The 69,481-nt window shown below is 48.3% G+C and overlaps 3 protein-coding genes and 1 long non-coding RNA gene across 6 annotated transcripts; all 4 read left to right on the top strand.

Annotated features, from left to right (window-relative positions):
* Positions 1-3,412: 3,412 nt before the first annotated feature.
* On the top strand, positions 3,413-25,018 carry trpm4a (transient receptor potential cation channel, subfamily M, member 4a). Of its 2 annotated transcripts, XM_030090281.1 has the most exons (28): positions 3,413-3,524; positions 13,783-13,844; positions 13,943-14,120; positions 14,305-14,485; positions 14,554-14,723; positions 14,961-15,138; positions 15,362-15,426; positions 15,651-15,893; positions 15,985-16,087; positions 16,346-16,464; positions 16,548-16,841; positions 17,066-17,167; positions 17,421-17,549; positions 17,644-17,773; positions 19,539-19,684; positions 19,760-19,872; positions 19,964-20,071; positions 20,182-20,228; positions 20,503-20,735; positions 20,918-21,033; positions 21,229-21,361; positions 21,484-21,658; positions 22,291-22,456; positions 22,532-22,713; positions 23,072-23,204; positions 23,461-23,533; positions 23,853-23,946; positions 24,439-25,018. In XM_030090281.1, exons 1-28 carry the CDS (start codon positions 3,444-3,446, stop codon positions 24,462-24,464), a joined length of 3,780 nt encoding a protein of 1,259 aa, XP_029946141.1. In that variant the 5' UTR covers positions 3,413-3,443; the 3' UTR covers positions 24,465-25,018. The 2 variants fall into 2 exon arrangements, with proteins under 2 accessions (XP_029946141.1, XP_029946140.1); XM_030090280.1 differs by having other exon boundaries at positions 23,853-25,018.
* A 5,226-nt stretch (positions 25,019-30,244) lies between these two features.
* On the top strand, positions 30,245-39,900 carry LOC115387284 (acidic repeat-containing protein). Of its 2 annotated transcripts, XM_030089947.1 has the most exons (7): positions 30,250-30,398; positions 30,535-31,228; positions 37,252-37,376; positions 37,464-37,532; positions 37,625-37,676; positions 38,529-38,565; positions 39,657-39,900. In XM_030089947.1, the coding sequence occupies exons 2-7, from the start codon at positions 30,610-30,612 to the stop codon at positions 39,697-39,699; spliced, it is 945 nt and encodes a 314-aa protein (XP_029945807.1). In that variant the 5' UTR covers positions 30,250-30,398; positions 30,535-30,609; the 3' UTR covers positions 39,700-39,900. The 2 variants fall into 2 exon arrangements, with proteins under 2 accessions (XP_029945806.1, XP_029945807.1); XM_030089946.1 differs by having other exon boundaries at positions 30,245-31,228.
* Positions 39,901-42,513: 2,613 nt separating this feature from the next.
* Positions 42,514-46,671, top strand: LOC115387387 (uncharacterized). The gene is made up of 4 exons (XR_003931365.1): positions 42,514-42,803; positions 44,684-45,439; positions 45,575-45,719; positions 45,827-46,671. It is a non-coding gene; the product is annotated as an uncharacterized LOC115387387 (long non-coding RNA).
* A 242-nt stretch (positions 46,672-46,913) lies between these two features.
* abcc1 (ATP binding cassette subfamily C member 1 (ABCC1 blood group)) lies at positions 46,914-65,800 on the top strand. The gene is made up of 31 exons (XM_030090391.1): positions 46,914-47,044; positions 51,196-51,372; positions 51,497-51,625; positions 52,331-52,468; positions 52,926-53,051; positions 53,530-53,591; positions 53,683-53,814; positions 53,890-54,117; positions 54,820-54,997; positions 55,116-55,277; positions 55,387-55,479; positions 55,630-55,833; positions 55,904-56,050; positions 56,282-56,366; positions 56,450-56,519; positions 59,034-59,160; positions 59,401-59,577; positions 59,664-59,831; positions 60,284-60,458; positions 60,555-60,621; positions 60,709-60,808; positions 60,914-61,121; positions 61,283-61,593; positions 61,674-61,873; positions 61,955-62,081; positions 62,186-62,287; positions 62,559-62,705; positions 62,774-62,932; positions 63,039-63,205; positions 63,303-63,497; positions 63,661-65,800. Exons 1-31 carry the CDS (start codon positions 46,997-46,999, stop codon positions 63,767-63,769), a joined length of 4,518 nt encoding a protein of 1,505 aa, XP_029946251.1. The 5' UTR covers positions 46,914-46,996; the 3' UTR covers positions 63,770-65,800.
* The last annotated feature ends 3,681 nt before the right edge of the window (positions 65,801-69,481 follow it).

Genomic DNA, 69,481 nt, shown 5'->3' with positions numbered 1-69,481 from the left:
CTGGAGGGTCAAAGTGAGGCGTTGTCAACATTTTTCTGCAGAATACCGAGGAGCTCATACCTGTCTGTCTGCTTCGTCTTCCTGTTTGTTCCACCTGAGCTCACCTGTACAGCTCCAAGCTAAGAAAGGCAGATCCTTACAAAAGATTGAAATTCCTTCAAAGTGCTGGACTTGAACTGATCAGAATGATCTAATCTGCATCTGAGTTACAATCCTAATCTGCATCCTCAAGAACACAGCACATAACATCGTTCCTCTGCGTCTGGGTCTGGTTCGGTTACGATGAGGGGAAGAAGGTTCTCCTCGTCTCCACAGGCGCGCCCATTATCAGGATGTGAAAACATTTGCCAATGTTTCAGTGATGAAGTCCGGATGGACACATCTGGAAAGTGAATACTGGACCTGCTGTCCATCCATCCATCCATCCAACATCCATCCATCCAGCCATCCACAATTCAAGCTGATTCACACTTTACATTCTCACAAATTCAAATTTAGAGCTAAAATCCTTTCCTGCACACATTGTTTATTAAATGTTTTTGTCCATCAGATATTTTATCAGCTTGGGGTCAGAAAGGTCTCACAGTGAAGCAGAACTTCGCTGAACTCGTTTTTTCTTCTTTCACTGAGACAGACTGCCATGTTTCTCCAGGCAGGGGTTAAAAATAGAAGCAGCTCAGTGTTTATTTGGTCCTCCGATGACACCAAGCTGATGGTTCAGATCCACCTCGGCCCTTCAGCAAGAGCAGCAGGAAGCAGCTTCCCTCAACTATCAGCTAGTGTTTCCTGCACACACACACACACACACACACACACACACACACACACACACACACACACACACACACACACACACACACACACACACACAGCTACCAGGGGAAGTTGTAAACATCTGGTCTCTACAGTCACACAGTACTGAAGTTTTTCTCACACATATTTCCCAGCAGAGAAACGTCATATTTTCTTCTTCTCTTCAAGTCCTTCATGCCTTTAATGGCAGATGTGACGTAATTTGACATTTTCCTGTCTTTTTCAGATCTGGACTGTTCTAGTGGGAGATCTTTCTACATGCTTGGTGACTCAGTGGATGAACAATAGGAGGAAGATGTAAAGCTGAGGTGTAAAGTTGGGAAGTTTGTGTGGCGTTCGAGCTGAGACGACAGTCTGGGGTGTTGTGTTCTGGTTCACGTCACGAACCAATGACTCGTCGTATTAGAGAACTAAAATGTCTCATGGACTCACAGAGGACTGTTGGGTCCTGGTTTGTGCCTCTCCTCCTGATGGTGCCTCCTCCATGTCTTGCAGTGGTTTGGTGTTTCTGTTCAGCCTGAAGCTCTCTCTGTCCTGCTGCTGTGTCTGACTGTCACACTCTGTTCTCTCAGTTTTGTTCTGAGAACTTCCAGGAAACATTTGAACAAAATGTCAAAACTTAAAACGATGTGACAAAATGCAGATGAAGAAGATGGAGTGGTTCTGAGCGGGACTCGTGTTCGTCATGGGAACCAAGACTTCCTGATTTATTGTTTCACATCTGATGGAATTGAAGTAAAGAAGAAATGATGTGTTTGTCAGGACTTCCCCGTGTTGCTGTGTTGAGGAAGTGGCAGTAAAATCCCACAGGAGCTCCCGCTGTCCGCTCGAATCCCTCCTGGATCGTATCTGATTCACCAGCTGCCACATAAAGAGACATCCCCGAATACACGCAGCAGCGTTTCTAAAAGTAGAGTTTTTCTTCTAATGTTCATATCGAGTGGAAAGAAAAAAAAAAGAACTGCTCCAGACGTCCTCCTGAACACTGCTGAAAGTGTCATTAAGTCCAGGATCACTCATCGTTTCCAGCAAGTGAGAAATTACAGTGTTATTAATGTTCCTGTGCTTTCAGGGAAAAGGTAATGTGTTTGTTTGTAAATGAGATTTGGACAGGTTCACGAGCCGTCTGTGTGACATTTCATCCCTGTTATAAAGCTCTTATATTATTTGTGGTTAGAGTGTAAACACTGGCTTTGTTGATACTAAAACACGCCTCCATGCTCAGATTTAAGTGACTGCTGTGTGCAGACTGGATGTTGATGGGATCCTCCAGAGTGAAGCTGCTCTCCTGACATGTGACAGTGTTCCAGGAGGAGGGGAGCAGGCAGGACCAGGCAGGCAGGTGGTTTATCTCTGATCCACCGGCGGGGAGAATGAAAACCTGTCCCAGATGTTTCTACCGGCTCCGCCTCGACACACACACCCTCTGCAGAAACACAAGAAGCACGGTGAACAAACTATTCTGCAGAAAGCAGGTCTCAGTGTCGCATTACCTGCAGTGAAAAGAAGCTCTCACTCCGTTGTTAACCACACAACACGGAACTTTAATTCTTCTCACACATTTCACATCCACTCTGCAGTGAAACTGAAGGGTTTTTACTATTATTATCAGTGAACGTATGAACATATGGCCTTTATCCATACAAAAATGTCACTTCAAAACAGGTGATTATTGAAGTCTTATACTTTTTTCAGGGGAGATGAGGCGTAAAATCAAAAACAGATTCAGTCTGTATTTTATCTGAAGGCTCGTCACAGTTTCACTGTGGGCTTCATCAGACCAAAGACCCTTGAGGGAAAAGACCTCCCTCTGCTCCCCAGAGGAGCTGCAGGGTGAGAGGGTGAGGAGCTGCAGGGTGAGAGGGTGAGGAGCTGCAGGGTGAGAGGGTGAGGAGCTGCAGGGTGAGAGGGTGAGGAGCGGCAGGGTGAGAGGGTGAGGAGCGGCAGGGTGAGGGAGTGAGGAGCGGCAGGGTGAGGGAGTGAGGAGCGGCAGGGTGAGAGGGTGAGGAGCTGCAGGGTGAGAGGGTGAGGAGCTGCAGGGTGAGAGGGTGAGGAGCTGCAGGGTGAGGGAGTGAGGAGCGGCAGGGTGAGGGGGTGAGGAGCGGCAGGGTGAGGAAGTGAGGAGCGGCAGGGTGAGGGGGTGAGGAGCGGCAGGGTGAGGGAGTGAGGAGCGGCAGGGTGAGGGAGTGAGGAGCGGCAGGGTGAGGGAGTGAGGAGCTGCAGTGAGGGAGTGAGGAGCTGCAGGGTGAGGGAGTGAGGAGCGGCAGGGTGAGGGAGTGAGGAGCGGCAGGGTGAGGGAGTGAGGAGCTGCAGTGAGGGAGTGAGGAGCTGCAGGGTGAGGGAGTGAGGAGCGGCAGGGTGAGGGAGTGAGGAGCTGCAGTGAGGGAGTGAGGAGCGGCAGGGTGAGGAGCTGCAGTGAGGGAGTGAGGAGCGGCAGGGTGAGAGGGTGAGGAGCTGCAGGGTGAGGGAGTGAGGAGCTGCAGGGTGAGGGAGTGAGGAGCGGCAGGGTGAGGGAGTGAGGAGCCTCAGGGTGAGGGTGTGGCTCCTCTGGAGGATGTGGGAGGAGCTGCAGGAAGCAGCTGAGGACCTGAGCCGGAGCTCTGCCACCAGACGGACGGCTGCAGAGCAGGATGAATGACGGGGAGAAGGAGAGCAATGGAGGAGGAGCAGGAGGAGGAAGAAAGGCCAGCAGCAAGAAGGAGAAAGACCAGGTAGGGTCTGTCTGCCAGGGCGTCCACAGGGAGAGCCGCTGGGAGCAGGGAGGAGGTGGAGGGAGGTGGAGAAGGAGGTGCAGGTCTGTAAAGTCAGATGCTGCTGTTCCAGTTGAGACATGAAGCGCCTCGGGCTCTCTGCAGACTTCTGTCGCTTCGTGTCCTTGTTGTCTCCTGATCTGGAGAAACAGCAGCTCCTGAAGACAGCTGGGCTGTATGTCAGGAGGGACGCGTGTTAGAATTGCTCTGTTTCTGCAGGTGGGAAGCAGAACGTACAGTGGTGTAGTGGAGAGCACTCACAGTGAGGATCCTGGGTTGGAGTCTTTCTGTGTGGAGACTGCATGTTCTCCCTGTGAGCTGGGTGTCTCTGAATGTCCTGAGTGTTTGTCCTGTGATGGACTGCAGGGCGGAGTGAAGTTTGCCCTCCTGTGAAGTTCCCCAGCTCCTTGTCCTGGTTTGTTCTGGGTCTTGAACCCGTGGTGGAAATGCCCTGCAGCCTCTCCTGGGCCTGTTTGGTGTAAATGGAGGGAAGATGGTTTCCAGCTGGGCTCTAAACTGTTTTCATGATAACAAACAGAGCTGTGCCGCAGACCAGCTGAACGCTCCTCTGGAATGTTCTCGCTGCTCTCCCACCAACACATCCTGAAGTCTCTGTTCTCTGACTGTAAAACCTCAACCTGAACCGAGCTGCAGGCGGTGAACGAGGCCAGCGTTCAGTCAGGGCGGAGCTTCAGGTGTGTGTACATCCAGCTCACTGCAGTGACTCTGTTTCCTTCTCACTCACAGAATCACGCTGGTTTATTCATTTTCTCTGTTTACAGACAGATACAGAAGTGAACAAAGAGCTTCAGGTGTGATCTCGGTCCTGATCAGAGTCTGTGTTGGTGTGAATCGCTCATACATGAGTTATGAAAGTATAGAAAGCGTCTCTTTTTCACTCTGTTGCTAAATCAATCCACTCTTTATGTCTCTGTTAGAACTGCCGACTGAAAGCAGAAAGCTGAATACTCCACCTGCTTCATATTTCTCAACATCTGGTCAGGTTTTCGGGATTCACCATCCTGAATGATTCCTCTGTGATGATACACACATGGACTCTATCACTGGATCACAGAGCATCTGCGACGATCTCCATCAGAAAATCTTCAAATTACAGAATGTAACCACTATGCCAACAGTTTAAAAGGAAAGTGAGCTCCCGCTGTGGTCGAACCATTAGCAGAGCTGCCCTGTGAATGAATCACTGCATTAGCATCAGATCAGGACCAGCGGTAGCTCCTTATCACTGTGCTCGCTGTGTTCGGTGCGAAATGATGTTTCTGTGCTTGAACACAATCAGACTATTTACCAGTCCTGCTGAAAATGAAGGGAGGACTCAGTCGCTCTGGAAGGAGGATTATCTTTGTCTCAGTTGGTTCTGAAGGAGAGAGACGTCCATCCCCAGTGTCCATGCTTGTCCGTCCTTGTTTTCACTGCCTGTTTTGTTCCATCATTGATCAGCAGCAGGTTGAAGCTCAGCTTCTTTATTCCACCAAATGTTTTGTGGAGAGCTGAGGTGTTTTTAGCGCCGTCTGATTATTGTGATATCAACATGTGCATCCTTCACCTCAGGAAAGTCTGACTGACCAGCACTCATGCTCTGCATGTTGACATGTTTGACCAATCAGACGGCGTCTTGCTGCATTAGCTCCGCCCACCACATAGAGTGAGAGTGACCTGCCAGTGTTTCCCTTCAGAATAATCCTGGAAAAAAACAAAAGAAAGCCTTCTGCTTCCTAAAACCAACATTTTCTACAGCCCTCAGCATGTTTTTCACAAACTAGATGCTAATGCTATGAGTCAGCTAGCTTATAGTGCGTCACGGCTGATCTTTGTGTTGTGTTACGACCTCCACTTTCACTGGGACAGTCCTCCACTGGACCAGCTGAGCGCTGAGGTGACTTCAGTCAGAGAAACTCAGTTATTCTTCTTTGTTATCCTGTGATCAGGCCGGACTGAGTCCTCTCGGAGGCCTTTTTCTTGCCCCCGGGCTTCATGTTTGACATCGGTAACCTGAAGTCTGAGCTGTTACTGAGTTTGGAAACAGGATCTTAATGGAAACGTTCGCCCATTGTCCTCACTTTGTCCTCTTCTGGAGCCTTAATTCACTTCTGCTGGTGCTGAAGTGGAGTTTGGACAGAAGAGCTGAGGAGCCTGAGGAGCTGTGAAGCCTGACAGCCTGAGTCTGCTGGAGGGTGGAGCTGACGGGCATGTTTCCCTGGAGGCCACAGACGCTTCTGATGGACTCAAATACCATGAAAGAGAGAACACAGCTCAGAGCTGCAGGTGTTTCACTGACAGAGCAGCGTCAGCTCAGCGCTGCAGGGTGAAGAGAGTTTTTAAAAACATGCACACTGGAGGCCATGGCCTGCCGTAAATACAGGCTTCTAGTTATCTGTTCTGCAAATGAAAACACAATTATTATTTAAAAAAAAACATGGGTAACACTTTACTTGAAGCACCTGGTATAACACATTATAAGTAGTTATAAACACTCATAAATGATCCTAATGCTTATAACCCTCTATACAGCATAGGGTTCGGGTTAGGGTTAGGGCCTGATGTTATAAAGCATTGTGATCATTTATGAGTGTTTATAGTTATACAGTGCTATAATGTACTTATAATGTGTTATACAGGGGGGTTTCAAGTAGAGTGTTACCAAAACATGAGACATGACCTTATATGTAAACTTTCCCATAATGCATTCATTATGCGGTTCAGAGTATGATTGATCTGTCCTAATCTGGTGTGATGGTGATAGTTTCAATTTGAAAAGTGTGTGATGGATGTTTGGATAAAAGCAAAACATTAAGAAAGAATGAACAGAACTCCCAGAAAGCCCAGCCTTTGTGTCAGCTGCAGTAGAGCTCGTTGATATCAGCAGATGACCAGTGGAGAATCAATATGATAGAAAATGCTCCCCAAGGCTGTAATGTTGTCGTCTATCTTTGGTTTTGTGTCTCCAGTGATTCAGAAGTGGAGCAGAGTTTTTTTTTTATAAGTGTTTATTTGAAAAAGGTGCAGAGTACACAGTCATAAGCACATTGAAAAATATTTTAAGAAAACTCTGTAGGACAAGCAAACAAACAGAAAAACAACCCCCCCCCCCCCCCCCCCCAAAAAAAAAAAAATCCTTAACCCCAACCCCGTGGCGACAGTGTCCCCCCTTACCTCGGATAGTTCACATGATACCTTGATGACACCATCATCTAAATATTACAGGTTATACATCACATCACAAAACAATTAAAACAAAGAAGGAGGAGCAAGCAGCAAATACATCAGTACAACATCTTTTTCACCTCTGAAATTGCCGTAGACCACATTCGAACAGTCTTTGCCTTCGCCCCACGCATCCTGGAGACAGACTGTTCCATGTAAAGAATGTCCAGACATGACAGCAGCCACTGTGTCAGGCTGAGGGTGTGTGGGGGTTTCCACCGTAGTGCTGACATCTTTTCAGCCGCTGTGAGGACAGCAAACAGGACACGGGATATAGGAGCTGATAGTTCCAATGATGAAGTATCATTTAGAAACAATAATTTTGGACAATAGGGTATATTTTCACCAGTTAGGTCTGACAAGACAGATGATACAAGTTTGCAGAATGCAGCCACCCCCGGACACTCCCAGTACATTTGCAAAAAAGAGCCCATTTGACCCAGTGAACACAGATCACATGTTGGAGAGGGTACAAGTCTCATAAGATGACGTTTCCTTGGGCTGAGGTATAATCTATGTACTAAATTAAAATGTATCAGCCTGTGATTGGGGTTTTTGGATGTGACCTCCAGGTTGTCCCAAACTCTCATCCAATCAATGACTCCATCTGAGAAATCGAGTTCTCGCTCCCAAATCTGGTGAATAGCAAGGGGCTTGCATGATGCTCCTACTAACTGATTATATAATTTGGAAACTAAGCCTCTTGTCCTTGCACCCACATCCACTAATGTATGGAGCTCACGTACGTCCAGAGGTTGCCCCCAAGGGACACCATACGTGCGCATGGAGGACCGAAGTTGTAAGTAAAGAAAAAATGAAAACCCTGGCAGGTTATAGGTTGCCCGTAAGTCTGTAAAGGATCTTAGACCTTTATTGTTACAAATGTCAGACAAAACATGTATACCTTTGTTCCTGGCAATGAGAAAAACCTTCCCAATTAAAAGAGCAAAGTTGTGAAAAACAGGACTGTGAGTGTGTCACTTTAGATGTGAGTGTGTAGCTTTCTCTACCAAAAGCCATACTGAGAGAAGAGAGGACAAAATAGGGCCCAGCTTAGTTTTAGCATGCGTAGAAGACAAACCAGAATGCACCAGGTCTTGCAGGCGATGAGGGGAAGTCAGATTTTCCTCTATTGCCCGCCAGGACACTGAGATATTAGGGTCAAGCCAGATTGGGAATGGACGCAACACATATGGCCAAAAATAAAACTTAAAATTGGGGACAGCTAAACCTCCGTTTTCCCTGCCACGCTGCAGGATAGCAAGTTTTAAGCGGGGACGCTTGCCTTTCCAGATAAACTTTGTTACGAGCCCATGAATCTTGTCCCAATAACCCTTGGGTGGTGAGGGTGGCAGCATACTTGAGAAAAAAATTCACCCTGGGCAAAGCATCCATTTTAACAGTGGAGACACGCGCTTGCTTAGAAAGTGGGAGAAGGGACCATCTATCCATGTCTGTCTCTATTCTATTCAAAATACCCTGAAAGTTCTTGGTGACAACTGAGTGTAAGGAGGCAAAAACATCTATTCCTAGTTATTTAAAGGGGCTGTATCATGCAAAATTCACTTTTTGTATGTTTTAACCTTGTTATATAATTATGTTCTCACCAAAAACACCCCAAAGCATTTTTTCCTTCGTGCCTGCGTGTTTGAGCTTTCCTAGTGTTTGTGCTGCTCAGAGAGTTGATGTCACAATGTGAAGATGGCTCCCTGAGCCCCCACCTCCCGCAGGCCCTTGGCAATCAGCGTTGCCGCTTTTTTCTAACTCTGATTACGTCTGAAAGCCATTTCTAACTATCGCCTGAAAGCAACAATCAAGCAAGAGTCTGAAGAGTCTGTGCTTGGTGAGTTTCTAACAGGAAAAGACGTTTTCTCGTGTCTTTGTGTGTAGAGAAGCTAGAGCTAAAGAGCTAAAGCTAGCTAGCATATTTGTTTTGAAGCGCTGATTGGCTGAAGTTCGCTGTCCGTCAAAGTCCACAGGGGGAGAGGCGGGATTTTCAGTGAAACAGAGCGTTTTCTCTTCCAGGTTTCATAATTAGCCCCAGAAAATCTTTTATTTCACACAAAATTACTTTTCCTTAGCGCCAAAAATAAACTGTTACCATGTTAATGCCATTTCTAGGGTTTGGACTAGCTAAAAAAGCAGGATACAGCCCCTTTAAATGACTTAACCACCGGAATATGTGCAGGCAGAGAAGATGGGTCGAGATACGAATTGAGTGCCATTAATGAGGACTTGGACCAGTTAATTCGACAACCTGACAGACCACTGCACTCCCCAAATGTGCTCAACACGTGTGGTATGAATGTCGGAACCTTATCCATGTACAAAAGAATATCATCAGCAAATAAGGAGATACGGTGGGATGTGTTACAAAACTCTACAGGGGAGATAAGTGGGTGCCGCCTTATGGTTTGGGCAAGTGGCTCCAGTGAAAGAGCAAATAGGAGCGGTGAAATTGGGCAACCTCGTCTCGAGCCCCTTGCAATTTCAAAAGAGGGTGAAATAATATTTGCAGTCATAACCATAGCTGATGGGTTTGAGTAGAGAACCTTAATCATGTTAATGAAAGTCGGACCTAAGCCAAACTGGTCTAGCACCATCCAAAGACACTCCCACTCCAGCCTATCAGAAGCCTTCTCTGCGTCTAGTGATAAGACTGCGCATGAAGAAGAAATTTCCCTGGAGAAATGCAGAACATGAAGCAATCTGCGCATATTATCTGAGGCTTGGCGTTTCTTTATGAACCCGGATTGGTCGTGGTGAACAAGTTAAGTCATGTAAGCGTCGAGACGAGTAGCTAGAGTCTTTGCGTATGTTTTAATATCAGCATTGAGGAGTGACAGTGGTCTATAGCCTCCACACAGAGTGGGATCTTTGTTAGGTTTAGGAAGGACTGTTATAATGGCTGAATTAGCATCTTTATGGAAACAGCCCTCGTCAATGGAAGTATTGATCATATCTAACATGAAGTGGCCTAGAACATCCCAAAAGGTTAAGTAGAACTCGGGAGGTATGCCGTCCCAACCCGGTGATCTCCCCCTTCTCATCTTTTGCACTGCATCTTTCAATTCAGTCAAAGATATCGGATTTTGCAGCAAGCTAGAGTCCTCATCGTCCAGGGAGGGCAGGTCCAAATTCTGTAAGAATGTACTGCATTTATTCCTATCTAAATTAATTTCTGAAGCTTATAGTTCGGAGTAAAATTTACGAAATTCAGCATTAATTATTTTAGGGTCTGAGGTAACATCCGCAGGGTTACTCAGCCTTAAGGCTGGTATGGTTTCAAATTTTTCATCCTGTTTCAATCTAAGTGCTAGGAGATGGCTGGGTCTAGGCCATTAAAATAATAATTATTTCTAGTCTTCTGAATCAAAAATTCAGCTCGCCTCCTGAGAAGAGAATTTAGTTCTATACGTAAACTCCGGCTAGTTTGGTCCCTGGTTTGTGAACAGGATAACTCCTGCTGTTTGACCAATTCTGTGAGATTATCTTCCATTTCATTAATTTTGCCCAACCGCAACCTATTGAGATGGGATGCGAAAGATATTGAAGTGTTCCTAATAAATCCCTTCAACGCGTACCAAAAAATACGGGAGTCGTCAACCGAACCGACATTCTCAGTTACAAATTTATCAAGCTCAGCCCTAAAATATGAGTGGAATCCAGTATCATTCAAAAGGGTTGTATTAAAGCGCCAACGTGGCGCCCTTGAGGGTGTGTTAGCTAGTGTGAGTACAACCAATACGACCGAATGGTCGGATAATGGGCAAGGAGACAATATTGCAGAGTGGATTTCTGAAATATCTGGGGAGATAAATATATGTTCGATATGCGAGTATGCTTTATGCCTGCTCGAGAAAAAACTATATCGTTGTGCTGAGGGGTTAACAACTCTGAAAGTATCCAACTGGTTAAAATCTGATATCAAGCGTGAGAGAAGGGCCGAGGCTGATTATTGGGCATGAGAATTCTGTTCATGAGGATGCGAGCGGTCTAAGTCAGGGTCCAAAACTGCGTTCATGTCACCAAAAATCTTGCAACTCACACAGTATCTCTGACAGGTGCTGGAAAAAGTCTTTATCAAAAGGATTAGAGGTGTAAACTGACAAGAATGCTAGCCGTCGTCCGGCAATTATGGTTTTGACCAGAGAGACCCTCCCCTCAGAGCTGCCATATTTCTCTAAAATATTAATGGACGGGGAGCGTTTAGCCACAATAAGAGACCCACGAGATTTAGAATCGTATGAGGCTGACGCCAATAAACAGTAGTGTTTATTGGCAAAACGATGCACATCGGCTGTCTGAAGATGTGACTCTGTAACAAAAGCAGTGTCAACTCTCTTTCTGTGAAAGTAATGTCAGCATGCTGCACGCTTGGCCGATTATTTAAACCATCCACATTCCAGCTGGCTAGTTGTAACTTTGTCATAGTGAATGAGTACGAGGCTGTGAAAGTGGAAAAGTGGAAAGAAGTAAGTCTACCCTCTCTCTACAGATGAACAACCCGAGAAAACCAAGGCAAGTAATCAAAGTATCAGTATTGTAAAAAAAATAAAAATAATTAAATCCCCATACATTGTCGCCAAAAAGATAAACACCCAAAAACGACATCAAGGAACGCATGGCATATAAAACAAAAACAAAATAAATCCCCAAAGAAGAAGTATAGACACCTGGCACTGAGAAAGCAGGCTATCAAACAAACGCCTCTCCCCCTTCTTGGAACCGTAGCAGTGCCTAAACAGGCACTTTAAATACCTAACCCATGACGTTAATAAGAATAAACATTTCACTCTGACATAAAATTGTCGGGACTCTTAGGTCATTTTGACAAAAATCAATAACTTCTATAAAGTTCTCATTTACTGTATGCTATGACCAAATAATAGAAGAAGAAAATAAGCAAGTTGTCTAGTTATGGAGTCGGAGCAAATCAGCGGAGCACTTTCAGACATTCCCCGACCGGGCTGCGTCTGCTCGTTAAGAAAATCCTCTGCCTCGCTGTGGAAGTGGAGCAGAGTTTTGACTTTATTGCTTTCTGTCATTTTTCTTGATTTTTTTTTTCTTTTCTCACTTCTGACTTGAGTTGTCAGCAGTTCTGTTTAGAGTGAAGTGATGAAGTGAAATACGATCAACACGGTCCGATGTGGTCCAATATATGAAATGAAAGAAGCTGAAGTAGCATTGGCATTAAAGATAATTATCTCACATACATTATTGATTCTTTTTCCTGGGCGGCCACATTAAGGCGCTTCGGGGAACGGATGGCCAGAAACCCACAGCGGTGACGTCAGCTGTGGGATTCAAACCAGCAAACTCCCAGTCCCAGGTCCACTTCTCCAAGCTGTGTCTCCTCCTCGGGACAGATGAGTGACAGCGTGGACGCTGCGAAGGGCTTTCAGGCTTTCACACCATTCTCTCTCCGTCTGTTGCTCAAGTCATCCCGTTTCTTGGATCAGCGATGGTTTTCTCGCCGGTGCAGTGCATCCTGGGAGTTGAGAGGGCAGGTTGATCCAGTCTCCTGACAAATACTGGATCCTGTCTCAGATTAACCCACTTGATCTTGTCACAACAGCTGTTGTGCGTAGATGTGGAGGCATGTCGGGCTTTGTGCTCAGTGTGTCAACAGATGCAGAGAGCTGGTGCTCAGCTTGTTCGACAGCAGCTGAGAGAGAAACAGGTGAGCAGGTAAACCGGTGAGCAGGTAAACCGGTGAGCAGGCCTGGACTCGTCTGCAGCTTCCCTCCTCCTCCACATTCTTCTCATTCTCTGCTCGGCTCTTATGCGAGGCTTCAGCAGCTCCGAACTTCAAACCAGCAGCTCTTTGAACTTCTGCCGCTTCTCAGCGTCTTATTAACGGCGCAATCCGACACTGGCTCTCACACACACACACACACACACACACACACACTGACACTGACGTGCCGTGTAAACACAGCGAGCTGCAGCAGACTGGGCGGCCTGCTGGACCTGAGCGGGTGACACCGAGCTGCGAGAGGACAGAACAAACAGACTTCAGTCAGCGCGTGACTTCTCCAGATGCAGGAAGTCGTCTGTGGCCTGTGTGAGTTCCCCTGGTCCGCTGGGGAAGCCTTATGATGCAGCGCTCACAGCTCTGACGAAAACCAGTCTTTCTGGAGTTTATTCAGAATACAGGAGTCATACAGACAGACGGTTTCCCTGTCCACAGCTTTTCACAAGCTGGACGTCTTATCAGAATATTTCCCAGACCTGAATCTCAAAACAACATGGGCCTTGTAGGTTATTCAAAACCAGTGCTTCATGAAGCTGCCTGCTAGTCACAGCGGCCCTGAGTGCATTTGACCCTAATCTTAGTACTAAAGGAAAAGTAGAGTTCAACTCTGAAAAGAAAGAACAGAAGAGCACTAACGTTTCATGATAACCTAACAGGTGCATCCAGAGTGATCCCTCACACTGCGTGGCCACTAGAGGTCAGCACACCGACACAACAAGCCTTCACACGGTTCATTTCATTTCAGTTCCAAACTAACATGAAGATGTTAAAAAGCCTCTCAGCACGTGAAAGGTGGAACAGTTCTGATTCCCAACCGGTGGATGATCAGGTTATGAGAAGTCATGTCGATGATCAAGACACTTCTGCTTCAAACTTCTCAGAATCTTATAAATACTGCCATGTTTTTATTTATTTATTTTAATGAAAAAAATCCCCTGTAGCTATAATTACACTTTTGATTGCATGCAACTCATGGGGTAATGATGGGGTTATATTGTCTGCGTAAGATGTGAAATTGTTGGTTGATGGTCGTGTTTGGCTAGACATTACAGAAAAGGAGTGTTTCTCGGGTCAGTTTTACACTTTAAATCAGATTTTATTATATTCTGATCGGCCTAAAATAGCATGTTTGAAACAGTATTAGAATGAATCCTATAATATAGGGCTTACAGTTGCAAGGCCTTCACCGCTGTACCGTTCAGCTGTAATGACTTCCTCCACGTCTTCTCATCACAGAGCTGGGTTCCAAAGATCATCAAGAAGCGGGTGTGCACCTCGTTTGTCGAAGACTCTTTCAGGTAAGGGTCCGTGGTCTCCTGCTGTTCCAGTCCACGTCAGGGTCCTGACTGTACCCATTCTGAGCTGTAAGCCGGAGAGTCTGTGTCTTGTGCCTCAGTAATGGAGCTCTGTGTCAGTGCGGCGGCGTGAGGGATCTGCACGACTCGGTGGCGATGGCCGACTGCTTCGGGGCGGCGATCGTCATGCGGTGGGACAGCAGGCAGCACTCGTCCGAGAGTCCCACCGACGCCTTCGGAGAGCTGGAGTTCGCCGGAGCGGGACGCAGACACAGCCACGTGAGCATCGACTGCCTGCTGCCTCGGCTCTGCTTCAGTTTCCCAGCTGTAAAGCTGTTTACAGCCGTGTTCTGCAGTAGAGATGGAGTCACCTGACAATAAGGCAGTGTTCAGTGCTCTCAGGTTCTGTCTGATTCTCACCGCAGCGCCGCTTCAGTCTGGGTTTTCTCTCTGTGGTTTGTAGTTTCTGCGACTGTCATGTGACACACCACCTCAGATTGTCTACACCCTGATGACGGCTCACTGGGGGCTGCCCTCCCCCAATCTGGTGGTGTCGGTGGTGGGCGGAGACGGTCACGAGAAGATCAAACCCTGGGTGAGAGACGTCCTGAGGAACGGCCTGGTGAGGGCTGCTCAGAGCACAGGTGAGGGCTGCTGGGTAAATCCCTGCGACTGTACCTGTGCTGTGTAACCTCATCTCACCTCCGTCCAGGGGCCTGGATCCTGACGGGGGGTCTGAGGGAGGGCGTGGCCCGCTGTGTGGGGGAGGCTGTGAGGGACCACAGCGCTGCAGCTCCAGCCTCCTCTCAGAAGAAAGTCATCGCAGTGGGACTGGCGCCCTGGGGTCTGGTTCACAACAGGCAGCAGCTCGTCAACCCGCAGGTACTCACGGAACAGGTCCTCCCCGGTCCTCTCAGGTCCTCTCAGGACCCGACAGGTCCTCTCAGGTCCTCTTAGGTCCTCTCAGGACCCAACAGGTCCTCTCAGGTCCTCTCAGGTCCTCTCAGGACCCGACAGGTCCTCTCAGGTCCTCTCAGGTCCTCTCAGGACCCGACAGGTCCTCTCAGGTCCTGCCCGGTTCCCGTGGTCGCTGTCTGACGGTGTGCTGTGTGTCTGCAGGGCAGCTTCCCCGCTCGGTACTATGTTCAGAACACGACTCGTGACTCCTGCTGCCTGGACAACAACTGCCAGGCTTTCCTCCTGGTGGATGATGGGAGTGTGGGCCGGCGCGGCGGGGAGACGGTGTTTCGTGCCAACCTGGAGGACTACATCTCCCATCAGCGCACGGGCATCTGGGGTGAGAGTCCTGCTGGTTTCTAGACCACGGCTTCCCCCCGTCACCACCGAGGTCTCTGAGCTGAGGGACGCTTCAGTGTCTCCAACGCACAAAACGTTTCCAAAAATGCTGTTTTCCATTGTTCTTTATAAAATAGAATTCATGTTAGTTCAACACAAGCAGTGAAAGTAAATGACTTTAACCTTTAACAAGTTGTGTCTTGTTCTAACTTCTACTCCAACAGGAAGTGGCAGTATTGAAATCCCGGTGCTCTGCATGCTCATCTCGGGAGACTCCAGCATGCTGGAGGTACGAATGTCTGCGTCCTGAACACACACAGCCATCAGAGTCATGGAGCGGTCGGCAGCACTCCTCAGGAAACGAGGGCTTCTTTCTAGAGTCTGAAAATGTGTTCTCTGTCCTGCCAGCTGAGCCTCAAGTCCTCCCACTGAGCTGATGTTTGTCTCATTTTGTGTGTGTGTGTGTGTGTGTGTGTGTGTGTGTGTGTGTGTGTGTGTGTGTGTGTGTGTCAGAGAGTGGACGTGTCCCTGAGGAAAGCCACGCCCTGGCTGGTCCTGGCCGGTTCCGGTCCTGCAGCAGATCTTATCAGTGAGCTGCTGCACAAACTGCCCCCGGTCCCCCTCAGCCCCGCCTCCACCGCCTCGGAGGGGGGCGAGAGCGCCGAGGGGCCCAGCCCGGAGCTGCGGGACTGGGTCCGGGACAGGGTGCGGAGACACCTGCCGGCCGAGGGCGAGCTGGAGAAGCAGGTGGACCGAGTGAGTCCCACACAGACCGGTTCAGGCTGCATGCTCCGGAGACTCGTGAAGGCTGCTGAGGTCCCAGCTGACCTCTGCCCTCTCTCTGCAGGCTGTGAGCATTTACCAGAACAGAGACCTCATCACGGTTTTCCACGGGGAGCAGGACGGCTCCGACGACTTCGACACCGTTCTCCTCAAAGCTCTGGTTCGAGGTGAGGAGGAGTCCGGCTCTCGTTCTCTACCTGTCCCCCAGAACCAAGCACTTCAGACATCTGGACCTGAAGAGATCCGATGACCTGAAGGGGGAGAACAGGATGGACGGTTCCAATGAAACCTTCTCCTAAAGCCAAAACGGGAAGCCTGCTCCTGTCAGAAAGCCACTCATCCACAGGGAGAACATGCAAACCACACACTCTGTCTTCTGTCAGAGTGAGGACTGACGTGCTGTCCGTCTCTGTCTCTGTGTCCAGCCAGTAAGCGCCTGGGCGGGGAAGCCTGCGAGTGCACGGAGGAGCTGAAGCTGGCCGTGGCCTGGAACCGGGTGGACATCGCCAAGGCCGAGCTCTTCAACGGAGACATCCAGTGGAAGGTCGGCGCCTCGGGGAGGGACAAACAGAGCAAGACAGTGTCTGTTTCCACCGGTCAGCTGTAAGCCGTGGGGTGTGTTTCCAGTACGACGACCTGGAGGACTCCATGACGGACGCTCTGGTCAACGACAAGCCGCAGTTCGTGCGTCTCTTCTGTGAGAACGGCCTGAACATCCTGGACTACCTGACGTACCAGCGCCTGGAGAGCCTGTACCGCTCGGTGTCCGACACCTCGCTGGCCTTCACCCTGCTGCAGCGCCGCCTCGGCGAGCGCCAGGCGCTGGCCGGCTCCCTGCCCAACGTGGACGCCGCCTCCACGGGTCTGCTGAAGACGCCCCAGAGCGAGCCGGCCTTGGCCATGGAGCTCAGCCTGTTCGAGGTGAGCTGGAGACCTGGGGGTACTGAGCAGTACCGACGCTGGGGGTACTGCAGTATCAAGACTGCAGCTGTTGGGTAAAATTCATCCTCAAACACACGGCTAGCCTGATGGTTGAGTCCAGAGTGAGTCCAGCCAGGATTCAGTCCAGACTGAATCTGCGGTTTCATCCGGTGCAGACCTGGTTACAGTAGCTTCAGGATTTCGATGTGGTTGCTGTGCTCCAGGTCTCCCGCCTGCTCTGGGACCTCCTGGGGGACGTCTGCCAGCCCTTCTACTTCGGGCCCCTGGGCCTGGACCCCAGCACGAGCACCAGGAAGGCTCTGAGGGTCAGTGAGTCCTCCAGCCTGCTCATGCTGCACAAGCATGAGGAAGCTTAGTGAAATAAACAAACGAGATATGAACTTTAACAAAGATTTATTGTTTGAGTAACAATTATTGAACTGATGAGAAACAAAATGAAAAGTTAAAGACTCCAGCTTTGACAGTGTCCTCAGTCTGCTGCTGTTGGCGATCAGATGGATCCTCTGGGAGGGTCAGAGGTCGTCAGAGGTGAACTCTGGTGCGTCTCTGTCCTCCCAGTACGTCAACAAGCTGCTGATGGGGGAGTGTGTGTACCGGGCCCAGCGCTGCCTGTCGCCCTGGGCCGCCCTCTTCATCTGGGCCGTGCTGCAGAACCGCAGTGAGATGGCCACGTACTTCTGGGAGATGGTGCGTCGGTGTCGGCATGCCGAGTCAGCGCCCGGCCGGCCAGCTGGACTGACCTGTGTGTGTGTGTGTGTGTGTGTGTGTGTGTGTGTGTCAGGCCGGGGAGTCTGTGCTCAGCGCTCTGGGGGGCTGTAAGATGCTGAGGGAGCTTTCTAAGCTGGAGAGTGAGACGGAGACCAAGCTGGCCATGAAGGAGCTGGCCCAGAAGTTTGAAGACTTGGCTCACGGTGAGACTCGGTTCCTCTCAAGGTTCTAAATGCCTTTATTTCATCTGGTTCTTGTTCTTTACACACTGCAGCTACTGAAACTCTTAGAACACTATTCCACGTACTGATGCTCCTCTGAGTTTGGTGCATCTTACTATGATGAAGATGAAAACTGTGTGCTGGCAGAATAGAATAGAAAACATTTCTAAACACTGCTAATAACAAAGTCTCAATAATCCTGAAGTAACTCAGTGCCCCTGAAGGCAACATGAAAAACTCAGCTGTAGTCAGGTTAGCTTTAGCCTGAATACATGAAGGAAGATTAGCTGACTTTCACAGCTGTTGTCTGGATGTGTTTTATCGCCATTCAAACAATAATAGAGCATCTTCCCCCTCTAACATCCAGATTATAGAGCATCTTCCTCCTCTAACATCCAGATTATAGAGCATCTTCCTCCTCTAACATCCAGATTATAGAGCATCTTCCCCCTCTAACATCCAGATTATAGAACATCTTCCTCCTCTGACATCCAGATTATAGAGCATCTTCCCCATCTAACATCCAGATTATAGAGCATCTTCCTCCTCTGACATCCAGATTATAGAGCATCTTCCTCCTCTAACATCCAGATTATAGAGCATCTTCCCCCAACATCCAGATTATAGAGCATCTTCCCCATCTAACATCCAGATTATAGAGCATCTTCCTCCTCTGACATCCAGATTATAGAGCATCTTCCCCCAACATCCAGATTATAGAGCATCTTCCCCATCTAACATCCAGATTATAGAGCATCTTCCTCCTCTGACATCCAGATTATAGAGCATCTTCCTCCTCTAACATCCAGATTATAGAGCATCTTCCCCCAACATCCAGATTATAGAGCATCTTCCCCGTCTAACATCCAGATTATAGAGCATCTTCCCCCTCTAACATCCAGATTATATAGCATCTTCCTCCTCTAACATCCAGATTATAGAGCATCTCCCCCCAACATCCGGATTATAGAGCATCTTCCCCATCTAACATCCAGATTATAGAGCATCTTCCTCCTCTAACATCCAGATTATAGAGCATCTCCCCCCAACATCCAGATTATAGAGCATCTTCCCCATCTAACATCCAGATTATATAGCATCTTCCTCCTCGAACATCCAGATTACAGAGCATCTCCCCCCTAACATCCAGATTATAGAGCATCTTCCCCATCTAACATCCAGATTATAGAGCATCTCCCCCCTAACATCCAGATTATAGAGCGTCTACCCCGTCTAACATCCAGATTATACAGCATCTTCCTCCTCTAACATCCAGATTATAGAGCATCTCCCCCCTAGCATCCAGATTATAGAGCATCTTCCCCGTTTAACATCCAGATTATAGAGCATCTCCCCCCTTAACATCCAGATTATAGAGCATCTTCCTCCTCTAACATCCAGATTATAGAGCATCTCCCCCCTAACATCCAGATTATAGAGCATCTTCCCCATCTAACATCCAGATTATATAGCATCTTCCTCCTCTAACATCCAGATTACAGAGCATCTTCCTTCAAACGGATGTAATTTAATCTGAATTTATCACGTGTCAGTGGACAGACTGAGTCATTGCATCACAGAAACACAAAAATGTTCATGCTACTCGATAAAGTATTGAGAGAGACGGTTATAACTGCTCTGTTCTAACAATAATATAATCATGTTTAAATGCAGTCTGAGCAGTAGCAGCTGGACATGGTGTGTTGTCGTGGTGTGTCATGGTTGTCCACTGTGGGTAAATGTCCAGACGTGTTCGGTGAGTGTTACCAGAACACGGAGAGCCGCTCCTTCATGCTGCTCATCAGGAAGTCTGTGGTGTGGGGCGGAGCCACCTGCCTCCAGATGTCCACCGCCGCTGACGCCCGGCTGTTCTTCAGCCACGACGGGGTCCAGGTAGACCGGAGCTGCTCTCAGACGCTCCGCAGGGGGTCAGGAAGCTCCGTTCACCCTCCATGCTCTCTGTTGCAGTCTCTGCTGTCTCAGATCTGGTGGGGCGACATGGAGCGCAGCACGGCGGTCTGGAAGCTGGTGCTCACCTTCTTCCTGCCCCCCCTCCTCTACACTGACCTCATCGACTTCAGGTCGGTGCTGCCTTCAGTTATTTGATCCAGGAGCTGCAGTTCTGGGCTGAGAAGCTTCCAGAGTTTGTGAGCTGCCTGTTCGTCTTTGCAGGGAGCAGGAGGAGGAGGTGAAGTCTGTGATGGCTCCTCACATCGGAGACACCGACAGTCTGGACGGGAACGACGGCACGGTGTTCTCTCTGGCAGACATCATACAGAGGTCAGCACACACACACACACACACACACACACACACAAGAGGACTTGGGTTGACTGAGCTTTTTCCCCTGATTTCTAACGAATGGCTGATTTTTTTGGGGTTGATTACAGTGAAGAAGACGCAGAGGAGTTCAGGGCTCTGAAAGAAAAGAAGGAAGGTGGGTTTGAGTCTGTGGGATCATCTGGGAGGATTTAGCAGAACCGATGTTCAGAGTGTTGAAAATAAATGAAGAACGGCCTGTTTATTCATGGGATTCAGTCGTTAAATAGCTCTTTTCTCTGTGTGGGAGAGATGTGCAGGAATATCAGGTCATGAACTGAAGCACCACGCATGAGTCTGTCTGGAACCTGGCAGCCGCTTCAGCGAGACAGCAGCTCTGCAGCTCTCACAGTGTCCTTGTGGTGGGAGTACTGAGTGTTCCTCCCCCCCAGGTGCCTCCCGGTCTCCGTCCAGGAGACCCTTCCTGGTGCACCGCTGGAGGCAGTTCTGGTTCGCGCCCGTCACCTCCTTCCTGGGGAACGTGCTGATGTACCACCTCTTCCTCTGCCTCTTCGCTTACGTCCTGCTGGTGGACTTCAAGCCGCCGCCCCCCGACGGACCCTCCGTGGCCGAGTTCGTGCTCTACTTCTGGGTCTTCACCTTAGTGTGTGAAGAGATCCGGCAGGTCGGTTCAACCACGAGCCTCTAAATATCAGTGATCGGATCGTTTCTCTGAGCCGCTGATTTATAATCAAAGAGGCAGAAAAATCTAAAAAATCTTCTCCTGTTCTTCTTCGTGTTATCGTCTTGATCATGCTGTGGTGTTTAATGTCTCCTCTGACCTGCAGACTGTCTTCTCACCCTCAGACCTTCTTTGTGGGCAGCTCGTTTGTCACTCAGAGGATGAAGAACTACATCCAGGATGTGTGGAACAAGTGCGACCTGACCGCCATTTGCCTCTTCATGCTGGCCCTGTGCTGCAGGTCAGCCTGGTTCTCAGACATTCACCGACAGAACTACATTTCTCACAGGTCACAATCTGTTGAGCATTTAAAGGATCTCCGGTTGTAGTTTCACAGTTTTGACCTCAGACTCGGAGCTCCATGTTTTTGAAATGAATAATTCATTAAGAAACATAAAACAAACAGCTGATTCTCACTGACTGGCTGGTTTCCCAGGATGTTTCCGTGGTCCTATGATTTCGGCCGCTGCCTGATGTCCATCGACTTCATGGTCTTCACTCTCCGTCTCATCCACATCTTCGCGATCCACCGACAGCTCGGACCCAAGATCATCATCGTGGGCAAAATGGTGAGTGGGTCCGTTGACCCCTCTGATCTGCACCCGGATCCAGGACCGGGTCAGCCCCGGAGCTCAGATCAGATGTGGTCTGCAGTTTTCTTCTCAGCACATGCCCGCTGTGTGTCCTGCAGGTGAAAGACGTCTTCTTCTTCCTGTTCTTCCTGGCCGTGTGGCTCCTGGCTCACGGAGTGGCCAACCAGGCCCTGCTCTACTCCTACGACTCGCGGCCCAACTGGATCTTCCGCAGAGTGTTCTACCGACCGTACCTGCACATTTTCGGACAAATCCCCATCGATGAAATGGACAGTGAGTGGAGCAGCCATTACATTATGACCACTGAGGAAGGGTGGTGGAAATCAGGCTACGAAAAGCGTGAAAGGTGCAGAGCAACAACAGATTGACTCATTCAGTGGTCCAGTTACCCCACCCCCCCCCACCCCCACCCCCGCCTCCACCTCCACCCACACACACCCACTTCACAGCCTGTCTAAAGCTGCCAGCTTTCTATCTGCCAGACATCACAGTAAACCTTCAGATTTCTAGAGGAGGGATGACTTTTTCCCAGTGAACGAGGGACCTGCACAATATTAGAGTGTATCAGGAAAATATCAGCATCTCCTGTATCTTCATAGTTTCACAAGAACCCCCGACACACCTCCCGAGAATATCACAAGACAGTGTTGGGAACAGCTGTTGGCCTCGATCAGCAATAAAAAGCTCATTAGAGACTTTTCATTTGAAATCCAGAAGGTCAACTCTCACTAAAGCGTATTTTAAAATAAGAAATCATTGCTTGGCTTTAGAGCAAAACCAGTTGCTTCTAAGAAATATGATTCAGTGAAATCAGTTTAACAGATTTTTATCTCAAAAGTTAATTAGGAAGAGGCTAGTTGCACCTGTGACGCCAGGTGTGTGTCTCTCCTCTGCGTTTCCTGCAGTTGATAAGATGGAAAAGGAGAAGTGCACCACCAACACGACCCTGATCGACGGCGGGGCGGAGCCGTGCCTGAGCACCTACGCCAACTGGCTGGTGGTCATCCTGCTGGTCGTCTACCTGCTCTTCACCAACATCGTGCTGGTCAACATGCTCATCGCCATGTTCAGGTGACGCTGGGCTCCGGGGCGGCGGCGGCGGCGGCGGCTCGGCGCTCCGTCCTGACTTGGCTTCCCCGTCCGCAGCTATACCTTCTCCAAGGTGCAGGAGCGCAGCGACACCTACTGGAAGTTCCAGCGCTACAACCTGATCGTGGAGTACCACTCCAGGCCCTTCCTGCCGCCGCCCTTCATCATCATCTCCCACATCCACCTCTTAATCAAGAGATACATCCGCCGGATCCCCTCGGTGAAGAGCCAACACTTCGGTGAGTGGTGGGCTTAGCGGGAAGAGCCTGGAGGGAAGGGATGTTTTTTATGAAGATAAAAGTTGTAATTTGACACCAGCCTCATTTTTTAGTAAGTTTGTGACTAACCTGAAAATCTGTGATGACAAAATGAAGGTAATCTGGCATGTTGAGTCGAGATATTTAGCTTGAAAGGTGATGAGATACGCAGATGACTTCATTGTTTGATGTTTACGATGGAGGATTTCTCTAAAAACTCATCTTAAATTCGCATTTTGGAGGATTTTTTTATTTTTCATTTTCCATTGCTGTAGCAACAGTCCCATTTCACAGTCTTCACAGAAATCCCTGTCCCGGCTCTGATCCGGTCTGTCCACAGCTCTGGACCTGCGGGGCAGGAAGGCCAGCAGACTCAACACATGGGAGGCCATCCAGAAGGAGACGCTGCTGTCTGCTCAGAACAAGAGGCAGAGGGAGAGCGACACGGCGCGCCTCAAACGCACCTCCGTCAAGTCAGCGCTGCGAACACACACCTCAGTGCAGTGCAGATTTCATGGTTCATGGCCAGGTTCATGAGTACAGCACCATTCATACACAAAGTGCCTCACAAAGAGAAAGAAACATGAAATCACCTTGAAATCATAGAAACAAAACAGAACACCCAAAAAACAAAAGAGCAATTTAAAGTGTGTTAAAGTGTGTGTGTGTGTGTGTGTGTGTGTGTGTGTGTGTGTGTGTGTGTGTGTGTGTGTGCGTGCGTGTGTGCAGGGTGGACAGCGTGCTAAAACAGATGGCAGAGATCCGGGATCATGACCGAAGGCTGCGGCTGCTGGAGGCGGAGGTCAGCATGTGCAACGTTCACACTGTGGTCCTCAGTGTTTGATTAATGAAAACACACACACACACACACACACACACACACAGAGACACACACACACGCACGTTCATGTTCTGCTTTAGAGTTCACACAGAGAAAGATCCAAACTCTGTTTATCTGACTGGTCCACTCACTGCTTGTAAGGGCAGATTAGTGTGTGTGTGTGTGTGTGTGTGTGTGTGTGTGTGTGTGTGTGTGTGTGTGTGTCCATGCTGTGTCTGGTTTCGGTGCAGCTGTCCGCCCTGCCTGCTCAGCACTTGCTTGCTTGCTGCCTGTTTTCCAGCTGGAGTTCTGCTGCAGCGCCCTCTCCTGGATGGCAGATGCTCTGACTCAGAGTGAAGTGATCCGAGCAGAGCGGCCTGCTCCGCTCCTCCGAGGTGAACACACTCCACACACTCCACACACTCCACACACTCCTGCATGCATTCACAGTCAGCCTGTCAGACCCCACCGAGGGCTAAAATCCCAACGCGTCTTTCATTACACAGCTGCTTTGAAGCACAGTTGAATTTTCTGTACAAATAGAGGAGACTAACCTGTAAAACTCTGAGTAAACCTCCAGAAACCTGTCGTCTTCAGGTCAACATGAGCTCTTTTCAAACCTTAATGTGTCGTGACTTTACTTTTCTACAGTATAATTATGTAAACGGATTCACGTTGTGATGTTGCTTTAGGATAAAGCAGCGCAGGTCAGTAGGAGCCAGAGAGTTAAAGGGAGTAAGAATGACCTCCAGACTGGACTCAGTCCTCCTGCAGTCAGCGCAGCTGGGTTCTCCTCAGATTATCGCTGGCAGATGGGTTCTGTTAAACACAGCAGTGTTGAGGTGTTTCTGTTCTGCTCTCATTCTTCTTTCTGTCGTCTGTTACAGATCTGACTCCTCTGTCTCCAAGTTGACTCCTGGAACACACACACACACACACACACACACACACACACACACACACACACACACACACACACACACACACACACACACACACACACACACGTGTAAAATTCTCTGACCGTGGGATCAAGCGTGTAGTGGTTAGTACTCTGGCTGCACAGTAAAAGTGTCCCGGTTTGATTCTGGGTTGATGACTGTGGTTGAACCTTGGACGTCAGAGAGATGGAACCACATGGAGATCTTTCATTCAGACGCAGCTGAACGTATCGGAGGAAATGTTGTGATTTCATGCTGCGTAGTTTCAGGATTTGAAGCAGAATTAAATGAGGGTTAAAAAGACTGTGACACTCTTCTGATGTGAGAATGGCGATTTCAGGATGTTTTACTGCATGTGTACAGAAAACAAACAGCACTCTGTGTTGTCTTTTATGTCTAACATATATTCACATCTATAGGCCACTCATTAAAAACACAGCACAGTGTTATCTCAGAGCATTTCAAAGTAAAACTTCCTTTTTACACATATAAAACATGTTAGTGACTTAAACTCTTTCTCTCTTAACTTGTGTCGGAGTCTCACTGGATTTCTGTTGTGTGTCGCTCTCTGTCTCTTTAATAACGTGTTTGAAACGCTGCTGACTGCAGAGGACGTGATTGAGGAGGAGCACTGCGCTCTGCTCTCACTGCCTTCATAGTTTATTGTTTTAAGGTAAATCAGGCGAACTGGAACGAAAAGACGCCTTAAAGAAGCTTCCATGTCAACGTGAAGCATCACGGTTTCATGATGGACCACGTTTGCTGCCGACCAATCGGCCGTTAATTTGAAAGAGATGCAGAAGATAAAGTCCAGAAGCGTCTCCCTGATGAGTCTGCAGATGGTTTCCACAGACTGACCCGACAGAACCGGTTCAAGAAAAGACGACGGCCGCTTTCTCAGGGAGGGAAAACCTGCACAGAGCTGCACTGTGTGTGTGTGTGTGTGTGTGTGTGTGTGTGTGTGTGTGTGTGTGTGTGTGTGTGTGTGTCTCCTTGCTTTGCTGTTGGATGTGTTTAGAAGATGAGTTGTATTTCCTCTGCTGCTGTAAATAAACTCGTACCTCTTCAGTAAAAGCTGCACAGCTCGTCTCACTTTGCATGAAAAGCCATTAGACAGGCCCGCGTTAGATTATTGATCCCTAAAGTGGCCTGAAGAGTCTATAAAACCACAGCTCACTTTATTATCATAGAACCTTCTGTTATCTTCAGTCTGATCAAAACATGAGCTGAAGATGAAGTTCCCTCAAACATCTGTTCAGAACCGGGATAGCTCCATGCAGTCATGCTCTAATGGAAGTTAAAACCCAACAAAATCAATACCTGTTAGTCCAGTGAGGGAATTCAGTGAGCTTTTAATTAAATATTAAAAGCAGCAGTTGGATTTTGTCTGTCTGGTGAATAAAATGGTTGAAACGGAGGTCGTCTCCGCGTCTCTGTGCCCGGACAGCTGAGGGCCAGCCAGGTTCACCCTGACCCAGGTGTCACTGCTCACATGAGGACGAAAAAAGAGTTTTCCTGTCAGCAGGAAAAGGAAATAGTTACACGGATAACCTCATTAAAACATACATTTATCTACGGAGAGAAACCTCTATAAAAATATCAAGATGTTACGGTGAGAATCAATACAACAACAGATGTACATATTGATGGAGATGTCCATCTATTACTACTGAAATGCACATTTTTGATCAGTCCTATAGAGCTGTAGCGCAGACTCATCATAACACACACACACACACACACACACACAGACGGCCCTCCTTGGGTAACTGTATCGTGGAAAGTGATTTCCCTCTTTAGACTGTCCTTACATGGAGACAGCTCGGGGTGAAACTGGCACTGGCGAGGGGAAAGTGAATCCTGCGGCGGAATGTCAGCTCCGGCTTGATGAATGGCTGCACGAAGTGCACTTGCTGTCAACTCTTTACCTCACAACACCCTGCCTGCCACTGAAATAGCCCCCATTCCTTCAGTTTTGCCCCCCTGCCAGACACGCCGGGGTTAAGTGAGGTCGCGTGTTAATGTCTGCACTTTTACAGTTTCGCGGCGTCTTCAGACTCTAGCGGAGCGGCTGTCGGGCGTGCCCGAGCCGGTCTTCGACCGAGCGCTGGAGGGATTCCGCAGAAATGGACGCGTGGCTGCAGTCGACTTAATGGGTCAAGTGGGTCAAAGCAGGCAGACTCATGGTCCAAACTGAGAGAGAGGAGATGCCTGTGGCATGTCTCAGCTCTTCTCCACTTTCAGCCACTTTGCAGTCTTCATCTTGATCTGATGTCCTCTCTCATTCTGCCCTCCACGCTTTCCCCCTCAGCTGTTTCTCACCAACTATAAAACTCTTTATCATCCGGCGGTTTTGAAAGTGCAGCCCTCGTGCCAGGCCGAGCTGTAAACGCTGGATTTCAGGGCGACGAGCTGAGTGGCGTTTCGGTGAAATCGAACAGGGAATACAAGGCTCAGTGTGTTTAATTTAGCAGTGCTGAGGTGTCACCTCAGACACCTGTTTCATTCAGCCCAGAGAGCATCAGGAGCACGTCCGCCGCAGCTGCCATCGAATGGGGGACCACACCGGACCTGGTCCTGCTATACTGAGTCACTGAATTCATTTTAATACCTTTAAAACCCGAAACTGTTTGCTGATAACATGTAACTGCATTAGCTGCATTAATCCTCCCAATGTCGTTCTAATCAGAGATCACAGATCCTTCTCCCTCATGAACTTTGATGATTTTGAGTTTGATGATATACGTTGATTTCCTAACGAGGTTTACACAACTTTAGTGAAACCGACATGTGGGTTGGGGGGGGGCTTCTAATGCTTCCCCCTCCACATTAAAATACATGAGATTGTGTAAGTGTGCTTGATGAAATGGTGGCTCAGCAGTGTGGTTAATACTGTGGGATGTGCTCACATGTTACAGTAACACCACTAACGCAGACATTAACACACAGGTTCCCAGGTTTAACTGGCTGTAAGTTTGTACCGTTCATAGAAACACAGCTGTCGTCTTTTGATCAGGTCCTGAAGCTCATGAACATATAATCTACAGAATTAGAAATGAGAGCATGAAATGAATCAGAGAGGATCAGCATTAGTACACTATCCATTAAAACGTAGGTACATTATCAGTGTGTGATTAATTAGTCCTGAATTGTATCCCAGCATTACAGGAATACTCCACTGAAAATCCAATTGCACTTCTTTTCACTTTACCAACAGTATAGTAGAACATATTCGAACAAAAACCAACGAAGAAGAGAGTTCTGCTGCTGCTGGAGGCCGGGATAGCGGCACCTGATCGGCTGAAACTTCAGAGACAGAAACAAATCAGTTTGGTGACTAATCAATCAGAAAATGTGACGATGTGCATGTTAGAAATGCAGTGGAGTCAAATGCACAGAAAATAGCTGATAAAGTGAAAATATGCTGCATAAGTTTCATTTAACCAAAACACAGAATTGTGAAAAATGTACTGAAGTACAGTCACAATAACAGTGTTCTGTAGAAATAATTTTCCTAATTTTAATATCTAGCTATGATACTGTTTAACAGCGTGAACGATATCTCATGGTGGGTAGCATGAGTCTTAGCGTTTATCTACAGACCTGGGGAATAGGATTAGCATGCTAAAATAGCAACTAGCTTCCCTTTGTAGGAGCTCCTGTGGGTTGGTGGGTTATTTCAGCTGTTTTGTAGCTGCTTCTTCTGGTTCTATTGGTTAAACCAGTTCGTTATAGAAGCACGAACATCCAGATTATAGAGCATCTTCCTCCTCTAACATACAGATTATAGAGCGCCTTTCTCCACCAATTGATGCAACTTCAGCTTTAAGAGTTTACGTTGCATTTTCTTGACTAGTGGAGCATCTGCACTACTTTGTAAGTAACAACTATGTAATCATGTATTTTTAGTAACTTTAGTAACACTCATAGCTTTTGTTTTTTGTGGATTCAGAAGCATTTGTGATCAAAGACTGTGTAATTGTCAGTTCGGATAGCACGAACCCAACATGGGATTCAAACTCTGCTCACACTGCTTCAAACAGGCTTTAAAGATATTTGTTGTGTCTTCTTGCCAAACCACGGCGGCCAGTTTTGCTGAGTCTGGTTGAAGAGGTTTAGGAGCTTTCAGAAGTCCCCGGCACTGACCTCCTTCTCCATGCATGTGGAGGTGAGAATTGACAGAGGGAGTGGGATACTGTGCTGGTCCCACAAACAGAGCCAGGGATGCTCACATTACACTGACTCCGAGACTGTGTGGTTTTAAATAGAGTGCTTGTCAACTCCTCCCTGCACAAATCTGTCTATTTTGGGGACAGCATGTAGAGGGGGGGGACATACAAGTGGATGGGCTGGAGATCAGTGTCTGGGTTTGGCCCGGACTCCTGCTGGTGCATATGTGCAGGCTGCATCAGCACGATGGAGACACCAGAGATTCAAGATATAGATTGTGAAAAGTTGATCTGAAAATGGCGCACTTGCACAAATCTCCAAGGCTCCAAAAGGCTGAGGCCCCTGCATGCAGGAGCGTCCACTACACCTCACACTTTGATAATGTTACACAACAAAGTGATGGTTTAGTATTCCTAGAGCTAAAAATGTTTGTCCTCTGGACAGCGGATGATCCTTCCGTCATTAAAATGAAATAGATTCATCCCCTTTGGACTCTCGCTTGTGGCAAAAGTCCTAATAGACCGCGGCGAGACGTTGGCACAATGTCTCAAGGAATGGAGCCCTGTTTGGATGATTGTGCAGAGTCCCACTAACGGTCAGTGCCAAACATGCGCGCCAGCTCGGGAAATGGGGTTACCTTTATGGATCACGGCGGGCTGGGGTTCGACCACGAAGCTCCAAACAACTCCGGTTCTCATGCTTTGATGAAATATCCAGATGCAGAGCTGTGTCCAGCCTTCGCCTGTGCTCGCCTGTGACAGCTATAGATAGGCTTTAGGCGGGGTTTACCATCATAAAGTAGTTTCAAACACAGTGCTGAGTGCACGTGTGCAACTTCCATGGCAGTAACATGAGTTAGCATTTTATCACGGAGAACCAGCCCCACGCGTAACACTGACCTGCTGCTGGGTTGAACCCTTATTTTAAACGTATTGTCATGCTTGTCCCGAAATAGAAGCATTACTTATCCAATGGGATAGGATCTGTTGAAGCAGTCAGACAAGAGGTGAACATAAACTAACAGTTATGCAGATGATGTTAATGTCTTTGTATGTTGACCCAGTGTTTTACTTTGGAAATGTTCTGAAACCAGGACACTTTTTGAGGGAAGTCCCTCCATCATCAGTAAATATTAAAAACACCTTTCGTTCAGTCACCTTGAGTCACTCAGTCGCAGATGAGTCACTTTCAGAACAATCTACCAGTGTGGAATACCCAAACTGAAGGACTGAACAAATACATGTTTTCATCTCATCTCGAGATCTACTCTAAATTCTCTTTCTTGCCATCACATTACTTCCCCATCACAGATTGGCTCCACACCTGCTGGAGATCGCTGAAGTGCCAACATTTGTTCTAAAGTTAAACTTGGACATATTTGATGATGATGGAAAAGCAAGTATGCTGAACTTGTTCCTTATACCCCCCTCCAATCGTTGCCCTCGTCCCCAAGTAACTTAACTTATGGATGGTGCAGGCGTGCCCGGCAGCATTTGCCCCTGTCAGTCAAGCGGACTGCCCCCCTTCTTCTCAGCTTACCCCATAGGACTGTCTGGCTCTTTTTCTGTCACTCTCGCATTAGTCCTGAATGTGCCTCCAGCGTTGACCACTTACTGACGGCTCTGCTCTCAGCCTTCTTCTGCAGTCTGACCTAGCGCCCCACCGGACGTACTCTTGTGGTTTCCCCGACGTTTTTCGGACACCTGCCTTTTTCTGAGGATCATTTGTACTTGGAGGCAAGTATCTGGATCTCAGTTGGGAATACCCTCTCTCCTGTGGACCCTGTCTGCTGGATGCCATTGTAGCTGGTGTCCGCCCCGCCACTGTAGCAGAGCCGGTTGGATCTTCTGCGTTTTTGTGTGTCCTGGGCAGAAACAGGCAGAGGGCTGCAGAAGTGGACTCCTGCAGGTGAATTCCTGACGACTTGGCCCAGTCTTGCCTTTGAACATGGCATCGCTGAGAAGTTTGATTCTAGCACTGCTGCTGGCGCTGCTCTGCTCCTTCCACACCCCGCTGGCGCCCGCCGCCAAGGCCCAGGACCTGCCCTTCCGCCACGAGGAGGGTCTGATGGCCGACGATGATGACGACGATGATGATGATGATGACGATGACGACGATGATGATGATGATGACGATGATGATGATGACGACGACGATGATGACGACGATGATGACGACGATGATGATGACGACGATGATGACGACGACGACGATGACGATGATGATGACGACGATGATGACGACGATGATGACGACGACGATGATGATGATGACGACGATGACGACGACGACGATGATGATGATGACGACGATGACGACGATGATGACGACGACGACGATGATGATGATGATGATGATGACGATGATGATGATGATGACGACGACGACGACGATGATGATGACGACGATGACGATGATGATGACGACGATGATGACGATGATGATGACGACGATGATGACGACGACGACGATGACGATGATGATGACGACGATGATGACGACGATGATGACGACGACGACGATGATGATGATGACGACGATGATGATGATGATGATGATCACGAAGGTCAGTCCCTTTAAGAGTTCCTCCTTCTCATCAGTCCTTGGTGTTTTGCTGAGTCAGTGTTTGAGCAGACATCTGGACCTGCAGCACCTGCAGCCTGGACTCTGATTTGGCATTAGCGGTTAGCTACGTCTGTCAGTGACAGGCTGTGATTGGCTCTTCAGTTTGACAGTACAAATGACAGGAGCCAATCAGGCCCCAGCTGTCAGACAGCCACGACGTCATTGATCAGTCAGCTGATGATGTGATTCAGGTCCAAGTGTCTGCCCACCATTACAGGACAGTGTGCAAAAGGGGAGGAGCTAAGATTGATATTAGCCACTCCCCTCACTTTAACATTCCTACAACCTTGTCATCTCTTTGCCAGTTCTTAAGCAATGTCTCCGAGTTGATCGGTAGTCCGAGTCCCTCCTCCACCCCTTTCCAGCTGTCCATTTCCCTTGCTGTCTCTGACGCTGTGTTCTTTTCCCTGCTTAACTAGAGTTATGAGCACTCTGGGGAAATTGAACTGGCCCATCTGAAGTCCAACTGTCCGAAGTCCTTCGCACAGTACGCTAGATATGAACTTGGGGACTGCAGAAGCATTGATTTGAGAGAGAGAGAAAGAACAAAAAACCTATTTCACGCAAGCCAAGCCAAGCCTGACTTGGAAATCAGTCATTTGGGGTCACTAGTCCAAGATCTTTTGATTTGTGTTTCATCTGAGAGAGCGGTTCCTCCAGAACGATTTTCTTCCTTTCTGATTTGTTTTGGATCAGCCTGACCTGCATTTGTGTCTTTATGTGAATCTACAGAGAAAGAAAGAGAGACAGTGATATTGGGAGTGGTATGGGGGGGTGGGGGGGGGCAGAGACTGAGATAGAGGGACAAGAAAGCGTGAGGGGGGGTGCAGGAGGGCCACCACCTAAATTTATCCATTTGAAATCTTCAGCTATCAACAATTGTGAAGTTTCTCTCTTTCCCCATATCTCCTAATCTCTTTCTTTCTCTGTGGAGCATTCATGCCGCTGACTGTTGAAAAGGCGTGCATTGTTTTTCCAAGTCTGGTGTGTGTGCACTGTAAAATTGCTAAACAAAGAAAATAGAAGTTCTGTCAATGTTTCTATGAACTCTGTAATAATCATACCTCATTTTATTTTCTAAAGAGCTAATGTTCTTAATCACTAGAGTAACAAAGACAAGTTTGATGCACATTTCAGTGGCTTATATGAACGATGACTAGTTGTTGAGTCTTACGCATCATCCCCTCCCCTTTTACTATTCGAGGCTCTGATATATCTGAATACAAATATTTGAGTCTTTTGGAGATTCTGAACCTATGTATGACACCATTTGTTATGTAATGTTACAGCAGTGAATTTGCTGAAGATTTTTTTGATCGTTATGGAAAGAGTGTTTGGGAAAAGAGAGAAACGTCTCTTTTTGAGCTCAGGCTCTGCTAAATGACCAGACTGTCAAGAGATGAAAGGGTTCTCTGCTTTTTCTGATCTCAGCTGACTGTTCATATTATCCATTAACCCTGCTTTCATTCATTAAATAAATGAAATGATCCTAAAACGCGAGTGTGTTGTCAGAGGCAGAGGATTCGTATCAGAGCTGTACAACTGCATGGAGAGCATGATCACTTCTGCCAAACATCTGTACCAATGTGCTTGATCATACTGCCTGTATGAGGACCAGAGCTGCAGACATTTGACACCCAAGTGTCTGAGTGAGTATCTGTTCTGACCACAGCCCATACTCCACATGAACTGTGTTATTAATGCTTCACCTGGTAGATTACAGTCATCCTGGATGTGGGGAGGACGGGGATGGGGTGATGGTTTGAAGCAGTTGGGCATGATTGTAATATGACTGACAGTCTTAATTAAAAAGAAGGGTCGACACAGATTTCAGCCTCCGGGTGAAGCTCTTTTTTTTGTCTTTCCTTTTTTTTTTTTTTTTTTACTAAAACAAACAAGATGATACTTTTTAAAAAAAGAATAAAGATAATCAGCTTTATGCCACAGTATTGCTAGAAAAAACACATTGATTGATTGATTGATTGATTGATTGATTGATTGATTGATTGATTTAATCAGTCTCCGGTGAAGGAAATGACCCTCATCAGTGCCTCCGTTAGCTGCTTCAGGAGGAATTCTGGAGTCTTCTTCTACAGATCAGCCCATTTCTCAGGATGTCTGGTGTGAGCTTATTCCACAACATCAGGTCTAAAACGGAGGATTTTCTTAGTTTGAAGTCATTCTGGTGCAGATTTACTACCATTCCAATAATACATGGGCTGTAGTGCAGTTTAAGCAGCCACAAATCATGATGGTCCCTCCACCGTGCCGTGCTTTGTGACTGAAATGATGCTGTCATATTGGAATTGGACAGAGGACTGTAACACAACGCAACGGCACAGCAAGACAAATCATGTAAAACACAGACTAAAATGTCTGGAAGATAAAAACCCATTAAGATCCTGACTAAATAAAACCCAGACTTTTCTCCTGTTGCAATGGCACACAAATTCCAAGATGGCCGCCCAACGCAAGAATCGGACTCATACTGAGACGATTAATGCGATGGGGCCTTAGAAGAGATGGATATCATGAAAAGAGTGGATGGACAGCAGCATGAAAATGTGAACCTTTTTAAAGCTGCACTGTGACAATCAAAGAGAGAAAAGAAGACAGGAAGTAGAGTTTTTTCTCTTCCTGTAGACGTAAATATGTCCCTTCCTCCTCCCGTCCAATCAGAACCCTTCACAACCTCCTCCACAGTCTTAAGAGGAATTATAAAAGGAGATTGTTTTTATAGAAACCTCAATTCAGAATTACTGTTCCCAATTACTATTCTTCAATTCCAAATCATTTCATTTGCAATAATTAATATTAAAAACATCATCTAACCCTGACCAATCACCACGGAGGATTTGGTGTGTTTGTGCTACTTTTTTTTTTTGTTTGTTTCTTATTTCTTTAAATTTCATACCCTGGAAAAAAAAAGGGTGTGAAATGAAAAAAAAAGGGCGTGAAATGAAAAAAAAAAAAGGGTGTGCTCCAACTACAGGGGGATCACACTCCTCAGCCTCCCCGGGAAAGTCTATTCCAGGGTACTGGAGAGGAGGATCCGACCGATAGCTGAACCTCAGATCCAGGAGGAACGATGCGGTTTTCATCCTGGTCATGGAACAGTGGACCAGCTCTACACCCTCCATAGGGGCTCGAGGGCTCGTGAGAGTTCGCCCAACCAGTCCACATGTGTTTTGTGGACTTGGAGAAGGTGTTAGACCACGTCCCTCATGGTGTCTTGTGGGGGGTGCTCCAGGAATACGGAGTCCGGGCCCCTTGTTAAGGGCCGTCCAGTCTCTGTATGACCGGAGTAGGAGTCTGGTCCGCATTGCCGGCAGTAAGTCGGACCTGTTCAAGGGGGAAAAGTTGGAGTCCGGCAGGGCTGCCCTTTGTCACCGGTTCTGTTCATAATTTTCATGGACAGAATTTCTAGGTGCAGCCAGGGGCCGGAGGGGGTCCGGTTCAGGGACCAGGGGCTTGAGGGGGTTCGGTACGGGAACCACTGGATTTCATCTCTGCTTTTTGCAGATGATGTTGTCCTGTTGGCTTCATCGAACCCAGACCTACAGTATGCACTGGGGTGGTTCGCAGCCGAGTGTGAAGCGACAGGGATGCGGATCAGTACCTCCAAATCCGAGGCCATGGTCCTCGACCGGAGGAAGGTGGCTTGCCCCCTCCAGGTCGGTGGAGAGACCCTAACCCAAGTGCAGGAGTTTAAGTATCTTGGGGTCTTGTTCACGAGTGAGGGACGGATGGAGCGTGAGATTGACAGGCGGATCGGTGCAGCGTCTGCAGTGATGCAGTCGTTGTATCGGTCCGTTGTGGTGAAGAGGGAGCTGAGCCGAAAGGCGAAGCTCTCGATTTACCGGTCAATCTACGTTCCCAACCTTAACCTATGGTCATGAGCTTTGGGTCATGACCGAAAGGACAAGATCTCGGATACAAGCGGCTGAAATGAGTTTCCTCTGTAGGGTGGCTGGGCTCCCTTAGAGATAGGGTGAGGAGCTCAGTCACCAGGGAGGAGCTTGGAGTAGAGCCGCTACTCCTCCACATCGAGAGCAGCCAGCTGAGGTGACTCGGACATCTGTTCAGAATGCCTCCTGGACGCCTCCCTGGGGAGGTGTTCCAGGCATGTCCCACTGGGAGGAGGCCCCGGGGAAGACCCAGGACACGCTGGAGAGACTATGTCTCTCGGCTGGCCTGGGAATGCCTTGGGATCCTCCCAGAGGAGCTGGAGGAAGAGTCTGGGGACAGGAAGTCTGGGCATCTCTGCTGAGACTGCTGCCCCTGAGACCCGGCCCCGGATAAGCGGTAGAAAATGGATGGATGGATGGATGGATGGATTTTTTCATTTCTCGGCTCTTCTGCAACAAAGTGTACTATATACTACAGCATCATCTGCATACGTGGAGAAGCATGTCCTCTGTGCTGCTCTATAGGTACTGAGTGGAGCTACAGGAGCAGGCCTGACGTGATCTGACCACAGTTGTGCGAACAAGACTGGTAAAAATTCAGCATTAAAAAGTAACATAGGATTTGTACTCTAATAACTGATCTCAAAGACCGAGTCGACTTGTGATGAAACAGGAAGTGCTACAAAAACTGTCAAGTACGATTGAACTGAGATTTCAAGCCAATTCAAACCAGTGCACAATCTAAATGCTGTTTAGAATGTATTCCCTGTTTACAAATGTGAATGGGAAGTGAAGAGTTTCATGACTTGGAGCAACATTTTGGCATCAGTAGTTTGATTAGAGTGAATATTTAACTACTGAAGGTCTCCTGTAATCATGTCAAACTACTGAGATTTGAGCTTTTAGGAAGATTTTCATTTATTACAGTATTTTATGTGTGTTAGGTCAATGCAAATACACAAGACAAGTTAATGAAGCAAAAGGTTTTATAGTTGTGATGAAATATGTCATCAAGGGTTTCTTCAAGAAGTAAAACGACACAGAAAATAATCAATCACAAAATGGAGATAAGAACAAGCAGAAAATTCAGCAGAGGATCAACAAGTCAGCTGGATAAATATCACAGAACGGTAACAGAGACCGAGGAGAACAGCAGGACACGGCACCAGTCGCCGGCGTTCCCAGACCTGCAGAGTCATGTGAGCGGTAACCATCTCCACGTTAACACCATCAGACGGGAACCGGCGGCTGACGGGTTTGTTTTTGAAGCCGTGCTCTGTGCTGAAGGTACATTTGACTGCGTGACGCCAAACATGCGGCAGAGTGGTTTTAACCTTGTGATCCTCATTCCTCTCATTCCATTCATATCACACACAGCTCTGGAGGGTAGACGGCCAAGCTTTTCTAACCTCGAAACACAGTCAGTCCAACGAGAACAAACAATAATGGATTGAGAGAGATATTCAGAACCAGTATATATCCATCCACACATTAGATCCATCCATCCATCCATCCAACCACCCACCCATCCACTTACTCATCCATCCATCCGTCCACTTCCCTTCCTACTCTCATGAGATCTTAGGGGGTGGAGCCTGCTGAAGCTGACACTGGATTGAAGGTAAGGTCACTTCAGAGCAGGAGCAGTGTCAAACATGCGGCTCGTGGACCAAAACCAGCCCACCAAGAAGTTAAACTGGTCCCATTAAGGACCTTGTATAGCGCCGTCTGGGCTCAAACAGTCCCAGTCATGTCTGGACTCGGAGCTGCATGCAGGCTTTGTTTCTGTGCAACATAGAACAATTAGCATAAAGCTAAGTGTGTTTGTGAAAATGCAGGCTGAAGGTTGAAGAATTTATGCACAATTTCAAATTCTGAACTCACATTTGTTTGAATTTTGTATCTCGATTGTGTTTTGCTTTTCATTTTAACAAAGCGGAAAACTAATCTTATTATTCATGCTGGCACTTTGGTGACAGCATGAATAATGAGTTTGTTAGAGATACGTAGACCAGAGTGGAAGAACGAATTTGAACATTTTAAACTTCCTGTTTAGATGACGACGACGACGATGATGACGATGATGACGATGATGATGATGACGATGATGACGACGATGACGATGATGATGATGGTGACTACCACCAAGGCTCTGTGTGTGCAGTCTGTGAGTTCTGTGAGGTGAGTTTGAGATGTGGCGTTGGATTCAGTCTCTCACTGGGCGAGCCAGCTCCTTCCTCTGACTGATGCAAGTCTTCCTTTTTGCAGCACTGCGACAGCTGTGACGAATGCCCGTGCAAGGCAGGAGACAAGTCTGAACACTGTGAACACTGCAAGGTGAGAACGAGCTCGACATGCGGAGGATGAGTTTCCATCCATCGACTCAGAACTAAACGTTCACTTCACTTCGGTCTGGCTTCTGTCCACAGATGTGCAGTTTCTGCCATGTGTGTCCAGTTTGTGAAACTGTTTGCAAGCCAGGTGAGTGCAGGCATTGCTGGGGTTTTTGAAATCATTTGACTCGAAGGCGGCTGCTGTAAATCAACTCACTGACTCACACCATGAAGACGAGCAGAGCTGTTTTTCAAAGCCCAAGTGATAAATAGGATGAGGACAGTGGACTGGGAAGACAGGAAATACCTCCAGGCTTCACTCATTCTCCTCCAACGCCTGTAACATTTCTGTTCTTTAATGTCAACACTGCCACTGTGTGGCTACAGGCGGTACTGCAGCATCAGTTCACCATCAGCCTCAGGAGGCCCAGAAATACAGACGAGCTGAAGGCTTCATCTGTGTGAAAGTAGATCTGAACTCAAGTACAAACCGGCCTCAGGAGAGTCTCGCCTGATACTGATCTCATGGACCACATGTCAGGCGTCTCTGGGAGATCCCCTCCAACCCCCAGAGAGCCAGCGGGATGCTGCAGGTCTCACTAGGGGGAGTCCTGACATGCTGTTATTGATATGAACCAGTGTGAGGGTCTGTGGGAAAGTCCCCCCGTCTCACTTCACCACAGCGAGATCCCTCTTCACAGCTGGAGATGTTGGAAAGTAATCTATTACTGTGAAGACACTTTTTTTAGATTTATTTTATTACCAGGAATCAATCCGTGACTGCACAGCTTTTTCAATAAGTATTTTTTTACTGTAATTAAATAATAATTTCACTAAATGTTGTTGTTGTATGGTATAAACCTGGAGAGTGAGTCAGTGTCCATTCTGTTGTCACACAGTGACCTCTAGTGGTGGCAGATGGGTACTGCATATCTTCATGAGTACGACTCTCCTTCCTCCGAGTCCTTTCGTTCACGCTTTCTTTGTTTTCTCTCCCCAGGAGGATTTCTCGATGAGGTGACCGGATCAATTTACAAGTGAGTTCTTGGTGCACAGGCAAGCCGCTGTTGCACCGCGCCGTCCAGAGAGCGTTACTGTATGATTCCTTGTAGTCCAGCCACACGAGGAGCCACTGACACCTCACTTAACCGTAGATCCACAGCAGGAACCGAGCTGCCAGGTAACCGCTGCAGCACCGCGCCGCCTTCCTGTCACCACCATGACAGAGATCCGGCAGATGTGTGACAGTTCTGTGAGCTCGGACTTCCTAAAGCGAGCGACAGGAAGTGGTTTCTCGCCTCTTCTCTCCTGTCAGTGAGGGAAACAAGCCTGTCAGGAGAGTCGGCTCCTCAGGCTCGGTTCTGGAAAAGAGTCAACTCTTTTGGTGCTGAACGTGATTTTTAGCAAAGTGAAATTGTTTATCATCAAAATCATGTAAAACTACATATATCATGAATTATGAAGATGTTAAACACTACTTAGGATTCAATATTGTCAATACTGAATGCACTGCTACGAAAAACGTAATTTCTATTTCTTTAGCTTAAGATTAATAAGAAACCGTTGAATCGGTAAAAGAGTGTAGACCTAGAAAACTGGACCTGTTCGTATCAGGTCTTGGTTTATTTTTTAAAGGAAAAAAGACATGTTTGGAGTTTATTCCATTTTGCAAATTTATTCATTTGAATTTACTAAGAAACATCAATGTTGTTTATTTGATGTTAGAACAGAGGATAAATTCCATGGGAAGCAAAAGAAAATGAAAATGTGTCTTATTGCATGAAAAGCAAAAAGCTGTGAAAACATGTAAAACTTGATGTGATGGCAGAAGCTTTTTAGGCAGTAGAGAATTTTTCTGCGACAGATGTTAAAGGTTTCAGTCAGAAATAAAAACCCAAGGTCAGTTCTCTGATTTTATTTACGATATTTAGAAATTTGTAACTATTTATTGTGAAACAACAGAGAAAAGCTCAGAGCATCAAATCCTGAGATATAAAGGAAACAAAAAGGAAAAACAAACTGCAGAGAGGTAACAGAGGGGAAGGACCGACTCTCGGAGTCGATGGGTTTGTCTGCTGGATCTGGACCTCCTGAACCCGTGTGACCTCTCCGTCTCTTTGACTTTCAGAACGGTAGCCGACGTCTTCGACGACGACGACGACGACAACTAAACCCAAACATATGTCGCCACCATGTGGCCAAAGCCAGACATTTCACCCTCACTTCTAAGTTTCATTGTTGATGTTGTCTTTTTCCTTGAGAACGTTACAGATCTGCTCACCAATTCGTAAATTAAAGATGTTACCGGAATACTTTCATACATTTGTGCTCTGTTGTCACAAAGTTGTGCCAAACCATTTTAGTTCATGATCAATAAAAAGGGGACATTTTCACTTGTGACTTTATTGATTCGAGAACTCTTTCTGGTCTGAGTCGTTCCACAGACTCGATTCATTGACGACTCCACAAACAGCAGGGCTGCAAAACAAGCATGCTCCTGCTACTTTCCCCTCTGCTACTCCGTCACTGAGAAACCTGTCACTGCAGTGCAGTGGGGCATGTTTGAACCCATCGACACACCGAGGACACGTTCATGTATTGATCATGTTGATGTGGTATTATTAGGCAGAGGTAGGGAGCAGACCGTGGGCCTCAGCCTCACTGGTGCATCTGTACAGATATGCGTTTGTCTGCAGTCTTACAGACGACACAACACACACACCTATGACTCTGACCTTTAACCCTTCCATATGTGGGTCACACAGGACTGAACATTCAGCCATCAGGAGGCGAAGGCATTGAGTAGAGCTGCTTGACCCCAGAACGTCAAACTAAACCCCACCGGCTGCCTGCTTATGATCTCTACCCTCAACTATGGTCTCATTACTTCAAAAAACAAACGTCCAACAGAAGAGGCTCGTTCTAACACACACACACACACACACACACACACACACACACACACACACACACACACACACACACATACACACACACAAGTGAAAGTAAAGGATTCTCACAATAGCAAGTATGAGAGGGGAAGGAGGGGAAACTCCACTCGATGCTAATGCTCCTTTCAGCTACAGTGTTCTGTTTGCTCCTCTCACTGAAACACTGTGATTCTGACAAAATACACTGGTAACACTGACACTTTTTAAACAAATGAAGTTTTAATATCATTTTCAGACCATGAGTCAGTCAGTGCCTCTGGAATCCTTGGTCATTTTCGTCTTGCAGGCCGTATGTTTAACACGTGCAGTGCCTTCTGAATTTCCTCTGAAGAGAGTAACTGTAGCTTCCTGTTTATTCACACGTTCCACCGACATCTGTGTGGAGAGAAACTCAGCAGGTTTCACTATGAACCATTCAGTGGATGGAGGGTGATCTGAGGCAGAGATCTACCTGGAAACAGAATGCTGTGTGACTCAAGGCCTCAAACGGCTTCTTAGACCCCTCATCACATAACTCTCATTCTCACTGCAACATTCTCAGACTGCACTGATTTTCCACAAACTGTGATGAACATCAGGGCTCTGCGGCCTTTAGGAATCAAAAGAGACATTTCTGTGACTTTCCATCAAATGAATCTTAACTAAACATCTGGTTTCTGTAGTTTCACTCCTCTGCTGAGACGATGAGTCCTGACAGCTCTCAACGCTTATCTGAGACCACATGAAGACAAACCGTCCACTGGAGACTTTTCATGAAGTCACCGGGACGCTGTGACGATAAAGAAAAAGCTCCACCCAGGTAGGATTCTGTGTAGAAGGCATCTGATATGCACTGAGATATATCGGGGCTGAATGTGGCTGGAGAGGAATCTGACCAAGACCAGATGAAACAGGAACACGGTGTTTCTGTAAGGGAGACTGAGGACAGAAGCAACATCTTCAACAGCCTCTTTTCACCAAATGCTTTAAAACTGCATCCAAAATAGCAGCTGATGTTGGTGTGAACTGTGTTTCCTGATAGCTGACTGGTGAGCGATTGGCTGTAAAGGCAGTAATGGAAACCAGTGTTCCAGCTGACTCTCACTGTGCTATATCACATTACGACTGTATCTAATCGGTAAGAAAGTCTGATTGTACTTCAGGAGGATTTTTTTTCAATCTCCCCTCTTCGAAAAGCATCAGAAGAAACACAAAGAGACACGTTTTGCTGCATCTCCAGCACAGGTATTCTGTACCCAGGTGCTCCTGTCATGTGTGCAGCTCTGCATGCAGCTGTGTGGAAAAGTGAAGCGATCATCCAGATGAACCTGCACAACAGGCTCCAGAGGAGGGCTGGGCGCAGCATCTGTCCCTGACAGGTAGGAAGGAACAGGAAGTGTGACAGCACAGAGATCTGCCGCGCAGCGAGCAGCAGGGTGTTTGTGACGGACTCCAGGACACTTCCTCTGTAAACTCAGATGACTGAGCAATCGACATGTTAAACATGCTGAATGCAGACACTCTGTGGTTTCAATGACTTGGCCGCAGCACATTCGGAGGACATTGTCATTCAGAGATCAGGTGACCTCCTGGGAGGAGTCCTAGGAGCGTCTGCTTACTGCATGCTTCTGTGCCGACTGACCGTCAACCCACTGGAGCACATCTAAAAGACGATGATGATGTCTTCAGTGACGGGGGGTACAGACGGAGGGCAACGGGAGCCTGCATGATTCCATCAAATCACTGTTGAAGAAACCATTTTAAAGAAAACATTTGTTTCTGCCAACCTGTGCACCTCACAGGGGTCCGGGCGCTGCCCGCAGGAAGCTGTTCTCTCCTGAGTAAGGGGCTCTATTTTCGAGGCGAGGTGCAGGGTGGCGAAGGGCGGCACAGTGGTGACTTCGAGAGACGCGACACCGTTTGAAGCCAAAAATGGTATTTTTGTTGATCAGTCAGCTCCGCTTGTGCCAAGATGGGAGTGGCAGCGCACCAGGGGGAGGGGTTGACAGATCCAGCTAGCGCAGTCACAATTTTGTACCAAAACACTGAGCAGAAGATGCCCTGAAAGCTCAGCACCTCCAACCTGATCTGCTCTCGGCGCTGGCGGAGCGCCTGGTCGAGTGGTGATCCTGCCGACAGGCGCAGTGCGCACACTTCACCACAACCTCACAGGATGGTTTCCAGAGTGTCAGTGGATTCTCTGTCGCATGTTGCGCGCTACACAGCCTAGCCTTACATCCATGTTGACCTGATGGAGGAGACATTACAGGACTGAAGACGGACAGAGGATGGAATGCAGAGCAGGGGGAGGACAGACCACCTGGCTGCACAGCTCCGTCCTGAATGTGAGTATTAGCCCACTGTTTAGACATGTTTTCATCGCAATCTACTCAGTCACATGAAAGATGCACAAAACCACCCTTGCAACAAATACATTTTATCTAAACGCGTCTCCTTCCTCTTCCTCCTCGCACGCTTGGACTGCTGGGTCTGATCCTGAGTCAGGAAGACTCTCAGCAGGGTGATAAGACGTCACGTTGGTGTTGATCGGGGCGGAGCTCAGAGTTCAGCATGTATTGCTAACACTCAAAGCTTTGTGTGTTTGCTGTGTGTAGAGTCATCAGTACACTGAGGATGACACACTGTTTTGGGGACTCGCGTGGGACTCGCGAAGCAGCTGACAGGAACCGGCGGGCCAAGCAAACTGCAGCCCGAGCGGTTGTGGAGGCAAAACCGTGGTTCTGGGAGGAGTTCTGGAGGCCCTGGAGGAGGACTACTGGTCGGCCTCGAAGAAATTCTGGCAAACTATCCGGCGCCTCAGAAGGGAAAAGCAGGTCTGGCCTCATTGAACCTGGACCATCATGCACTGGGCCGGTTTGCAGACGAGTGTGAAGCAATGCGGATGAGGATCAGCACCTCCAAATCTGAGGCCATGGTCCTCGACTGAAAGAAAGTGGCCTGCCCTCTCCAGGTCAGCGGAGAGATGTTGCCCCAAGTGGAGGAGTTCAATGTCTTGGGGTTTTGTTCACGAGTGGGGGAAGGATGGAGGTGGGATTGACAGGCGATCCGGTGCAGCAGCTGCAGCGATGCAGTCGTTGTATCGGTCTGTCGTGGTGAAGAAGGAGCTGAGCTGAAAGGTGAAGCTCTTTATTTACCGTCAATCTACGCCCCCACCATCACCTATGGCCATGATCCTGGATGCAAGCGGCTGAAATGAGCTTCCTCCGTAGGGGGGCTGGGCTCCCTCAGAGACAGGGGGAGGAGCTCAGTCACCAGGGAGGAGCTGGGAGTAGAGCCGCTACTCCTCCACTTCCAGAGGAGCAGTGAGGAGGCTCAGCACCTCTTCAGGACGCCTCCTGGACGCCTCCCTGGGGAGGAGTTCCGGCCATGTCCCTCTGTAAGGAGGCCCCGGGGAAGACCCAGGACACGCTGGAGAGACTATGGCCGTTTCTCAATACGCGTTCTTCTCTGTACTTGTGAACTCACGGAGTCGTGAAACGTCATCAGTCAGAGACGAAGCACTGTTTCAACTGAAAGTATCTCACCAGGTACGCAGGAAATACCCAGACTAACTCCGCCCACTTTTCCAAGTCTGCATCGAACATGGACTTAAGAAGCGAAATTACCCAGAATGCATTTTGCAAGACATGACGGAGTAATAAACAGGCAGCGATGAGTAAAAAAACTCTGGAATATTAACATTATATAACAGAACATATGTTTCAACAGTTTTTATAGAGAATATATCTGTTTAGAATGTTGATAGATAGATAGATAGATAGATAGATAGATAGATAGATAGATAGATAGATAGATAGATGGGTCTTTATTATCCCGTGAAGGGAAATTTGTTTCCACAGCCTTTCATGTCAGTTCAAGATGTTATGGACACCATCACACACACCACAAGTAAGACAGTACAGTACGACAATTACAAAAACAGAGAATATACAACAAACAACAACAAACAACATTTAACATAGACTGGCAGTAAGTCAGCGAGGTACCTTGTTCAGTACAGCAATAGCAGATGGAACAAAACTCTTGTTAAAACGGGGCCGTCTACATTTAAGAGTCCGATGTCTGCGCCCGGAGGGGAGGAGCTGGAGGAGGTTATGAAGAGGGTGATCTGTGTCTGAAACTATTGATTTGGCAAGCCGGGCTATGACATGGGGTCGGTCTCTCCACATCAAGCTTATTTTAATATTTGTTCCTACGATTTCAGACATTTGAGGACCGGATGGCGGACCGAGGTGACCTGAGGTGACCCGAGGTGACCCGAGGTGACCTGAGGTGACCTGAGGTGACCCGAGGTGACCCGAGGTGACCCGAGGTGACCCGAGGTGACCTGAGGTGACCCGAGGTGACCCGAGGTGACCTGAGGTGACCTGAGGTGACCCGAGGTGACCCGAGGTGACCCGAGGTGACCCGAGGTGAGCCGGCGCTCAGCTTCTTCATGCCGCCTGCAGCAGGCTGTGATTCTCTGCTGTGACTAAACAAGAGATACGGATCGTTTTGTGTGAATCCAACAGTGTCTGGGTCCAGTTTAACCTGTTTCAGAGTAAATCTGCACAGCTGAAGGAAAAGTTCATGTTTAAAGCTGTTTAACTTAACTTTAATGTTTAAAAGAAGAGCTGAATGTTAATATTGACCATAAAGTTCAGTCTCAGTGGTGTAAATGTCTTCTGCTCGTTATACTGCTGAATGTTGTGCATTCAGACTAAAACCATTAACTATTTCAATCTAGGGACCACTGAGGAACCAGAACCTGGTCCAGAGGTGATCTGCAGCCAGATGTGGATGGAGGGAGGTTTGTTTTTCAATGCTTGAATTAATGCACGTATGAATAACTTACTGAGTTGTTAGTGTGTGATTCTTTTTGATTTTTGTTTTTTTGTCCTCCTTTGGGACCTCTTCAGGGTTGGATGTGATGAAAACAAACTGAAGATAAAAGAGGCATCACCTGAAGGCCTGATCCAAGGTATCAGACCTGTTGCTTTACTTTGAATGACACCAGAGATGCTTCCTGTGACTGATATATTGTGATCTTATAGTAAGAATTCACTGTGGAAATGTTTATGTTTCTGATTATTGAGATAAAGCTTCTTCCTTCCAGCAGGTTGTCAGTCTGGTGTCATAAAGTCTCCTGGGTGCTGCAGGCCTGAGTCTCCACCTCCACCCAGCAGAAACCCAGCTGGTGGAGACAGGACCAGCTGGTTCATGAGGGATTTGAGCAGGACCAGGGCCTCATCACATCCCAGGTTGTCAATAGAGACATCAGTAAACCTCCTTTGGCATCACAAACACCCTGCAGTATGATGGAGGGAAAAGTTCTGTTTATGAAACAGATGTTTCTGTGGCTCTACAGGAGGAGGAATTCTGACGTGGCTCCATCAACGACTCCAGCAGGATGTAGAAAAGCCTGATGGACCAGAGAGAAAAGCTCCAGGCTCTTCCACCTGCTCCTGTCTGGAAGTGGATCACTCTGAGATGATGCTCATCAGTTCATCCACAACACTGAGGACGGTCTAGCAGAACCCTGCCAGAACCAGACCGGAGCTCCTGACTCCATCCAGGGGCTTTTTCCTGGAGCAGCATCTGTAACAGTATTACAGTGTTCTCCCTGGAGAACCCTGAGCACTGGAGTCACATGACCTCTGGAGAAACCTGAAGACTGGAGTCACATCGCCTCCAGGATCGACATCTTATCATTGATCTGTGCATATTGCTGTTGTTGTTCCTGGTGAATAAAAGACAGAACTATAGAATTTTTAAAAACATGTCATTTTTTAAAGTTTCTAAAGTTTCTAACTTATTTTTGATTTTACTCTTGAAGGTTCTGTTGAAGTTTGTTAAATAAAGCTCCCTGGACTCAGTGGCTGCTTTCAAAAAACATTTAATTATCATATCTGTTCCAAAAAGCATTTTAGACCAAACCAGCACAGCGTTGTCTTGACTGTACTATGTATTATGTACTGTCTATATGATATCTTATCTCTCTGATCTTATGTACTGTGCCTTGTTTATACGATCTCTTATGCATCATGCTCTGTTTATATGATCTTTTATCCTAATATCTTGATCTTAAATGACTCTTGTGCCACTGTGAAGCACTTTGTGACGGTTGCTCTGTGAAAAGCGCCGCACAAGTAAATTTTACTTACTTACTTACTTACTTGCTTACTTACTATTAACATAATTCAGCTGTTCATTGTCCAGGTAACTTGGATAAATAAAGTTAATACCAATTCTGTTGAGTTAATTCAACTTGAAACCACTTCACACTCAAATTCTGCATTTCTCCAAACTGATTACAAATGTGTGTATTTGTACTTGGACGTTCCTCCATCAGTGCGCGCGGTGCCTGCAGTAGCCGCCGGTGTCCTGCAGATGGCGGTAGAGGCGCAGTGAGCGCCGCGGCTGGCGGCTGGAACATCCAGAGAAGAGGAGGCAGCGAGCCGCAGCTTCCGCCCGGACCGCAGTTATAAAACCTCCGCGGAGCTCCACGGACCCTCAAACTCCTCCTGCGTCCGGGCGAATGGGGTTTGACGGGTTCTGCAGTCCCGACAGTTCCGACCCGTTCTGGGTGAGTGTGTTCCGTCTTCTTCCAGAGTGCGGAGGTTGTTGCTGTTGTTGTTGTGTGGCTGCCGGGTTCAGGCTAACCGGGAGTTAGCCGGGTCACTCCGGTACGATCCTCTTAATGCTCTAACACACACACACACACACACACACACACACACACACACACGCTGTGTTTTCTGTCAGGTGGAGGGTAGCATCTCCATATCAGTGCACACACACACACACACACACACACAGTTTTTTTCTCTCTCAAGGTAGCATCACTACTCACACACACGCACACACACACACACACTTCACCTCCACACAGTCTGTTACCAAACACTCATCGACCTCTCAGGCCCCAGAACTCCTGAAAGATACCATCTGTCTTTCCGTCGGTGAAGTCAGGTCCCCCAGCGGGGACTCAGGGCGCCGGACTGAGGTCCACACTGGTTTTGGTTGATCCTGGTAGTCCCGAGGTGTGAAGGGACATCTGTAGACATAGTACAGGTAGAGCCACACCATAACATAGGTAATTATAGACATAAGTAGAATCATTGGATACCATAGTTAGAGTCATAGACAGAATACAGAGTCAAAAATAACACCGATAGAGGTATAGGTGTAGTATAGGTAGTTAGAGACACAGTACAGGTAGAGTTATAGGATAACATAGATAGTTATAAAGTGCAGGTAGAATCATAGAATAACTGAGTAGGCAGTGTCATGGACATAGCACAGGTAGACTTGATCTTGGTAGTTCCACATGGTGCTTCGTAGAGTGATGGAGCGCTGTTCAGTGCCATGTTGGATGGGTCTCAGCGGAGCGTGGTCGTCCAGAGGATGCCTGTGTTGACTGTTGTCTTCAGTTGCCAGTGTTGAAACAGATCACAGTTTTACGTTTGACCAGACGGATTCATTGCAACCTGATCTTCAGGTCTGAGCGACTCTTATGAACAAATATGGTTGTGATGTTATCCCAAAACAAATATCTCATTTTAAACACAGTTTGAACTGTCTGTTTGAATTGTCATTTTAATGCTTACTTTTACAAGATGTAAATACATTGTACACACATGAAGACAGGTGCTGCTGATGATGTGTTGTTGCAATAGTATTCCTGCTCAATGTGTGTGTTTAGATGTTGGTCTCAGGCTGTGCTCACACAAAAGAAAATCCATCTTACCATTATTCCCTGGGATCTTTTTTAAAGTCTTTTTGTATGAAAGTTATTTAGATGTTTATTATGCAACAGGTGGAAATCTCACCTTCAGCTCCCAAAGCCTAGAAAGAGGCAGAAACCATGTCAGAAATCTCTTTGTTGAACACGCCACAATAACAAAGAGATGGTCAGCAGAACTACTGGTCCATACAATAATCCTCCTTTGAGGAACAAAAGTCCCTTCTTGCTGACTGTAACAACATCCAGCTTGTGAGTCACTGAAGGCAGCGGCCAGTTCCTCCTTTCGCTCTGCCTCTCGCCCGGTCCGGTCGGGTGGTCTGTCCAGGGTTCTCCAGATGGCTCCAGGTCCAGTCAAGAGTGAAAGACTGAACGTGAGCACGGTACGCTTCTGTGATATCCCTCACCTCAGTGCCGCTGTGGCCAGCAGAGTTGAATATTTCATTGTATGGTGAAGTTTAATGACAAAGTCAAGTTTAAAGGTGCATTAAGGAGTTTTTCAACTTTAAAAATACTTATTTTCCACCATAAATATGTTACAAATATTCAATGATGTGTACAATGTGCCCTGACATATCCATTGCTAGTACTGCTAACAGCATTAAATTGTCACTTGAAGGTTGCAGTGCCGGTCCGGCACCAGAATTTTTTGGGGAGAATTAGAGATGATGTGATGTAATGCGCCTCCCGCTGGCCTGATATCCTTAGGTTTCGTTTTGTCCACCATTACTCCGCCAAATGCTTAACGAGCAGCAACTGAGCAGTATTGAGGATGGATCTTCCAGAAAGTAAGAAAAGACCGGCTTCTAGCACTGCAGCTCCACACAGACCCACCAGGCAACAGAAACTTAAATTTTACTCGAGCGCTACTTAAAGAGCGAGGAAGGAGTTCCCCTCTTCCGTGCACGTACATGGACGCAAACCACAGGCAGGAGTGTTTCATTAAGCTGCAGTTACGCCCAAGGCCTGCAGGGGGCGCTGTTTCACATAAAATGTGCAAACTCCTTAATGCACCTTTAAGTGTTAAAAAAAACCTTTTGTAAAGTTTCTGGATTCTTGGACACACTTTTCTTTTTTGCTGACTACGACTGATTGTGACTCCTGGTTCAGAAATGGTTCAAAGAAAGGTGCAAGTAAAACTGAGGAAATTAGCTGAAGCCACAGGAAATGGGGTAAAAAAATGATAGTACAGATTAAAAAAACAAATCTGTAGAATTTCAAAAAGAATATTAAAGTCAGTTGGGAAGAAACTTGAAAAACTGCTTAAGAAGAGGTACAGTGGTCGAAACAGATAACATTTCAAAATTTTCAACAAAAAATGCTTGAAAAGAGGAACAAACATGTTAAAATCAGGTGTGAAACAGGTTCAGCATAATACAATGTTCACTACCCTGAACTGTAGTTATAATTTCATAAATGCACCATCAGATTTAGTTTTTGTTTGTGCATCTAAACTAAATTTGAAACTTTTCAAGCCTCAATTTATAGACTAATAATAATACATGTAATTTCCAAGCGCCTTCTAAGACACTCAAGGTCATTGTACAAAGGTGAAACAGCAGGTAAATAAAGTTCCCTTCAGTGTAGTTAAATGTGTGTCACGGCTCCAGACCAGCTTGTCTTGGCGGAAAGTCACTGAAGTGTCTGTTTTGGTGTTAAAAGTTGCAGAGTCCTGCTTTAAGCCGGCAGAGCTCACTGGTACATTCCTTCCCTCCCAGTCGTGTTAACTCGTTTTTCAAAGTGTGTTTTGTTTTATTTTTAAGGACAGTGTTATTTATTCTTTTCTCTGCTCATATACATAACTGGTTTTTAATCCAACAATGCTTTCTAGTTTTTTTGAACCTGTTAAGCTAGTTGAGGAGCTGCTGGAGTTCCTCCGAGTCATGCTCGGTCTGAGAGGCTCGATCGAGGCTGTGCGATATTAGATTATGAAGGATTAGAACGTGCTGACGATCTGACAAAGCAGAGAGCCCGTAGAATCATCTGAGGGAACACTCTATGTGTTGCACATCTATACTGACGATGTTTAACATTGAGAAATGGTTTGGCTGCACTGTTCAGAAACTTTCACATCTCAAAAATCAATGGAAAAAAGAATCGTGAGTCAGCTGTGATCATGACTTCATTATAATAAGTAGTATATTTTTTGCCGTGTTGCCACCCCAGCAAAGAGTTGGTGAGTCGAATGAAATTTAAAATGTGCGTAAGTACAAAAAAAAAATCGATACTTATCAAACATGCGTACGTGGGTTATACGTACAACAGTAAGACATCGGTTTAGATAAAATCCCACTTGTTCCTAATGACCATGCTTATTCCATAGTAGAAGTACAAGTTAATAAATTCCACACTTTTCATGGGAGTGCATGATGATAAATGATGATAAATGAGGCCCCAGGAGCCTGGAACACAGTGAGCCGGTGCTCCGTCAGCCTCTGGCTCGGAGCTAACCCCGGGGGTCGGCTAGCTGGGAAGGTGCAGCTGAGAGGTGAAGAACCTTCCTGAGGACTTGCTGCTTTTCTTGGAGTTTGCTGGGATGTGTCGGCTCAGTGTTGCTGAACCTCAGTTGTGACCCAGATTCTTTCTTTCCTGCTGAGAAGTCTCGGGTGACGGTGACGGCGTGCCGGCCGCCGGACAGGTCACGGTGGTGGTTGGAGCTGCTTGCCCTACACCACCGGGGCTGTAGGGCAGCGTGTCCGGGACTCTGGGCCCTCACACACTTCAGGTATGTGGAGGTTCTTGGAAGTTCAGGCTCCTGTGTGACGGCGGCTGGAACGTCACCTCTGACCTTTGTGCTCGGCTCTCGGTCACCGTGTCGACAGCTGCTGTTGTTGATCCAACACTTCTCTTTTCTCTGAACGGCCGCTCGGCTCTTCCCGGTGTTTCTGTGTCGTCACGTTCTCGTGAAGACTCGCATGGCGTCGGAGACATTCTGATCTGCCTCGTGCCGCTGTCACTGGAGCGACGCTCAGCTTCCCGCTCTCCTCCTCCAGGACTGGAACCGAACATGGAACACGTCCAATCCGGACCTCACGCCGTGTTTCCAGAACACGGTCCTGGTCTGGGTGCCATGCATCTACCTCTGGATCTGTGTCCCCGTCTACCTCATCTACCTCCGCAGCCACAACAACGGCTACATCTGCATGAGCCACCTCAACAAAGCCAAAACCGTGAGTTTTTCTTCGGTGTCTCATGTCCACGTTGAAGACCGAAGCTCGGCTTCGCCTTCCCCGCTGCTGGAGAGGAAGACGCTGCTTTGAAACCCGTGACCGGGGTGTTCTGTTTCCCCCGCAGGCCGTGGGCTTCCTGCTGTGGATGGTCTGCTGGTCGGACGTGTTTTACTCCCTGTGGGAGCGGAGCCACGGCGGCAGCGTCCCGGCGCCCGTCCTCCTCATCAGCCCCACCGTCCTGGGCCTCACCATGGTGAGGCTCGGCGCTTCGCACGGCCTGCAGCCGGCCTCGCTCCCTCGCACTCGTTTGTCATCCCAAGATGTGCTTTTGTATCCACAGGAAAGCATGATTAGGTTCAGTTTGGTCCATTTAGGTAAATGTTCCCTCTTGAGCCGTCCGTCATCGTCAGATTTTTCTCATTTCGCTTCAATAAACACTTGAATCCATAAAAACTTTGAAGATTCATGCTGAATTTTCAGTTGATAAATTCATAAAACCTTGAAGAAAACAACAAATCAGTTTTTTTCAGGTCTTTCCAGCTTCAATACCAGTTTCATTACTTGTTTTTAATATTATTTTAAAGAGAAACTCACTTGAGTGGTATATACGTACACTTTAAACCTGATGTATCAACAGCTATTGATAATAGTAATAATGCATCGTATTCTTTTGGTTGAAATCCACTCACAATGGAAAATAACTGATTTTTGTTGAGAAATAATAAAACTCAAGTAATGAAGCAGGTATTTGAATGTGTAAAGTCAACAGTCGGACCGATTGTTTGACAGATTGATGTGATCTGTGATGACTTCAGGTTGAAATCAAACTGAGGATTACAGTAATTCAGGGAGAGCTTGCATGTCTGGAGAGGAGTGTGTCTACGCGTCACTCCTCGTCGTGTGTGTTTGCAGTAACTGTGTGTGTGTGTGTGTGTGTGTGTGTGTGTGCGCGCTGCAGCTGCTGGCCGCCATCGTGACCCAGTATGAGCGGATGAAAGGGGTCCAGTCGTCCGGCGTGATGCTCGTCTTCTGGCTGCTGGCTCTGCTCTGCGCCTCCGTCTCCTTCAGATCCAAGATCCTGCAGGCCCTGCAGCAGGTCAGTGAGTCCGGCGGGTCCGGCTCGGCCCGGATCCGAGGCCTGGGACCGACACCGGAAGCCAGAGCACAGGGCGCTCCTCTCAGAGCGCTGCAGAGAAACCAAAACAGTGTTTACAGGCTGTAAAACAAAACATAGTTTCAGGTAGGAAGCAGAGGCTGTTTCTGTCAGGAAGAGGAGGCTTTCTGGAAGCTTTCGGACCGCCACGGACCTGAAACACAACCCAAACAGGCAGTGTGAGAGTTCAGAGAAGACCTGAGCACACAGATGTAAACCTGCTGTTAGCTGGTCAGAAAAACACACGCCTCCCCGTGGCTCAGCTCAGGTCATCGATGCACACAATCACAGCCTATCCGCACACACAGCTGCACGCCGGCGCTAAATAACCAAAGAAAACCAGTGAAAACGGGGTTCAGCAGCGCTCCGGAGGCCTGACGGCGGCCTGTGTGTCTTCCAGCCGCTGACGGTGTCGGTGTGGCGGTACACCACCTTCTACCTGTACTACGCCCTGCTGCTGGTGGCGCTGGTCCTGTCCTGCCTCACCGACCAGCCGCCCCTCTTCTCCCAGATGGTGAAGGACCCGGTGAGTTACGCCGCGGTGTGTGTGTGCGTGTGTGTGTGTGTGTGAGGTCTGAGCGCTCCTGGACGTCCGGTCGGAATCGGCTCTCAGCACTTCCACCCCTCAGCGACCTTAAACCTTCGCTTCAGTGACCTGCGACCTCCACGGCCCAAAGAGCAGATTCCACTGCGTTCTATCAACCTGCTGTAGTTTTCCTTTAGTTGTGCTCGTGGCATTGTGGCTTTTTTGTGCTTTTCTACTTGTTTTTCTTTTTTTTTTTTAGTTGCCAGATAAAGACTTTTTCAGAAAGAATCTAGAGTACAAACACAGCGAAGATGAGATGTTAGTGACGGTAGTTCCAGGGAGAGGTGAGGGGGGCCCGAGGGCCTCCTGTGGCTCCAGAGCTGTCGACGGTGTGTTCAGGGTCCTTCCTGTCATCTTGGGTGAGCTGGGCGAGGCCCTGATGCAGACGCGTTTGCTGTAACGGTGGTTTTGTGTGTAGAATCCCTGTCCGGAGCCCGGAGCCTCCTTCCTCTCCAGGATCACCTTCTGGTGGATCACCAGGTGAGCGTCTCCTACGTTCTCACCCAGAACCTTAATGAAACAGCTGGAGCCATGTAGAAACGGTTCACCGCCCCCCCCCCCCCTCTGGCAGGATGATGGTGACGGGCTACAAGCGCCCCCTGGAGGAGAAGGACCTGTGGACCCTGAACCCTGAGGACCGCTCCCACAGCGTTGTCCCCCGCCTGGTGGAGTGCTGGAACACCGAGTGCCACAACATCAAGAAGTCAGACACCTCTCCTCACAGCCGCACGCTGATTTATTCTGAAAGACAATGACTGTAACCTTTCTCCTTTCCCAGGACAGAACACCAAACAGTGTTCTCCCCCAAGCGGGCCCCCCGCGGAGAGGACAAAGACGGCAACCCCGTGGAGGAGTCTGAGATCCTGCTGATGAAAAACTCCAAGAAAACAAAGGAGGCCTCCCTTCTGTGGGCGCTGTGCCTGACCTTTGGGCCCTACTTTCTCATTTCCTGCCTGTACAAGATCATCCAGGACATCCTCATGTTCGTGGGGCCTGAGATCCTCCGGTGAGAAAGCCCGGTTTTCTCAAACGGCGAACTCTGGCCGGTCTGACAGCATTTGAATACAAAGGGGGAGCCGTGGTGGGGTTATTGCCTCTGCCAGACTCTTGTTCAAATTGAACCGCTCGATTATCTTTGTACAAAAGAGCCGTGGAGTGTTTGATCAGAGGGATGAAACCTGCAGTTTGGAGCCGCATGTGGCTCTTTAGTTCCGCTGTGATCCGGCGAGATCCGAGCCTGCTTTCACTCCACCTGACAAATGTTGAGCTTCCAAGTAACCTCTCAGTAAGAGACCCGGATTCACTCTCAATATGGATAAAAATCCCGTCTTCATGTGGCAGAATGGCCAAAATCACGACAGACAGTTGGCTAAATATGCTAAACATGTTATGAAATATCTCAGGTTTTAAGTTACAGTGATGAATCATGAGCCTCGGTTATTGTTCATATAGAATAACTGTATTTACAACTCTACCAGCTGGGTTTTAATGTGAAAGTTGAGCATGTGTTGTGGCTCCAGATTAATTTCTTTTGGTGAAAATGGTGAACTCTGACCTTTTTTCCCTTTTGGTGCCCTGATAAACATGTAATAATGTGTTTCTAATTGACAGAAACCTACTTTAAAAGGTTTAAAGGAGAAAGAACTCTTTAGAACCATCAGTTCTCCGTCGTTCCATAACGAGCTCCTCTTCTTCTTCTTCACTCCAGACTGCTCATCCGCTTCATCAACGACTCCAGCGCCCCCTCCTGGCAGGGCTTCTTCTACACCGCCCTGCTCTTCCTGTGTACCTGTGTGCAGTCGCTCATCCTGCAGCAGTACTTCCACGTGTGCTTCATCTCCGGCATGCGCCTGCGGACCGCCGTCATCGGCGCCGTCTACAGGAAGGTACACACACTCCGCTACACACTGACGCGTGCACGGATTCCTTATCTGCTGGGGGGTGGGATTGGCTGGTTGGACGTGACCCTGTGCCCTCACCTCTGACCCTGGTTGTGCCCCCCAGGCGCTGGTCATCACCAGCGCGGCCCGCCGGACCTCCACGGTGGGAGAGATCGTCAACCTGATGTCTGTGGACGCCCAGCGCTTCATGGACCTGATCACCTACATCAACATGATCTGGTCCGCTCCTCTGCAGGTGGTGCTGGCCCTCTACTTCCTCTGGCAGGTGCTGGCACACACACACACACACACGCACACACACCACCTGCACTGCTTCATTTGAACATAGAAAATATTAAACACTGAAATGTGTATGTATATGTGTGTGTGTGTAGAACCTGGGCCCCTCCGTGTTGGCAGGAGTGGCCGTGATGGTTCTCATGGTTCCTGTTAACGCCGTTATCGCCATGAAAACCAAAGCCTACCAGGTGGGAGCGCAGACACTCTCTCACCTCCACATACAGTCTCTAGTGGAGCTCATGTGAGGATTTAGGGTCGTGCTCAGTTTGAACAGCTAAACCAGGCTTTGTTCACTGGATAGGTGTGTGTGTGTGTGTGTGTGTGTGTGTGTGTCACAGGTGGCTCAGATGAAGAGCAAAGACAACCGCATCAAGCTGATGAACGAGATGCTGAACGGGATCAAGGTGCTGAAGCTGTACGCCTGGGAGCTGGCCTTCAAGGACAAGGTGTCTGCGATCCGGGAGAGCGAGCTCAAGGTCCTGAAGAAGACGGCGTACCTGGGCGCCATCTCCACCTTCACCTGGGTGTGCGCGCCCTTCCTGGTGAGTGCGGCGCCGACTCGGACGCCCCGGCCTCCGGGCGGCGCCGTGACTCGGGGACGTCTGTCTGCAGGTGGCGCTGTCCACGTTCACCGTGTACGTGCTGATCGACGAGCGCAACGTCCTGGATGCCCAGAAGGCCTTTGTGTCTCTGGCGCTCTTCAACATCCTGAGGTTTCCTCTCAACATGCTGCCCATGGTCATCAGCAGCATGGTGCAGGTGTGTGTGTGTGTTTGTGTGTGTGTGTCCGTTTCCTCTGCGTTCACATCAGTGGACCGATCAGAGTGTAACACTTCATCATGTTCCAGTTTGATGGAGCGTCGACACTCGACGTCTCCAGAAACAAAAGTGCAACATGAGCCGCGACAGTGTTTCAGCTTCCTGCCTCCGGTGTGTGTGTGTGTGTGTGTGTGTGTGTGCGTGTGTGTGTGTGCGTGCGTGCGTGCTCAGGCCAGCGTGTCTCTGAAGCGTCTGCGGGTGTTCCTGTCCCACGAGGAGCTGCAGGAGGACAGCGTGGATCACCGGGCCGCAGGCTGTGAGTCGGCCGTCCGTCCACACCTCCACCCCCACCCTCCCTCTCAGCTCACACTCACACACACTCCGCCGTCTCTCCTCCAGCTCCACACAGCATCTCCGTGGTGGACGGCGCTTTCAGCTGGTCCAAGGCCGAGTCGCCCACACTCAAGAGGTGCGTGTGTTCACAGAACAACAGTCTGCATTCATGAGGTGTAAAAGATGCAATTTCGATCAGGTTATTGTATTATTATTACCGTATTGGCCCAAACATAAGACGACTCTGATTATAAGATGACCCCTGTTTTTCAAATATCATTTTGTGAAAATAAAAATATGTTGAAGACAACAAGGTTACTCATAAAAAAAAAAAGTTTATTGTACAATTACTCTAAACTCAAAAACTCACAGCAGATAACATTTCATGTGATTTAAAGGTGCATTAAGGAGTTTTTCAACTTTAAAAATACTTATTTTCCACCATAAATATGTTCCACATTTTTAATGATGTGTACAATGTGCCCTGACATATTCATTACAAGTACCTCTAACAGCGCTAAATTGTCACTTGAAAGTTGCAGTGCCGGTCCGGTACCAGAATTTTTTTGGGGGGAGAATTTGAAAGGAATGACGTAATGCGCGCTCCGGCTGGCCTGATTAGTTAGGTTTCATTTTGTCTGCCATTACTCCACCAGATGCTTAGTGAGCAACAACTGAGCAGGATCTTCCAGAAAGTCAGAACAGACTGGCTTCTAGCACTGCCACAGCTCCACACAGACTCCACCAGGGAGAAGAAACTTAAATCTTCCTCGAGCGCTACTAAAAGAGCGAGGAAGGAGTTCCCCGCTTCCATGCACGCGAGCCACAGGCACGAGTGTTTCACTAAGCTGCATTACGCCCAAGGCCTGCAAGGGGCGCTGTTTTGCATAAAACGTGCAAACTCCTTAATGCTACTCCATGATAATGATACTCCATAATACTTCAACATTTTGGCAAATTGGCCCATTTAGCGCAATTCCTTAGTCATTTCGAAAAGCGTACTTACTTTTTTTGTGAGGGTGAGCTGTTGTTTATTCAGAGGTGAGTCGGGGAAGGTTTTCGGGACGGACACAATGGAGGTGAACGGTATTTTTGTTCCCCCTCGTCTAACTCATCAAATACACAATCCAACAACCCCAAAACACTTTGGTGGACACGTTACAATCCGCACATTCACTACGATGTGAAATATTAATGCAAAATTACCAGATTGAGTTATTTATGTGAAGATTGCTAAGACGGAACTACTTACTAAACATGGCGTCTGGGCGTAGTGATTTCAAAAGAAAAAGTAGTTCCCAGTATTTGCTTCAGTGTCGTAACGCTACAATATTATTTGTTGGTGCTGCACAGCGTAGTGAATGTGCAGATTATAACGTGTCCACCAGAGTATTTTGGCATTGTTGGATTGTGTATTTGATGAGTTACACGAGGGGGAACAAAAATACCATCCACTTCCATTGTGTCCGTCCCGAAAACCTTCCCCAACTCGCCTTTGAATGAACAAGAGCTCCCCCTCACAAAAAAAGTAGTATGCTGTTCGAAATGACTAAGGAATTGCGCCAAATGGGCCCATTTGCCAAAATGTTGAAGTATCCCTTTAATGCACCTTTAAGATAAAAAATATTACTGCAGTATTAAATAAAAAATATTTTCTCTTTCTCAAAATAAGCAACGATTAAGAACCTCAAAGGTTCAATAACTGCATTAATGATGTAAATAACTTTCTACCCATCAAATTCAAGTTCTATTCAACTCCATGAACATTAATAATTCAGCCCTCCATGAATGTTGGGTTCAGTTTGGCCTGTAGAGGACAGTTCTTGGGGAAAGAAAGCAGGAGATTTCAGCTGGTCTGAGCTTTTATTACTTTCTCCTGAAGGCTGCAAAACTGAACCAAGCCAGATTTACATAGAAGTGAACAAATGCACAAGATGGATCACAACATACATCACTGTCTAAAAACAAAACCAGTCAGTATTTAAAATCGAAGCCGCTAGCTCAATGCTATCTATTAATAGAAACACCATTGACATGCTAACGGAATTAGCATCTGCTTTGAAACTTCAAAACAAACTGACAAACTCACAAGTATCAGTTTCACCTCCATCCTGAACATCAACTAAGTATACTCGAGTACTGACAGGCAGATATTTTCGATGCTGTTTGAAATGAAGCTTAGAAAAACCAGCAGCAGCCACACTGCTCAGTCTTCTTCTCTCACTGCTGCAGGCTGACTCTCTGTCCAGCTCACTAGCTCCCCCTAACGGGGGGCGGAGCCACTGCATGGAGCAGAGGCAGGACAGCTCCCCGGGACTCTGGCTCCATCCAGTCCTCCATTATAGAACGACCCCCTTTTTTGAGAGTACCATTTCTGGAAAAAAATATTGTCTTATATTCAGGCCAGTACGGTATTTATTTATTTATATTTTTATTTTTTTCCTTCCAAAAAAGCTGAATAGTCATTTCAGTTTGACTGTTCTTCCAGTATTACATATAATGTGTTTTGCTTTGGTCGTTTATCTGAGAAACGTCTGCAGTGGTGAACGCTGACGATGTGCCTGAAGCGTGCGGAGGCTGCGGCTGTTTTTAAGCGTGGAGTGACCCTGGTGAGAACCGAGCTGAACGATGCGTCTTCCTGTGTGTGAAGGCTGAATGTGTGTATTCCAGAAGGCTTCCTGGTGGCCGTGGTGGGACACGTGGGCTCGGGGAAGTCCTCGCTGCTCTCGGCCCTCCTCGGAGAGATGGACAAGATGGAAGGAAGTGTGACCGTCAAGGTGGCTGAACACACACACACACACACACACACACACACACACACACACACTTGTCAGTTTTGCATCCAGGTTTCTAAAGCTGGCCCTCTCATTCTGTTGGAGTGTTTAACCAGTCCCACTTCAGAGCTTTTCTCTCATTTTAAAGGCGCTTTTTCAAGATGGCGGCTGATGAGAGCGACCCTGTTCTCCTGAAACGTCTTGGTTTGAGTCTGCGTGTGGTTCTGTGTTTGTTCCGGCCAGGGTTCTGTGGCCTACGTTCCCCAGCAGGCCTGGATCCAGAACTCCAGCCTGAAGGACAACATCGTGTTCGGCCAGGAGCGGAGGGAGGCGTGGTACCAGCAGGTGGTGGAGGCCTGCGCCCTGCAGCCCGACCTGGAGATCCTCCCCGCCGGAGACGAGACCGAGATCGGAGAGAAGGTGTGGGTCCCGCCTGTCCGTCTGTCTTATAGATCCCTACGTGATGCGAGGACGAGACGGCTGAGACGTCTCCGTGTCCCACACAGGGCGTGAACCTGTCCGGAGGGCAGAAGCAGAGGGTGAGCCTGGCCAGAGCCGTGTACTGTGACCGAGCGGTGTACCTGCTGGACGACCCGCTGTCCGCCGTGGACGCCCACGTGGGAAAGCACATCTTCGACAAGGTGGTGGGTCCTCAGGGACTGCTCAAAGACAAGGTGAGTCTCTCCTGCTGAGCGAGGCTGAAGTGGCTCTGCCTTCCAGGTGTGCTTCGGTCGTCTTCTTACAGCCACTCTACACTTCTACAATTTCATTTAGCAGACGCTTTTGTCCAAAGCGATGTACAAGAGTGTGGGCATTTCAGGGTTCAGTGTCTTCCCCAATAAAACTTCGACATGCAGACAGGGGGAGACGGGAATCGAACTCACAACATCCTAATTGTGGGACGACTGCTCTCCCCACTGAACCACAGCAGCCCCACTTATTTATTTATATATATATTTATTTACATGTATTTTTCCTCATGCTGTCCTCCTGAAGCTCTCTGGCGCCCCCCAGTGGACGCCCATTCCCCTGCTGGATATTAGATACTGCTGCTCCAGAGAATTGTGGGACAGTGTTATTAGCTGTGTGTGTGTGTGTGTGTGTGTGTGTGTGTGTGTGCGCGCAGACCCGTGTGCTGGTGACCCACGGCCTCAGCTACCTGCCGCAGGTCCACCTGATCCTGGTGATGGTGGAAGGAGAGATCACGGAGGCCGGCTCCTACCAGCAGCTCATGGCCACGGACGGAGCGTTCGCCGAGTTCCTGCGGACCTACGCCACCGTGGACCAGGGCGACGGCAACGGTGGGCGGCGCCACCGGTCCGGATGTCCTCCCGCTCCGGCGGGCGGGCGGGCGGCGTCCGGGACGGCCCCGTCATGAACTCGTGTCTCTTCCTTAGCTGCAGAGTCCACGCCGAAGACGGTCCCCAAGGAGGCGGAGAACGGCAGCGTCGCCTCGCTGGTGGGGTGAGTCCAGGAGACAGAGAGCTGATCTGAGTTCAGCTGCATGCTCGTAGCTTGACTGTGTGTGTGTGTGTGCGTGTGTGTCCGAAGTGTGTCCAGTGTGTCCACAGCGGACAAGGAGCAAAGCAAGAAACCCAAGAACCCCGACGTGGGGAAACTGACCGAGGCCGACAAGGCCAGCACGGGGCAGGTAGGCCGGAGCGTCACGTGGTCGTGCATGTTCTCCCTGAGCACCTGTGGGTTTCTTCGCCGCTGGTTCCTGGCGCTGACCCCGGCGTCCTGCTCCCCCCCGCAGGTCAAGCTGTCGGTGTTCTGCTCCTACCTGAAGGCCGTCGGCGTCGTCCTGTCCTCCATCAGCCTGCTGCTCTTCTTCGCCCATCACCTCCTCTCCCTCTTCTCCAACTACTGGCTCAGCAAGTGGACGGACGACCCGGTGGTCAACGGCACGCAGCCCGACCGGGAGATGAGGCTCAGCGTATACGGAGCCCTCGGCGTGTCGCAGGGTGAGCACGCCGCTGCCGCGCGCTGCCCCGCTCTGAGGGGGCGGGGCTTCATCCAGCCGCCCAGTGTGTGTGGCACTCCTGTTTACAGTGTTCTGGGGGCTCGTCGGGGTCCAGGGTTCGAACTCCCGCGCTGGTCTCTGACCCTCAGTGCCGTCCCGCAGGCGTGGCGGTCTTCGGGTACTCCCTGTCCATGTCCATCGGCGGCATCCTGGCGTCCCGCTTCCTGCACCAGTCCATGCTGTACAACGTGCTGCGCTCGCCCATGTCTTTCTTCGAGCGCACGCCCAGCGGCAACCTGGTGAACCGCTTCGCCAAAGAGATGGACACCATCGACTCCATGATCCCCCTCATCCTCAAGATGTTCCTGGGCTCCATGTTCAACGTGCTGGGAGCGTGCGTCATCATCCTGATCGCCACGCCGCTGGTCGCCATCATCATTCCCGTCTTCGGCTTGCTCTACTTCTTCGTGCAGGTGAGCTGAAAGCGTAAAACAAGCGCTCCTTTCTGGTGTTTCTGGGTGTTTCTCGACCTCTGACCTTTCCTTCTGCCCAGCGGTTTTACGTGGCGTCCTCACGCCAGCTGAAGCGCCTGGAGTCGGTGAGCCGCTCCCCCATCTACACCCACTTCAGCGAGACGCTGCTGGGCACCTCCGTCATCCGGGCCTTCGGCGAGCAGGAGCGCTTCATCCAGGAGAGCGACCGGCGGGTGGACCACAACCAGAAGGCCTACTATCCCAGCATCGTGGCCAACAGGTCGGCACCGCCGGCGTCCGGGGGCTGGATTTATCTGTGACTGTAGGTGTTTGAGGCTTCCCCTCTCCTCGCCGTGTGCAGGTGGCTCGCCATTCGCCTGGAGTTCGTGGGAAACTGCATCGTGTCGTTTGCAGCTCTGTTCGCAGTCATCGCCAGAGAGAGTCTGAGCCCGGGCATCATGGGACTGTCCATATCCTACGCCCTCCAGGTACGCACTCTCTCACCAGCAGGAAGCGGTCCGTCGCACGCGGCGCAGGTCGCGAGTCCGGACAGCTGACGGCGTGAACGAGCTGCTCTCTGCTCCCTCTGCAGCTGACGGCCTCGCTCACCTGGCTGGTCCGGATGTCCTCCGACGTGGAGACCAACATCGTGGCTGTGGAGAGAGTGAAAGAGTACAGCGACACCGAAAAAGAGGTACACACACACACACACACACACACACACACACACACACACACACACACACACACACACACACACACACACCAACTGAAACCATTGGGAAACACTGCACTGGCTGAATGTGTCAAAACGGCTAAAATCAGTTGACAAACTGAAACCAGCAGATGTTAAGTGTGTGTGGTGTGTGTGGTGTGTGTGGTGTGTGTGGTGTGTGTGGTGTGTGTGGTGTGTGTGGTGTGTGTGGTGTGTGTGGTGTGTGTGGTGTGTGTGGTCTGCTCCCCAGGCAGAGTGGAAACACGAGCCCAGCACCCTGAACCCCGGCTGGCCCACCGTCGGCCACATCGAGTTCAAAAACTTCGGCCTGCGTTACCGTGACGACCTGGACCTGGCCATCCGCGACATCAGCCTCAGCATCAGCGGCGGGGAGAAGGTGAGTGCCGCGTCACACGTCGCAGCTCTGTGTGTGTGTGTGTGTGTGTAACGCCTCGCTCTGCTCAGGTGGGCATCGTGGGGCGGACGGGAGCCGGGAAGTCGTCGCTGACTCTGGGTCTGTTCCGGATCATCGAGGCGGCCGAGGGACAGATCTTCATCGACGGAGTGAACATCGCGGAGCTGGGACTCCACGAGCTGCGGTCCAGAGTCACCATCATCCCTCAGGTCAGACTGAGGACAGCGTCTCACGACGTGTCGGAGTCAGACAGTCCAGTCGCTGAGCCCCTCTCCTCTCCGGACTCCGTCACGAGTGTTTCCTGTCCGCCTCCAGGACCCGGTGCTGTTCTCCGGCTCTCTGAGGATGAACCTGGATCCGTTCGACTCCTACTCAGACGAGGAGGTGTGGAGGGCTCTGGAGCTGTCCCACCTCAAGACCTTCGTGTCGGGCCTGCCGGATAAACTCGGCCATGAGTGCAGCGAAGGAGGAGAAAACCTCAGGTACGCGTTCGCCAAGACTTTCAGTCTGATTCCACATGTGGAGGCTGGAACATGACCAGTGGGGCGTGTGTGTGTGTGTGTGTGTGTGTGTCCTCAGCGTGGGTCAGAGGCAGCTGCTGTGTCTGGCCCGAGCTCTGCTGAGGAAGACCAAGATCCTGGTCCTGGATGAAGCCACGGCCGCCGTTGACATGGAAACCGACAACCTGATCCAGTCCACCATCCGCTCCCAGTTCGAGGACTGCACCGTGCTGACCATCGCTCACCGCCTCAACACCATCATGGACTACACCAGGTACACACACCGGGGACACACACCCACTACACCAGATAAAGGTGGAGCTTCCTCTGTCGGCTGGAGGTGGAGGGTTCGGCCGAAGCCGCCTCGGTGCGAGGCAGGCGGTCTTAATGTTGTGGCTGACCTGTGAGTGAAGCCGTCGCCTCTCCGTCTCTTCCAGGGTTCTGGTTCTGGAGCGGGGCCGCATGGCCGAGTTCGACTCTCCGTCCAGTCTCCTGACTCACAGAGGAGCTTTTTACCACATGGCCAAAGACGCTGGGCTGGTCTGAAGGGGGGGGGGGTCACCGGGGTCACCGGGGTCACGCCGGGTCACAGGGTAGCGGGGGCCGCAGCGTGGGCTGGTTGGAGGGCAGAAGAGCCTCCGGGTCCCCGTCCTGAGCCTCCTGTGCTGCGGGGGGCGCCAGAGTCCAGCAGGACGAGCTGTTAGTTCTTTAGTCTGGTCTGTTTCTGTGCTGCGACAGGAAGTCCTCCAGAGACTGAAGCAGGGACGAGACCTCCAGAGAAAAAACTGCTGGTTTGCTTTTGTTTTAGTGCGAAACGTGCCAATACGAGGAGTTCCTTCAGAACGGAAAACCTGAAAAGTTAAGTTTTCGCCTTTAAAAAAAAAAAAAAAAAGTAAATATAAGAGAAGTTAATTTTAAATACCATGGAAATTCCAGTGAAAGTTTCCTTTGCGGCGTCTTTTACATGATTTCTATCGTTCACGTTTCTACTCATGCTAATGTTCCGCTAGCGCTGAGGAATCTAGCTTCCACCGGCTTCCAGTCATAAAGCCGGAAGTAATGTTCAGTTTGACTTTATTGTGAAAATATTGAACTCCTTCAGGTTTTCTCGGTAAACATTTGAATGTACAGAGGGTTTTCTTTCGTGGGAGTGGGGAGCGGTGGCGGAGCGCCCCCCTCAGGGCGGACGCCTCGTCGCGACGCTGCGGTGGAAGGTTTTCCCAGAGGGCTGCAGTCCGCGCTCACCGTAACGCAGCTGCTGGAGCAGGCAGCCGTGAGCACGGCCCAAGGGCTCACGGTTCGAGTGCAGAGTGGAGTGTGTGTGTGTGTGTGTGTGTGTGTGAGAAAGAACACACACTGCTCTCCTCAGCTCGGCCGCTGTGTTGTGAGATTTCCTCCTTCTGCACTGATTTCTTATGGAGGAACAAAACTGCCATCATTAAAAATACATACAGAAATATAAAAACGGGTCAACATATACATTGATGTGCCAATAAATCATACAAAATGAATAATTAATCATTTATTTTCATGAGAAAATCTATAAAATGTGACTGAAAATATATATTTATTTTGTCATTTTTTCTTAACTCTAGCTATGTTATATTTATTTTAAAGTTGATTGGCCAATAGGTGAGGAGCTGACGCCAAGACCCGCCTTGAAGCCCCGCCCCCTCATTTACATAGTGATGCAGAAATAAATATGTGGCTAAAAGTACAGGAAGAAAATCACAGATTGGAAATAATAAAGATATAAATGTGACAGTGAATAAAAAAGTGTCAACAAATAAAGTGTCAGATGACAATAAAATGCAGAAACATAATTTGGAGAAAAGAATGTAAAACGTAAACACAAAAATAAACACAGGCATCAAAATTAATGAGGAAAGAAATTTGAAAAATAAAAGAATCACCAAATAGATATTTTCAGTCACATTTTATAGATTTTCTCATGAAGAACAATTTTTTTTAACATTATTTATTGGCTCATAAATGTATATATTGACCCATCTGTAAATGTCTATTTATTTATTATTATGGCAGTTTTGGTCCTCCATAATTTCTTGCTTTAATCTGATGTGCGTGCGTGCGTGTGTGTGTGTGTGTGTGCGCGCGCGCGCGCGTGTATGTGTGTGTGCGTGTGTGTGTGTGTGTGTGCGTGCGCGCTCTAACGGGCATTTTGAAAACAGAATGTTGTGAACTGGGTGGGTCTGAGGGAACTGGCCTCGTCCATGTTGGATTCAGGTCATCTGCTGAAATCCCATTTAAATTCACCCTGACGAGTTACAGATGTCCGGTCGTGTGATGAAGCAAACGGCTTCCCAGTTCGATCATAAAGATGGACGAGGTGCCTCTCCAGTACATTCGGTCCTTTTTTCATGTGACGTTATTGGAGCAGTTGTGGCCTGATTTTAAATCCCGTCCTCGTTCTGCCTCATCCACGCCGTCTGAGATCTTTACTTCCTGAAGGTGTTCTGATTGGTCTGGCTGGTTTTCTCTCTGACCCACATGTTGGTGGCTCTGTGTGTTTCTGTGATTTTGTTTATTTTTTTAATTGAATAAAGCTTTTCCGGATCAGTGCGTGTGATTTCAGTGGAAACCTCGTTTTTGGTCACAGCTGAGGGAAATGAGGCCTGGGTCGCTCTGCACCGTGATGCATCACAGAAAACCGAAAGTCTAGTTCAGTACATCCATCAAGAAACAAACTGCAGCTGCAAGCATTAGGAAATAACTGATAAATCTGGTTTTATTTTGAACTTTTTTATTCAGACTAAATGGTCTTAATGGTTCTATGTTCTGTGGTAGTTTTAGGCCCCGCCTCTTTGAATGAGGAAACCCCAGCGTTAAGCTGCAGGAACAGAATCTGCTGGTTCAAACTGAAAAAGGCTCCTTTCTGGACCCCTGATGTCTTCTGGGAGCTCAGTGGCGCTGAAGTGGAAGCTAGCTCACAAATTAGCATTAGCATTGTGAAAGAAACCCGTTCTGGATTTATTTTCCACTTTATTTCAAACCATCTAGAAAATGAAATGTCCACAAACTGTTTCTCTTTATTTGCATATCCTGTTGTGTTGCATCAGAAGAAAGAGACTTTGTGCTTCATCGATCAAATCGGATGAAAAATGTGATCAGTCGCGTGTTGGATCCTGTTCTTGTGATTTTCCTCTTGGGCTGGATCGGACCCTTTGCTGGGTCGCGGGTTCGAAGCCTCGCTGCATCGAGCACATCAAGCCTGTCTCCACAGACTGAATGTACCAACCTGGGCTTTGTGTCAGAGTCATGGACCTCTGCAGGAAGTCGCCAGCTCCACTCCCACCAGGGTCAGGCTGGACCAGTCCTGGACCTGGACCAGGGTCGGGCTGGACCAGTCCTGGACCTGGACCTTGGACAATCCACATCATATCTCTGCTGTAAGGTTTCAGCTTTCTGCAAATTGACAAAAATCCGCCGGTGGCTCTGGTCGTGTCTCAGCACATGTGAAGCATCTGGAAAATAGAATTAGAAATGTATGAAAGAAATCAGCTTTTTTTTTTTCCAAAGACACTTTACACATCCATGATTTTCTGTAATCTCTTTTGAAATAAAAACATGGTACATCTAAAATCTGCTGTGTTTCTTGAATGAGCAACGTGGAAACGTTTCTCCTCATCAGTGCCGTGAAACACTGGCGCTCTGGGGGTTTGTGTCCTGCAGGCTGGATCGGGAATAAGCATCTAACGCCCCATGACTTTATTACTCTTTGTTTTTTGGATTTTTTTTCTACATGTGTGAGTCTTAAACGTGAGTCAGAATAGGAAATAGATCCGAATCTCCAGGAATCAATTCAGCAAAGGTTAAGTATTGATATGTATGATTAAGACTATTAATCATTTTCATATTTCCAAGAGCCGACATGTCCTGCTGAGCTGCCAGCTTCCTTGTCCGTCTGGTGTCAGGTAGAGGGCTGGAGGTCAATCCAGTCAAGATTTCGTCCCTGGCTCAGCCCCAGCTCCAGATGGGTTTCCAGGTCCACAGTGACCCAGTGATGTGGATCTGGGAGGGTCTGGGTCTGGAGCTGTTGGGTCTGGGAGGGTCTGGGTCTGGAGCTGTTGGGTCTGGGAGGGTCTGGGTCTGGAGCTGTTGGGTCTGGGAGGGTCTGGGAGCGGAGCTGTTCTCATGCAGAACACTGATGTGAGCAGCGCCCCATAGCGTCTGCCTCCAGAGCTGTCCGAGGTGCTGAGCTCCACTCCTCCACCCGGTGGAGAGCAGGACCAAGACCCTGCTGAAGGCTCTTCAGGTATCCTGGAGGCCGACAGTCATCACAGCTGCCTGGGCTCATGTCACACGTGCACGGCCTGCCAGCAGTGCCGAGCCCCAGTGGCAAACCTGCTGGTCTTCTGTAGCGGCCTGACGGCAAAGCCCCAGGGGAGATGAGCTGTGGTGGAAGAAGTACTCATTTTGTTTACTTAAGTAAAAGTACAGATACTGGGGCAAAAAAATACTTCAGTAAAAGTCAAAGTACCCAAGGAATAATTTACTTCAGTAAAAGTACAAAAGTACTTGCTTTAAAATTTACTTTGCAAGTAAAAAGTAAAAGTATTTATTTCCTATGAGAAAATGCAAAAATGTAAAATACTGAAGGTGAATTGTGAATGTAGTAAATATTCAAAATAGGAGCCCGGCAAAACACTGTCTGCTCAAATTTATTTAGAACAGAGCATCGCAAACAAAAGCTTTACAAGCTCAAAAAATGTGAATCATTTACAATTCTGGCATCATATTTAACAAGACAGACAATTCTCTTGGCAAGTATTTTACAGGTGTTTGTGGTTCAACTTCAAAAGAAGTTGATTTTCAGTTTTTGGAATGGAGACGAGCTCTTTTAGGAGAGAAGATCAACCCAGCTGTACTGAACAGTCTCACATGCTGCTGATGCAAGTGAAGGTGTGTTAAAGCCAGAGCCAGACGGCACACAGCGGGGAACCACTTCAGAACGTGGAATGCTGGGCTTGTGCTGGTTCGGTAGGCGTCGAGCTGCTTTGAGCTTTCCTGGACGTTGCCTTCATGGAGCCAAAGAAGTCCTCATCATCTGAGGATGGAGAGCTGCTGCCAAACCTTTGTGTTGGTACCTGGTCCAGATGGATCTTGATGGAATCCAAACCTATACAAAAACATACATTTGCAATGATTTAGTGACTTACAATTTTAAAATAACTCATATTAAAGAAAGTGGCTGAATGGCAATTGTTTAAAAAAAAAAAAAAAAAAAAAACCTGCTTTCAGCACATCCTCATTACTTGTCCATGATGCTCGGAACTTTGGGAGCAGGACAGCAGCAGCGATCGTTTCAGGATCAGCTAATACTTTAGAAAATCTCTGCTCAAACTTGCTTGGCATCAGTGTCATTTGTCATTGAACCATGCAGAATGAAACTTCAGCAGATCAATCTGACATTCACCTACATGTGCAATTTAGATTCACCAATTAACCTTGAAAGCTTACCTGAACTGGCCACAGTAAGTTCAGCGATAAGGACTTTACAAAAGGTCATTGCTGGTAAGCTTAATAAATTGTTTGTGGATACTGTGAAGAAGCTGTCTGGATGTTAGGAATCAGGAACTCTTGTGTGAAAAGCATTAGAGGTGCTTGCATGGAGTTCACACTAAGGTTTTTATGTACAATCTAATGCATTTATGATAAAGATTACAGGTCAAGCTTAACGTGAAGTTGGTTTTCTTTCAGTATTAATGCCATTTACAGAATGACGTACGAAGTCACTTTTCACTGTGGTTCTCTGCGAGTTGACAACGTCAGAGGACACACAGTTGGACAAACTGAACGATACGTTGTCATATGTCTGGAGGGACTCGTCTCTTCTCAAATGAAACCTGCCTCCCCCGCAGACTGATCAGCAGAAAGATGCTTCCAGAGCTCAAAGGTCAAGGGGGGATATTATCCCTCCCACTCTCAAACACCTCAACCAGGGACAAATGGAGCGTCGAGCGGCGACTCGAAAGCAGAAGACGAGGCGAGGATTACTCTTCTGCTCAATCAAGCTTTTATTGTGACAACAACTAAAGCATTGGGAACATTTCACACACCACACACAGACAAACAATAATGCCAGCACGCGGTGGGGTCGGGACCCCAAGGCTGCGAATGGCTGCCGAGATTAACAGATGTATTGCAGAAGCGCGAGGAGACGGACTTCATCAACAGTGGCGGCTAAACATCTGTGTACTTGTCATTGTTAATGTGTGTTGTTTTCTGCATGCATGTGTG

Source organism: Salarias fasciatus, chromosome 4 (genome assembly GCF_902148845.1).
Source record: "Salarias fasciatus chromosome 4, fSalaFa1.1, whole genome shotgun sequence".
In the NCBI taxonomy this organism is placed as follows: Eukaryota; Metazoa; Chordata; class Actinopteri; order Blenniiformes; family Blenniidae; genus Salarias; species Salarias fasciatus.
The sequence above is the reverse complement of the archived record's forward strand: the minus strand, read 5'-3'. Positions and strand labels throughout refer to the sequence as shown.

Excerpts from the sequence above, each read along its gene's own strand:
- trpm4a (XM_030090280.1), top strand. The coding sequence starts at position 3,444 with ATGAATGACGGGGAGAAGGAGAGCAATGGAGGAGGAGCAGGAGGAGGA. Across the intron at positions 19,685-19,759 it reads TCAGCCACGACGGGGTCCAG|TCTCTGCTGTCTCAGATCTG; the intron begins GTAGACCGGAGC and ends TCTCTGTTGCAG. Across the intron at positions 20,736-20,917 it reads TGTGTGAAGAGATCCGGCAG|ACCTTCTTTGTGGGCAGCTC; the intron begins GTCGGTTCAACC and ends TCTCACCCTCAG.
- LOC115387284 (XM_030089946.1), top strand. The coding sequence starts at position 30,610 with ATGGCATCGCTGAGAAGTTTGATTCTAGCACTGCTGCTGGCGCTGCTC. Across the intron at positions 37,533-37,624 it reads AACACTGTGAACACTGCAAG|ATGTGCAGTTTCTGCCATGT; the intron begins GTGAGAACGAGC and ends TTCTGTCCACAG. Across the intron at positions 37,677-38,528 it reads TGAAACTGTTTGCAAGCCAG|GAGGATTTCTCGATGAGGTG; the intron begins GTGAGTGCAGGC and ends TTCTCTCCCCAG.
- abcc1 (XM_030090391.1), top strand. The coding sequence starts at position 46,997 with ATGGGGTTTGACGGGTTCTGCAGTCCCGACAGTTCCGACCCGTTCTGG. Across the intron at positions 47,045-51,195 it reads ACAGTTCCGACCCGTTCTGG|GACTGGAACCGAACATGGAA; the intron begins GTGAGTGTGTTC and ends CTCCTCCTCCAG. Across the intron at positions 53,052-53,529 it reads CCCAGATGGTGAAGGACCCG|AATCCCTGTCCGGAGCCCGG; the intron begins GTGAGTTACGCC and ends TTTTGTGTGTAG.